This window comes from Miscanthus floridulus, chromosome 4 (genome assembly GCF_019320115.1).
Source record: "Miscanthus floridulus cultivar M001 chromosome 4, ASM1932011v1, whole genome shotgun sequence".
In the NCBI taxonomy this organism is placed as follows: Eukaryota; Viridiplantae; Streptophyta; class Magnoliopsida; order Poales; family Poaceae; genus Miscanthus; species Miscanthus floridulus.
In genome coordinates, this window is record NC_089583.1 from 88334285 (window position 1) to 88406373 (window position 72089).

The following is a 72089-nucleotide window of genomic DNA, read 5'->3' on the forward strand; positions in this document are numbered from 1 at the left end:
TTGAGGTCTTGTGAGGCTTCTTCGCCGCATGAAGACATAATGGACATATTTTCCATTGACTCGACCTCAAGTGCATCATCAGCATTTGGATTTTCCATATACCTCAACGAGTTTGGTCCAAATGAGATGAGCACTCTCAGGAGGTGGTTGTCCATTGAATATTGCCTCATCTTGAACCTCTACACTCAATGTACTCAAAATGATATTAATAGCTTGAGCATTGAGTTGCACGCATATTTCTTCCTCTTTTGATAAATTCTTATAGTTGCTCCAATCAACTATAGGAAGAGGTATGCTTGCAAACACAATATGCTCAACAAGAGGACTAATATCTCTAAAAGCATTGAGTACATGAATTGACCAAGATAGAAAGTTTGAACCATCATTTTGGAGAAGCATCGGCTCCAACTTCGATAGGCGTCGACATCCTTTTCTCACGGCGGTGAAGCTTTAGGTGAGAACCTCGCTCTGATACCAATTGAAAGGATCTAGGATGTCGCCTAGAGGGGGGTGAATAGGCGTTTCTGAAAAATCAACACCTTTAAAAGCGGAAACGATTAGTAATAGGAGTTTCCAAAATGGAAACTCCAAATCAAAGTAATACAACCCCTCACAAGTTAGCCACAAAGTATATAAAAGATACTAGATAAACCTAGGGAGCCAAACAGCGGCAACCAAAGAGTTGAATCAAAATGCACTAGTCAGTTAATGTCGGAAGTCCCGACAGATTGGGTCAGAACTTCCGACGTGTCAGAAGTCCCGACGTTTGGGTCAGAACTTCCGACGTGTCAGAAGTCCTGACAGTTTGGGTCAGAACTTCCAACGCAAACTGTCAGCACTTCCGATCCCCTACGGGAAATGAACTACAAGTGCTAAAATGAACTTTATGATGCCGATAACTTACAAACCCACTTCCTAGTGGTAAGGTAAGGTGTTGGGTCACTCTCTTGACAGTTGATAAGCCACCACTCCGTAGATCGAGGCCCAAACCCTAAGAAATAGCTAGAGAGAGGAAGATAACCAAATACATGTAAATTCGAGCAAATCACAACAACAACAAGCACGCGGGAGACAAGAATTTATCCCGAGGTTCGGCAGCCCCACAAAGGAGCTCCTACGTCCTCGTTGTTGAGGTGACCACTTTGGTCAGAGTCTCTTCCACCTCCTTGCCTCACTCAAGGATACCACAAAGGTCACTTGAGTTTCTTCACTAGAAAACAAGGGTAATACAAACTTCCCAAGGCTCTTCCACAAGATGGAAGCTCTTGGGCGACGCCTCGCCGGCTAGGGGAAAATCCCCAAGAGTAACAAATGCAAATCAAACCGGCTTGACGAAGAAATCAAGTGCTCAAGCTTGCTCAAAGTGTTTTTCTCACTCAATCCACTCTCCAATCACTCAAACCCTTTAGGAATTGAAGTTGGAGGCAAAGGAGAGAAGAGTGGCGAGCCTAGAATGCTTGGGGGCTGTTTTGGCCGAGTGTTCGTTGCAATGAAATGAGTGGGCCACGGTTAGAAATGAGGAGAGGGGTATATATACTCCAAGGCAAAATCTAACCGTTCAGATCTACGTCGGGAGTTCCGACGCAGATCTCGGGACTTCCGACGTATGAAGAAAACACTGTTCATGCGAGGTCAAAGTCCACTCAAGACAGCCAACGTCGGGACTTCCGACGAACGTCGGGACTTCCGACGGTCGGAACTTCCGACGAACGTCAGGTACTTCCGACAGTGCACAGTCAGCAGGTCAGTAGAACCATCGATGCCGGGACTCCCGGCTTGGGTCGGGACTTCCGACTGTCGGGAGTTCCGACTCACGTCGGGACTTCCGACGTCCACAGTCATCGCACAGGCAGTGACTGGGAGTCAGCACTTCCGGCAAGAGTCATGACTTCCGACTGTCGGGAGTTCCGGCTTACGTCGGGACTTCCGACACCGACAGTCACAGAAAATTATTCTATGTGCTCGTGAAGTGCTAGAGTGTCTCTCTTTTGATTTAATTATTATGCTTGAGCACTCTATCTTCCTCAGACCACCTAAACTTGCATCCCTCTTAATAGTACGGCATACCTATTAACTCAAGATCAAAAGAAAAACAAAATTAAACCTTTTGAGTTGATCTTCTTTAAATTGATGCCGTGTCTTTCAATCTTCATCAAGTGAGGGTGCCAACATGTCAATATTGATCTTTTCACTTGAGCATAGCCATCTTGAGCATGTGACTTGATTCCATTCATCAAATATGAATAACTCTAAATGCATCAAGTCACTTTAATCAACTTGTCCAATATAGATTTGATCCTTCACATCAATATGACCATCTTAGCTTGATTAGTACCTCAACTAAATGCAAGTACTTTCTTCTTCACCCTAGCTAGGTTCTTCGGCCGCCAAGCCATCGCTTGCCCTTCACCCTTGCTTAGTACCTCGAAGCCTTTCCTTGCTATCTTCACCATCTCAAGCTATTAAGTCACATCTTGTGTTGAATCATTCATTCATATGTATTATTATCTTTTTCATTTCAATTTAGCAAGCTTCAAATATGAGACCAATCCATATGCAATCCCTTATGTCTCATTAATTAATTCTTACAAGCTTGCTTTCACATAGAACATGGAAATCCCACAATAAATAAGCCTTTGCATGAATTCTATTTGCATTGTTGTCTTGTGCTTGAACTAGATTGTTTACACAATAACACATCATTTTGGCTTTCATTAAGTACCTGTGAGATAACCTATTACCTGTCCACACTTAGCAAACAGGTTAGTTCTTTAATCACGTTGTCATTCAATCATCCAAAACTCACTAAAGGGCTAGATGCACTTTCACACCATCCCCACGAATTTGGATGTGAGAGGCGGCGTCAGCATCTTTCAGAGCCCCCACACGTACACGTCCATGGGGGACGCGAGGCCATAGGGGAACCGGTCGCATGGCGGTCGCTGTGGGGACAATGATGTCCCTCCGGAGAGTCGGTGGAAGATATTAAATAGTGAGTAAAGAACAGTATGTACGCTACTCATAGTGGGGTTTGAGCCTTGCGTGGGCTCAGAGTGGAGCGCAGGTGTCTCATCATTGAGGTCGCCGGGTGACCCGGAGCCGACAGAGGGCGCTCCTCCTCCGACGGGCGCCGGGACAAGTGCCTCCTTGTGAAGGCGAAGCACACCGAGCTGGTTAGCGATGATGTCCAGGCTTCCAAAGAGGAAGGTCTAGGATGGCTCGAAGACGGGAGGAACCCACATCCCAACAGGTGGGAGCGTGGGAAACTCCAGCGAGCCGAAGCGAATCGTATTGCTTGAGCCCGTCATGATGAAGATGGTGGAAAGGTGGGCCATCCGATGACCAAAAGCATGAACGTACGACGTCCTCCCCACGGACGGCAGTAATTGTCAGTGCGAAAAGTGACCAACAAGTAAATATTTGTAGTTTTGCCGTATGTTGTGATCAGATATGGTCTAACACTCAATGACATAGGGTTTATACTAGTTCAGACAATGTGCCCTACGTCTAGTTTCAGTCGGTCGGTGACTTTATTCCTGAGCCCAGGTGCTCAAAATTTGTTGTGGGGTTACAAATGAGTGGGAATAAGATGGGGTGTTTGAGGTCTGGTCAAACTCTGGACTGAAGAGCCAAGAGTGATGGGAGCTCCTACGTGTGCTAAGTATTGAAACGTATGCTCTGTGTAGCTTTAGAGTTCTAGAGCCATGGAGCTGTTTGAGTGCTCAGAATGTCTAAAGCTTAGCAGAGAGAAAGTCAGAATGTCCCCTCCTCTATTGGGGGGGAGCGCATCCCCTTTTATAGGTAAAGGGGATGGCCTTACAAGTGAGAGAGAAAGAGAGAGAGTGTGCACATATGCTACTAAGTCTTGTTGCCCACACCGTCGGGTACAAGACGGTCGGCGGCGGCCACAACACTGTTTATATCAGATGCGTGTGTCAAGCTTTACCATGTCCGCCTAACATAGCAAAGGACGGTGCCCACAAAACTATAAGGCAAATGTCGGCACCCATAACACTGTTTGGGTTCTGACACCCCTGGAAGGTTGCAAAGTATCCTTCTGGCTTGGCCTGACAGTACTGTCCTGCAGGTGTGCAGGGTACGGTCCTCGGTATTGCGGTTGACTTAAGCGCCTTACCTTATCTGCTTCGCCTGATTTCTTGGGTCCTCACTGAGCGGGCGTCCCCGGCCGGTCGTTCCCAGTCGGCTCCAACCGCGCCGGTCGGAGAAGAGCCGTAAGCAGAGGTTCGGTGTATTCTCGGTCGGAGAAGTGAGCCAGAGTCGGAAGTGAGCGTCGTCCCCTCCTTGGCCAGGCCTTCCGGCCGGAGACTGGATCGCTCTTCCGACTTGTCGTTAGGTATCTAGGCCGGCCCAGGAGTTGCGCGTCGTTTGTAATGTCGTCTGCTGGGCCGAGCTTATGCTGAAAAGTGGGCCCATTAAGGACCTCGGGTTTATGAACCCGACACGAATTATGCCACAGATCAATTACTGAATTACAGTTGGTCCGAGACTCCATAGTATGGTTACATCTTTAGAAAGAAATGAGCGTCATTGACGGAGTTGCCTGGTAGTACGGTACTATACTACTGTAGTGTGTGATTTGTTGCTGTGGTAATAGGAAGCCAGGATGAAGAGCCGGTCCAGCATGGTGAGATGCATGCTCAAATTGTGCATCTAGTCGTGTTTGGTTGTCTTTGTTGTTGGTCCAGTATGAGATGCGATCTTGTTTGATTGCATGCATGGATTAGAGTTTTAAGTGTATGTCACATGGACCATATACCATGGGTGCATCATGTCGTCCTGCATTACGAGGGAAGTGGAAATCGAGAAAACAAAACCGTGCGGGATAGTGAAGGGCAGAGGAATAAAACAAAGAAGGCAAAGCGTGCGAGGCGGGGAACAAACACGGCAGATGATGAGGCAAAGCAGGCAAAATGTGCAGGATGATGGCCTGATCCGGGCAACCATTCACCCCCGTAGTAAACTCTGTTGGACACTTGACCATGAATTCACTCCCATCTCTGAATGACTTAATGTTGGACCATGTACGAACGTACGTACGTATGTCGATTCCGTGCATGGCTTCGTACCACTCCTCTACACTTGTACGTGCTCAATTGAACGATCTGTAAATGTTGTACTGCCGGCTGGTTCCATGCTTTTAGTGAGTGTACGCAGTAAGCGTGCACAATGCAGGTCCACGCAGTAAGTGTGCTAACATAACTCATGGCTAGTTGTTTCATCAGAACTTCAGTAAGTCTGCTTTCCAATTCTTCATTTCCGTCCCAAATTCGAGATTCCATATATATAGTATTTGATTACTGATATATATATATATCGTAAAGAAGTCTTATTGTACTTCAATTCAACTCATATAGTATTTGATTAGTGCTATATATCGTAAAGAAGTCTTATTGCACTTCAATTCAAGCTCATTTGTTGAGTTGAAACGGTGAAAACAGATGTATGACTCGATCAGGAAACTTATAGCTGAATTGTTATATACTGTATATGATTTCTGAGGATTAAGAACATCGAGCGCGCGTGCAGAGCTTATCTGATCTGAAAACGCTGGTGATATAGATTGCTAGCATCAGACAGTGGGGATAAATTAGCAATTAGGTGATCTACTTTGAGCTTGACCAAGCGTTGCACCTATGACCCTGTTCAGCTGATTAGAAAAAAGGATTGATGCTGATTTGTTGTGAGAGAAAAACACTATTATTTTGCTGAAAATATATGGCTGATAAGTTCAAGCGAACGGGGATGAAGACCTACTAAATTGCGTCACCTTGGCGCTTAGCGACCGAGCAGCACTTGGAGAAGAGTTTTATTATGTTATACTGTAATGAGTAGGCACTCACAACGACTCGCTGCACAAGCCGCCTAGTTTATATCAACCGGTTTTTCGCCATCAGAGTCGACAAGACAACTAAAACCTATGAGAACGTCACTGTTAGCCACGTAATCTACAAACCGCACGATTGGGAGGGTTTGATAGATGGTGAGTGTTCATGGACCGGGAGACATTGGAGCAGACCTTGCTTTCATGTATGCCGAACTTGATGTGTAGTTTACGCATATAAATACACTCACGAGACTGCAGCAGGTAGATTATATTATATACTCCCTTCGTCATGAGATGATCGAGTGAAATCATTTTGGGTTTAATCAAGTTTATATAAAAAAATATCAATATTAATATTTATGATAGCGAATGAGTACCTTTAGATTCATTGTCGAATATATTTTTATACCGTACCTATTTTGCATCATAAGTATGAGAATTTTTACGGTGGTTGCCGAAACATGGACAGCTCACGAGGAGCGATCCGATGGCTAAAATGGCAGAGGCACCGAGAGAACCAATTGGAGACAGAGGCGGATCCAACGGTGGGGCGGGGGAACCCCTGTCGAACCCCCATGAATTTTTAGGCAAAGTTCTACAGTGTAGGGAGCTGAGACTTAAGTCCCCATTAATTTTTAGGCAAAGTTCTATAGTGTAGGGGGCTGAGACTTAAGATTGAGCAGCAGCGTTGTTCAGCCCCTCTAAAATATTTCCTAGATCCGCCGCTGATTGGAGAGGACACCAAGTGCGTACTAAATGGTGGGACCATACACATCTGGTGCATATTAAAATTGGTGGGATCAGTGCCTTAAAAAAAGTGGGATATTTCTATTTTTGAATTTTTTATGTAATTAAGGGTAGAATGGTAAATTTTTTATGTAATTATGTATTAATAATCTTTCCTATACATTTAGTAAGCTTTAAACAGTTTGAGTATATATCGACTGAGATAGAATTATCTTCTTTTTATTAGTAGTACTGAACTTTGGCTAGTAGACAGTGGACATCTTTGTTTCACAGCATGCAGCTAGCGTAAGCAGACTGATGCAGACCTTTTTTTGAGCATTTTTTTTTTTTGAGCATGAAACTGATTCAGACCTCATAGCTAGTAATCACTACTAACCATACAGTTCTATGATCAATCATGTACTATTGCGTATAGGTGCTTCCGTATGCTCAGGTAATTTCCGCCCACGCCCTGCTGCTGCTTTTTCAGTGTATGCATGTGTCATGACCTCTAACATTATTCAGTTTCAGTATTCAGCATGCGGCAGGCGCCACCGCCAGTGCACCTAGCTCGCAGTCATTGCCTAGGGCCCCTCCTTCGGTCCTTCCTCTCACTGCTTCCTTTCTGTTGAGACCGCCGGTGGAAAAAGGGGAAGGGTACGGTCCCATCCCTCATTTACAGTCGAGCGGTTTTTTATAGGGACAATTGGCCACGGGATATGCCAAATGAGCACCGACGGCCGTAAAGTTGCTGCTGGACACTGTGTTTCCACTTTGAATTGCCAGAAGACACCGCGCCCGGTTTCAGCCAAGAAAGGTGATGATCTGCCCAAATTGCCCTTGGCCCAACTGGTCAGCCCATTCTTCTTCCTCCCCCTTTCTTTCTCTGTGCCGGCCGCTGGCCTCCCGCCGTTGAAGGAGAAACGGAGGAGAGGGCGCCGGCAGCAAGGTGAGCTCCGCGCGGACGCGTCATGAATTTGGAGCAAAGGAGGCGCCGGAGCCCGCTGTTCCCGGCCGTGGTGGCGCACACATGCGCCCATGAGGCCATGGCGGAGCCGCAGCTCGCACGCGCGCCCATGAGGCCGCAGCGGAGCTGCTGCTCGCGCGCGCCGGCGAGGCCATGGCGGAGCCGCAGCTCGCACGCGTGCCCATGAGGCCGTGCGGACCGGCTGCTCGCCCGTGCCGGCGAGGCCGCGGCGGAGTGCTGCTCGCGTGCCTGCCGCGAGGCCACGGCGGAGCTACTGCTCGTGCGCCGCGAGGGACGCGGCGGACGAGCTGGCCTACTCTGCGCGCGTGCCCGCGAGCCCGAGGACCGGCTGTTCGCGCGCAGCCGACGAGGGCCGTGGAGAGCGGCTGCTCGCGTGCACCGCGAGGCCAGGCGGGCTGCTGCTCCGAGCTCGCCGCCATGCGTGGCCAGCTCAACGGCGTGCGCGCGGCTCGGCCAGTTCGGGAAGCGGCCAGCGTGCTCACGCAGAGCTGCTCGGATCGGCTGGAGGTGTCCAGCGGCCACAGGCAACGGCGGAGCGACGCGTCTCGCCGCGACGGGCTAGGCAGGCGGCGGCGGCCGGGAGAGGAGAGGCGGGGAGCTGCAGATGCGCGATAGGGAGGCATGGTGCGGTCGTACGAGGAAGGGCGCAAGCAGCCGGGGCGACGCGCGTGAGGCTCGACGGCCCGGGCGGGCAGCGAGGGTGGGTTCGTCTGGGAGGCTGTCTGGCTCGCTGACGAGGACCGCGTCGCGGCAGATGGAATGGGCTGACCAGTTGGGCTAAGGGCAATTTGGGCAAATCATCACTTTTCTTGGCTGAAACCAGGGCGCGGTGTCTTCTGGTAATTCAAAGTGGAAACACAGTGTCCAGCAGCAACTTTGCTGATTTCGGATGTCCACCGGCCGTCGGTGCTCATTTGGCATGTCCCGTGGCCAATTGTCCCTTTTTTATATTTATTAGTTTGCCTAGGTTTATAGTCTAAATAAATCTAATGATAAAATTATTATTAATATTTCGCTAGTAGCTTGTTACCTAAAATGAGCGCGTGTTTAGTTGGGTGAATTTAGGAATTTGGGTTACTGTAGCACTTTCGTTTTTATTTAGCAATTAGTGTTCAATCATGGACTAATTATGCTCAAAACGTTCGTCTCGTAATTTTCAACAAAACTGTGCAATTAGTTTTTTTTGTCTACATTTAATGCTCATACACGTATCGCAAGATTCGATGTGATGAGTACTGTAGCACTTTTTGAGAATTTGAGGGTAGGAAACTAAACACAGCACTGGCTTCAACAATGGCCATGACAAGAGTTGATTGATTTCATCAGGTAGGAGGTCAAGGGCAAGGATCCTCATGGGTACTCCCCGTAGGGATATTAATTGTGGGTTCTCGGTCTCATCGTTTGTGGAGAGGAAATCAGCATCCAATTTGATGGATCAAGGGCTTCGGAGGTACTGAATCTATAGTGGTATACCGGATAGTTTCATAGGTTCATTTAAGTTTTGGTGTAGTTCGGAACATTAGATCTTAATATGATCAGAGTGTGGGGGTATGCCCCCCAAGACATGGACCGTACCATCGGAGGTGGCCCAACCCACAAGATTAAGGCGTGCACGACGCTGCTCGGCGTGCACCACAAGATATTGTATAGTACCAAATAGGCTACTTTACTTGTAATCCCTGTCCCTCCAGACTATATAAGGAGAGGCAGGGGTCTCCTAGCAGATACGATCCATAACGATCCATCAGATCGGATCTTCATACAGATCAATACAATCCACCAAAGATACAGGACATAGGGTATTACGCCGATCAGACTGGCGCGAACCTGTCTAAATCGCTAGTCTCTGCGCCTTGTGTCACCATCCGGTTCCAGATCACGCGCATCCCCCACCGACAAATCTATCATCGCGGGATACCCCTCGGTGGACTGCCGAGCATATTCTGTCGACAGTTGGCGCGCCAGGTAGGGGTGTGCGCTTGATCAATGGCGAGCCAGATGGACCTCAAATCAACAGTGCGTTCTCGTCATCAATCTCATGGAGATCCATGCCGGTCCACGACGACAACAAATCGCTGCTACACCAGCCCCTCGCAACAGCAGATCCGATCTCGGAACCACCTCCGAGGTCGTCTTCACCAACAACTCACGACCCACCAGGTGTTCGTCGTCAACGCCGACCAGACGCTCCATCCCAAACTAAGTCACGCTTTAATATTCTTTTAAATATTCTCCAATCTCCGTATATCGCCATAATGTTTCTCCGAACTGTTTTCTCCATGTTTACTCTCCAAACGATTTTCCAAACCCTCGAACAGTCTTGTTGATGCTCGGACGCCTCCAGAGATGGCCCTGTCTCTGGCTCCTCCCTACACATGCTATGGGCTCCGCGCTCTGCGTTATGGGTGGTCGGCAGCGGCTTCTTGGTCACGCCTGTTCCTCCTACACGTGCACGGGCTCCGCGCTCGACGTTATGGACTATGGGCTAGCTAGGGCTGGAGACTCAGATACACACTAACTGGTCGGGCGGTTTATATTAAATATAAATATATTTTCACGCCAACTGATCGCCGAACTACATACGCTGTTTCATCACCATTGCTGATTTTTCTCCGGAATTTATTTATTTGTGTGTCATGTACTACCTGTTCTACATGTTTGCATTGCAAGATCATCGTCTAGGTGATCGAATCACCTAGTGCTCGAGCTTCCCCACCGATCAACTGGTCAGACCACTCGGTTCATGGACTCCGTCACCGACTAGTTGATCGGACTGTTCGCCGCTTGTGCTTCATCGCCAGCTATGCCAGTTATTCCTCAGCGCTCGGATTCTTCGTGCTCGAGGACTAAGTGGGCACACTTCACCGCACGGACATCGTCAGCTATGTCGGTGCTCAAACCTCGCTGCCTACGCTGGGTACTCCTCGGTGCTCGGACCTCGCCGCCTACGCCAAGGACTTCTCGGTGCTCGGACATCGCCGCCTACGCTGGGGACTCCTCGGTGCTCGGACCTTGCCGCCTACGCTAGGGACTCCTTACTCCTTGGTGCTCGGACATCGCCAGCGGCGCCGGGGACTCCTCGCTCCTCGGTGCTCGGTCATCGCCAGTGACGTCGGGGACTCCTCGCTCCTTGGTGCTCGGACATCGCCAGTGATGCTGGGGACTCCTCGCTCCTCGGTGCTCGGAAAACGCCAGCGACGCCAGGGACTCCTCGCTCCTCGGTGCTCAACATCGCCAGCGATGTCGGGGACTCCTCGCTCTTTGGTGCTCGAACAACGCCAATAGCGCTGGGGACTCCTCGCTCCTCGGTGCTCCGACAACGCCAGCGGCGTCGGGGACTCCTCGCTCCTCGGTGCTCGGACAATGCCAGCGGCGCCGGGGACTCCTTGCTCCTTGGTGCTCAGACAACGCCAGCAACGCCGGGGACTCCTCGCTCTTCGGTACTTGGACATCGCCAGCGGCGCCAGGGACTTCTCGCTCCTCGGTGCTCGGATATCGCCAGCGGCGCCGAGAACTCCTCGGTACTCGGACATCGCCAGCGGCGTCGGGGACTCCTCGCTCCTCGGTGCTCGGACATCGCCAGCGATGCCGGGGACTCCTCGGTGCTCGATCATCGCCAGCGACGCCAGGGACTCCTCACTCCTCGGTGCTCGGACATCACCGCCTACGCTGGAGACTCCTCGCTCCTTGGTCATCGCCAGCGACGTCGGGGACTCCTCGCTCCTCGGTGCTCGGTCATCGCTAGTAATGCCGGGGACTCCTCGCTCCTCGGTGCTCGGTCATCGCCAGCGACGTCGGGGACTCCTCGCTCCTCGGTGCTTGGTCATCGCCAGCTCCGTCGGGGACTCCTCGCTCCTTGGTGCTCGAACATCGCCGCCTACGCCGAGGACTCCTCGGTGCTCGGTCATCGCCGGCGACGCCGGGGACTCCTTGCTCCTCGGTGCTCGGACATCGCCAGCTACGCCGGGAACTCCCTAGGTGGTCGGACATCACCGGCTACGCCAGGGACTCCTCGGTGCTCGGATCTTGCTATGTCTCATCGGTGTGCTATTAAGCTGCTCCATGCTATTCGGATCAGGGTGCTGATCTTGAGCAGCACGTCTGGGGTCTTGATACGCGCATGTCAGATGATGTCGGCAAGCTTTTAGACTTCTTTGACCCTGCTACAAGATTCATTCTTCATCTTCCAGTAGGCTCGGGGACTAAGTGGGCACACTTCACCTTGCGGTGAATGTGCTTGTTCTCATCTCGAGGCTATGCCCGGGGACTAGCTGCCTGCTCAGCTGGTCTTCTACTTTATGACCCTGGCACCACGTGACTGCGTTACCTACTGTCAGGCTCAGGGACTAGCTGTGGGGGTATGGCCCCCAAGACATGGGCCGCACCATCGGAAGTGGCCCAGCCCACAAGATCAAGGCATGCACGGCGCTGCTCGGCGTGCACCGCAAGATATTGTATAGTACCAAATAGGCTACTTTATTTGTAACCCTGTCCCTCCAAACTATATAAGGAGAGGCAGGGGTCCCCTAGCGGATACGATCCATCAGATCGGATCTTCATACAGATCAATACAATCCACCAAAGACATAGGACGTAGGATATTACGTCGATCAGACGGCCTGAACCTGTCTAAATCGCTGTCTCTGCGCCTTGTGTCATCATCCGGTTCCAGATCACGCGCACCCCCACCGACAAATCTACCATCGTAGGATACCCCTCGGTGGACTGCCGAGCATATTCTATCGACACAGAGTTTTAGGGTTTGTCAGAGAATTTGCCAGGAGGACTGCACATTGCCTTCAGTACGTGTTGGACGGGGGCTATGTCCATCTGGAGCATCAGCTCCATGGAAGCACCTGATAGAATACTATTTTTTTTGTTTTGTTTCCAGATTCTTTCATATGCATAATCTGAGGATGCACTGTGCCAAATTTTAATATAATTAGTCTTTCTTCCATTAAAAAAATACTCCATGAAAGATACATTGGAGGGTTTGCCTTTCGCTGACATCTTTTTATCTCACACCGATATCGAGTTGAGGCTGCGCAGGGTCGCCACTTGCCCTAGCACTAGGAGGCTATGCACGCATGAATATGGCCAGGCCGGCCTGCCAACGGTACTGGCTGCCTGCACGTATGTAATCCCCAGTCCCCACACATGCATGCACGCACGTCGCGCACGAGAGATGCCGGGCGCGGCAGCTGCTTGTGTCCCCGGAACGATGAGATGAACACCGGATTCGGTGGAATGAAGGCGTGGCCCTGCCCTGCCCTGGATTGCACTATGCATGCATGCATATACGGCTTGGCATGCACTTATGGGTGGTCAACGCCGATCGATCACGTCGTAAGGGGATGTCTGGTTCAAGCTAGTAAACTTTAGCAGCTATACTCCCTCCATCTCTTAATATAAATCATATAGATTTCTAAAGAAAATTCCAAAATATAAGTACATATCAGCTCCCACGCCGATTAGTTTGGAAACATTTCCACCGTACATAGCACATGTCCTAACCAATCCCTTAGATTTAGGAAGTAATCTGATTGGGAAAGAGAAGATGGCCTGATTTTACTTTTTTTCCTCGGTCTCACATCCTTCCCCCAGCCGTGCGTTAATATTGGTGCTAAAAACTATATGGCTTATATTAAGGAACAGAGAGAGTATTAAACAGTTTAGTCATTTTTAGTAACTCCAGAGTTACTAGAGATGACTAAAGCCTTTTTAGTAACTTTTAGTCATAGTGTTTGGTCGAAAAATTTACTAAAATAACTAAAAACTACTAAATTTAGTAGCTACTAGACGAACCAAACAGGCGTGTCATCTACCCACAGCAGATGGTGAGCACGGCGCGAGCACGTGCTTGTTGGGAAATATATACGTAATGGGAAAGGGACTTGCGCAGAGTAAACTCGTTGGTGTGTCATGTACGGCGCCCGCTCTGGTTGCAGTACACACAGATCACACAGATCACACGTGTCGACGCGCGCGCCTATAAATAAGTAGTAGCTCCGACCCGTCGCAACTCAAAATTTGTCCCGTGCCCTACGCATGTAAAGATAGATAGATAGATACTCCGTACTGGCTAAATATAGGTGGGACAATTGCTGATGATATCAATTACTGTTAACAATTGAACGAAGATATATAGAAAAAAGAACGAACGAAATGGAGTGAACAAATAAAATGGAAAATGGCCTCCGACACGCTAGTAGAGAAACCCGATCTTTGATGCAGCTCGAAATTTGGCTTTAGTCCTGGTATTTTTCACGCTCAGGACTAGAGAGATATTTAGTCCCGGTTTGTAGCTCCAACTAGGACTAAAGGTCCCTACCCAACGGCTACTGCGGCAGACTTTTGCTGCAGGGGACCTTTAGTTCCAGTTGGGGCGCTACCAACAGGAACTAAAGGTTTAACTTTTATTCCCGGTTGGTCCCTCCAACCGGGAGTAAAAGTCTACTCCTGGCTGGAAGCTCCGTCCGGGATTAGAAAGAGACCTTTAGTCTCGGTTGCTGTCTCTAACCGGGACTATAGTTCCTCTCCTATATAGCCGACAACCAGTATGGAATGACAACCGTGGACCTCAACAATATTGGGTACAAAGACGAACCGTTCGTCCTTGTCAAGGATGTGAATCAGGTGTTCTATGTTAAGGACATGTCTACAAAACCGAAGAGAGGGAAAAACAACAATGACCCAATCAATGAGCCAAAACGCCACATAGTTCTTTCAGGAAAAAGAAACATCGTCGGAATTGAAGACACGTCAGACATATCAGAAGATTATGAAAAGGATGACCGGAATTCTATCCTTCACAGTGAACAAAGACCCAAGCATCCAGCTAAATAACTGAGGACACTCCATGGTTACGGCGCGATCATAACCAAGGGATATACGTTAAGAAGAAATTCACTACTGTGTCCGCTTGATATATATTGTGTATTCATATTTCTGTCGTGAATTCATATTTTCTACGATTTAAATGAATTTTCTGCATGACGGTGGATTTTCCTAGTGGAGAATATGTGATGAAAAAACAAATGATCAACTGTTAATAAAATGTGAAAACTAATTTCCTATCGAAAAGCAATAGTTTTAATGATTTTAATTAAGTACTACATTTTTGCATGGTGAAAATTATGATTATTATTTACACTATATTAAATATTTATACGGTAAAACAAAAGAGTTTAGGTTACAGATTTTTCTTATGTACAATAATGCAAAACCAGGTCCCGAAATTCTTTTTGTAATTTTTTTGCTAATATTTTATTTACTAGGCAATTAACAACTCTCTGCATATTTATATAAAATAAATAAGTAAAAAAGGAAAAAACTTCTACAAACTAGCGGGAAGCCAAACTGCAGCCCACCTTTACTCCCGGGTGGACCAACCACCCGGGACTAAAGGTCGGACCTTTAGTTCCGGTTCTACCCATCACCCGGGACTAAAGAACCATTAGTCCTAGTTCTAACCATCATCCGGGACTACTAAAGATGGGTTGCATTTTCGCGGCCCGCCAAAATCCTCTTTACTCGCGGGCCGTGGCTACACCCGGGACTAAAGGTCAGACCTTTAGTTCCGGTTCTAACTATCACCCGGGACTAAAGAAGCTTTAGTCCTAGTTCTAACCATCACCCAGGACTACAGGCCCCCTTTTATAAACCACGCCCTTCTCCCTTAGTTCCCTTCCTCTCTGTCTCCGCCGCCTTCTTCTCCAACCGGATCCAGTAGCCGCCAAACCTTCGTCTCCATCGCCTCATCTTCTCCACCAGATCGATCTGATCTAGCAGCGCAGCCGCCCCCCAGGCGACCACCCTAGCCTCGCCTCGTCACGCGCGCACGCTGTCATTGGCCCCACGCGCACATGTGCTTCTTCTTCGGTCGGCCAGCACACGCCTCGCGTCGTCCTCGTCCTCGGCACGTCTTCTCCAGGTTTGGCCCTCGTTCTTGTGTTAGATCCGCGAGACGCAGTTAGTGGTTTTCGAATTTGTTGATAGCAATGTGATCTGCCTTGTTTTTTTTTGCCCTTTTAGAAATGAATACCGACATGCTTGCATTAAGCAAGATACTGTATTGATGTGATGATCTCAATATATGGCATTATTGAATTTGTCTGCTATGGCTTCTTTATTAGTTTCCTGATAATCTTTAGGTAGGTCATTTGGGAAAGTTTGCCTAGCTGGTCGAACCCTTTGTGATCAGAGGCATAGGCACTTAATATCGTTTCTATGCATTGCTGTGTGATTGAACAAAGCGCTTGTAATTTCATTGCTTCTTGGTAATAAATTTTGGCTTTGCTGTTGTGGATAAAAAATGACAATTGTTTATTATTTTTTGATAATTATGTCAATGGGTTCTGCTTGGCCAGCCCACTATGTACTAAACTGAAATTGCTTACTAATAGCTATTTGATCGATGATAATCATCATTGACTTGCTTTCTGGTGATGATTGAAGTTTTAAGTGTCTTTTATGTCTGGTATTAGGCCCTTGTGGATGCCCCCGACATCAGTCCAGTAATGAAACAGATTATTACTGTTTTTTAGTAAAGTCTAAGTCTGTGACATGTTTTTTGGCTGCAGGAGCTGGACCTCACGTTTGACACCTTGGATGTGAGCCACCGCCGCCACCATATATAATCCGTTTATGATGGATTAATTGCTCCAACCTTTTGTAATCAGATGGATGCGTGTGCCGAGCCCTTGTGCCGATAATCTTGTAATGCGATTTTGTGCTGAGCCATCGAGCTCAGTGGAGCACAGGCATGGCCCGATGTCTCGTTGTTTCCTCTTTTTTGCGCGGTAGCTTATAACGACGCCGGCCCCTAGATCCGAGACGTTCGACGGCGTCCATGACATTGTAGTAGCAGGGCACGTAGTTCTCATACTCGGGTGGACATACCTTCGCCTCCTAGGAGTGGACTAGTTAGAAAAAATTTTAGAATTAATTTTTCCATGAAATGAAAAACTTAGAAAATAGTTAGAAAATTGTAGAAAATCCGTACTAGTTGAACTTGCGGACCGTGTTCATCTCGGCTAGCATGTTCTCTGCCGAGCGGTAACGGACGTCAAGGAGGAGCTTTGATTCTACGAGGGAGAGCGGCAACGGTTATGGAAGACCGTGTTCCCTTCCTCGTAGAATCGGAGCTCTTCCGTGGCCAAGTACGATGCCGTCCGGTGGAGAAATGCCCGCCGAGATGATCATGTATGCAAGGTCAACTAGTACGGAAGCTTACGTGATCTTAGAAGATGTGTGAGGTCATGAGAGCGTGTGTTTTTTCTCAATTTTGTCGAGCAGGTCACTTAGAATTAATTTTCCATGAAATGAAATACTTAGAAATCATGCCTTTTATTTTTTGGAATTAATTTTTTCATGAAATAAAAAACTTAGAAAATAGTTAGAAAATTGTAGAAAATCCGTACTAGTTGAACTAGCGGACCATGTTCATCTCGTCTAGCATGTTCTCTGTCGAGCGGTAACGGACGTCAAGGAGGAGCTTTGATTCTACGAGGGAGAGCGACAACGGTCGTGGAAGACCGTGTTCCCTTCCTCGTAGAATTAGAGCTCTTCCGTGGCCAAGTACGGTGCCGTCTGGTGGAGAAATGCTCGCCGAGATGATCACGTAAGCAAGGTCAACTAGTACGGATGGTTATTTATTTAAACATGTTTTTGAGCTACAATTTGATGGATATTTGATAACTTCAGACCTACAAATGTTATCTACAAATGTTACTATCCTCGAGGTGACACGTCCTGCAGGAGTTCATTTTATAGATATAATTTTTATTTTTTATAGATATATCTAGTGGTGTAAAAGCTAGATGGCTGTCCCGAGAGACAACATGGATGAAGAAATGATGGATATTATCAACACTGGCACTCAATTTACCGATGGTGACCAGCAGGATGTAGATAACGGGAGTCAATACCTGGCTCTTGAAGATAACCAAGAAAATATTGTGCAAGAAAATACTGGTGAGGTATATATATGTATATATATATATTTGAATATTATATATATATTTGAATATCTATCATCTATTATGTGTACACATGATATTTATTTATTCTTTTTTATACGTAGCCCTCTAGATTGACGACCACAACGGCGAAAAGCAAAAATATTCGAGGCCCGAAAAAGCCATTGGAGGGGCGCTACATAATATCGGAATTCAATATCGAGACAGGCGAACCACTTGGTCCACATGCAAGGAAATTCATGCAACACTGTGGGTGCCTTGTAAGGGACAGACTTCCGATCAGTGCCCATGAATGGAAGCAAAAGATCAACGAGCCTCGTGTTAGTTTTATCTCTGATCTTGATAAGAATTTAATTTGGGATGATATCCTTCAACATTTCACATTGCAAACAGATGATTATGATGCTATCAATGATGATGAATTGAAGGAACTAGTTCGAAAGTGGGCTATGAAGAAGATGGTCACACTAATTTCAGACTTGGAAGAAATCCCTATACATGAAATACGTCAAGAAGAACCTAACACCCAATTTCAATACTAGTGGCCCACTCGTGAAGTTGAGGCCCTACAGGAATGATTTTGTATAGTACAAGACATCGGAAAGAGGGTGAGGAACGGGTGAGAAGGAACCAAGAGAATGCCCGACAGAAGGTATACCACCATGGCATGGGATCAGATGGCTACGCAACTCCATTCCCAAGTGAGAAAAATGGAAGCGGATATTCTTGCCAAGGGTATCACACCAGAATCACTCAATTGGCCCAAATACGCGAAGAATTGGTTTTTCGCTCATGGGGAAAGACTGGACCTAGAGACCGAGAAGATGGTTCATGGCCCAAAAGTCGAAAGAGCAACACAAAGATTTTCTTATGCTTTACAAGCTAAAGCTATTGGTGCGTTCAGGCCCAACAGAGAGAAGGATGAACTGACATATGCCCTCGGGATCACTGAACACAGTGACCGAACGAGAGGTTTAGGACAAAACATTTCTTAGGAGCATGGTTTCCCTGACGACAGAGATACCTATAGAAGCCGACAGAGACGGAAGGATGAGGATGTAGCGTGGATCAGCAGGTTGGAGGAATTGGTTTGTGAGTCACGAGAGGCGTTGCTTTAAGCACAGGAGCGCGAAAAAGACATGCAAGCTAGAATGCAGGACGAAATCATAAAGCAAGTGCAAATAGCAATAAGTGCCCAAAGGCAGGCATCAGATCCAGGAATCAACATTAATATTAGCTCCCCTGATCAGTTGAAAAGCAGCTGCGCTTCCACGGAGTTGCCAAATCAAGATGACGCAATGCTCTGTTTCCCCGTGGATGACATCACTGCACCGTTTACATCATGCGAGCTACATATTCCAAAAGAGAATGCCACAATCATGGTGGCTCTCGATGTTTTTTCTCCTCCAGATCCTACCAAGACACCAAGAATCCATGGGGCAATAATACCACCTAGGTATGTTAGCGTCTCAGTGGATAGAGTTAACAAAGGTTTTAGTGATCTGGCTCTTGACATTCCAGGAGGTGATGGGGAGAAGACTCTAGGAGAAGCAGAGAAGACATTCATACTATCACGCAAGCGCTACATTATTATTCTCGGGGTCTCTAGTCCACCGCCGCTTCCTCAACTGCCAAACAATAGATGCAGACAAAAGTGAACGAAATAATTTTTTCATAAATTTTCTATTGACATGCATGATTAATAATAACAATTTCTTATACCTAATTATTCTTTTTTGTAATTACACAGCAGGGTCTCCGCCAACCTAAGTCCAATTATTCAATCTCCAGATCATCATAGTGCTCCGGGCAATGATTATGCAACGCCGCCACCGCTGCCACCTCCAAGGAGGTCTCCAATGCCTTCAAGGCAGTCTCCACCGCCACCACCTCCAAGGAGGTCTCCAACGCCTCCAATAAGGTCTCAAATGGCTGCCCCGCCTCCCTTGATGATCAAGAAGCAGCCAGCTCCTAAGAGGTTCACCCCGCAAACGAAGCTGTTGGCCCACCAGCCAACAAAGAAGAAAGCCTCCTCTAATCTAGTTATTCCCCAAAAACTGTCTTACGAGAAAAGTAAAAAGGAATTAAAGGATGCAGTACAAAAAGATGTGAAAAGTTTCTTCAAAAAAGTAAGAAAGCAACGAGAAGCGAGGGAGAACCCGAAGAAACCGTACTTCTACCTAGCTCCAGATCTTCTAAGAAAGAAGGTGGACCAGAAAAAGCGAGAATCTCAAAAGACCCTACCAAAATTAGACTATGACTGCTCTCTCACCAAGTCATTTGAGGTGAAGCAGAAAAAGACTAGAGCAGGGAAAGGTGTTGCACAACTCGGACAACAATCGCAACAATCAGTCCCCCCTCTTGTCATTCGTAATGAATATGGTTCAAACTTAGACATACTGGACGTCGATTTTGAGGACCTGGCTCGGTTTTACGAGGATACCGGTTTGGACCTTGCCCAAGTGCTTGCTGAAGGACCATCTGCTCCGAAAGTGGATCATTGAAAGAAATTTGAACATAGAAAGAGTCTATACAACCCTGAGGTCTTAGGTGAACTGGGTACGCAAATGTACCTGCTAAACAAGTGGTACATGGCCGCGTGGGAACGGGGAGAGACCTTTGTTTCTGTCAGAGTTAGAAACCAACATTACTTCCGTGGCGATGACATTATATATGTCGAGTTTTCAGAATTACATCAACTATGCCACCTGGACTCTCTCGACAAAAGTCTCATGAGCTGCTATTGTCTGTAAGTGTGATTATTTTCTACTATTAAAATGTATATATATAAAGCTACATGTATATATATAAATTATATATCCTCACACTATATTTTTATATATGCCGATATGAGATGACAGAACTCAGAAAGAGAAAGGATAATGATGTTAGTTTTGTTGATCCAAATGTCGTATTCAAACACCCTAATCTCCCGACTCAATGGAAAGCTGAACTCGAGAAAAATCTCATGAGGTCTTAGTGAACTAACAAAACAAGGACATACTCTTCCTCTACAACTTCAAGTGAGTGTTAAATAATTAATGTCGATCATATTGATATTTGTTCAGTTATTTGCTTACTAGCTAAGCTATCTCTCATATATATATATATATATATATATATATATATATATATATATATATATATATATATATATATATATATATATATATATATATATATAGTTAATGTCGATCATATTTGTGTATAAAAACATATGCAGCAATCACTGGATATTGATGGTCATCGATATGACCAATAGTCGGTTGAGCATCTTAGACTCATTAAGAAAAGAGCAAACAGAGCACCAAGACATGATAGATATTATCCTAGGGTAATTTTGTCTCTCTAGCAACTATATATACCCCGATCTCTTAACTTCAACAATTATTAAAGGGCAAATTAATTTTTTATTTTATTGGGCGCAGTGTTTGGAAAAGTTTCATTGAGAAACACCACATGAAACATTGCAAAGCACCACTGGATGTAATCGCACATAAAGTAAGTACTAGCTACATTTATATATATATATACATACATACATATATATATATATAATTCAATTAACACCATGCATGCTTTCAATTCACCAGATCTTTTTTCTCGTAAAAGTGGGTTTTGAGGCAAGAACAGGGAAACAACTACTGCGGATACTATGTTTGCGAGTTCATCATGGCGTACTCAAAAAGAACTCCTGAAGAGAACCTCAAAGTACGTTATATAAATATATTCATATATTTACAATTTCTTTTATTACTCATATATATAAGTAATCACGTGTATAAACACACACACACACACACACATATATATATATATTAATACTTTTCCTTTAACTTTTATTGAAGACTCTATGGTTGAAGAAAAAAGTCATACGACGTGACCAACTAAAAGCAATTCAAGAGACCATAGCAGGATTTCTTAATGACCAGGTCCTAAACCCCGCCGGCGAGTTCTACAATGACGTGAACGAAACATGGAAGCCAAATTAGATGGAGTGAATTTGTTATGCCAAGAATATGATAGAATATACAATGCAAGCTTTATTTGTAATATATATATATATATATGTGCACATATTATATGTACATAAAATAGCGTACTATATATATATATATATTTGTAATATATATATATATATGTACATAAAATATATATATATATATGTGCACATATTATATGTACATAAAATAGCGTACTATATATATATATATATATTTGTAATATATATATATATATATATATATGCATGTAATATATACGTTAGTTTCATACTTTAGTTTGTACAAAATGTTCAAACATTATAAACGTGTAGAATACGTATATTATTAGCAGCGTAGAATGCGTATTTGAAAACCTATTCAAAAACCAAAACGAATCATCAATTAAAAATAAAAACAAAAAATAAAAAAAAAGAAAACCTTTAGTCCCGGTTGGTAATACCAACCGGTACTAAAGGACCAGCCCACGTGGCTAGACCGGGAGGCCTCTTTAGTCCCGGTTGGTATTACCAACCGGGACTAAAGATGGACCTTTAGTTCCGGCGCGAAACTGGGACTAAAGGAGGGGCTCTTTAGTCCTGGATTCATGCTCTCGGTTCTAAAACCGGGACCGAAGGGAGTTGAGAACCGGGACTACACCCTTTCTCTACTAGTGACAGTGACATTGCTAGCTGCTGGGACAGTGAGACTGGGATTAAAAGACGCTGCTAGGTAATGGTTTGCAACTTTGCATGGCATGCACGTTAACCAGTGCATTAACCGGCGGCCGGACAGGACAGATAGAGACAGATGGAACGGTCTGTCCTTGCGGCCAGGCCAGCACGACTGCATGAGGATGGGATGAGCGGCACAAGAGGTGTCTGAGATGACGGGAGCACTGTGCGTTTTGACCGGCGCCGCCGTGCTTTGCAACTGCATGCGTAACAGCTGGAGGGTAGTGCATGGAGTAAATGGGCGGCTGTCGTCGATCGCTTGTCTAGCTGTAGTGTAGGCCTTGCTTGGTGTGCGAGTTTGCCGACGTGGGGACGGACAGAGCTACGGGCAGCCGACGGCGACGTGCATGCAGGGAGCATGGTTGCGCGTTGCGCTCAGTCGCAGATATATATAGGAGAAGCGCCTGCGTCCGTCAATAAGCAGAAGCAGCCGCACTCGTGCTAATCTAGCTGTCTACTGGACTGATACAGCTGCCGGGCCTTGTTTGTCTGAAAACCCGATGGTTTGTCATAAAAATGGAACTAGATACGAACCATCCTGTCCTGTGACTGTGATGTGTGACTCACTGACACTGCCGGCCTGCCAGGGCCGGTTGGGAACTCGGCCCGCGCGGTGGAAGCATGAGCTAGGCCCAACCAAACAAATAGGCTGCAGCCGGGCTACGAGAGGGAGTTGGGCTTTGATCAATTTGCTACGAATGCGGCAGAACACGGTTTCTTTTTTTTTCTCTACAACTAAAATATACGGATTGCCAACGTCTACCCGTCAGGACCAAAACACTCATACGATCCATATTCGACAGGCAAATAATCATCGCATGAAGACACTGGAAGACAAGTAAATAAAATGGAATAAAACTCACAGAATCACTGGCAGACAAATAATCACCGCATGGAGACACCGGAAGGCAAGTAAATAGAATGTAATAAAACGGAAAGAGAATTATGGGAAGAGAAAGGAATTTATTGGGATATCACCATGCAATGATCATGATCGTGATCTAAATCTCGTTCGTCATCCTTCGCATTGCTTGTTAACAAATATTTTTTTTTCCCAAAAAATGAATTGTTGCCATGTCTCATGTGGGCTAGGATATTGTAAGTCCGAGTATATATGTTTTGGGCAAGGCAGAGTATGGATAAATTCAATTCGATGCCTAGCAATAAATTTTCAGCCTTTGAGGCAGCTGATGTTTGTCGTAACTTTCAGACAAGCTCTAAGCCTAGCTTTTATTTTAGATTTATTACGATAATAAATGTGTTTCTAGACATTATTATGGTATAATACACGTGAAAAATTGAATTAATATATTCTTGATTTTGACTTGGCTAACAAACATCTCATTCAATTTATATTGCACCCATTGCAACGCACGGGCACTCATCTATCTCTACAACTAAAACATACGGATTGTCAACATCTACCCGGCAGAACCAAAACACTCATGCAATCCATGACTATCCGGCATAAAAAAATCTCCTTGCGATCCATAACTACCTGACGCAGAAAAGGAAACTGCCCCCAACCCCTGTATGGCTACTCTGTCTGGCTCTATCCCACACTCCTCCCTCACATGTTCCTTCGGGTCTTTCTATGTATAGATGCATGCACGTGCACCCCGCTCCGGCATGCAGCCGCGGTATTCTTATCTTTTCGGCAAATCCAGAAAGCACAGATCACGAAAAAAAATCAACAATAAGAAAAATGTTAATGTCCACTGGCAAACAAATAATTACCGCATGAAGACATTGGAAGGCAAGTAAATAAAATAGAATAAAACGGAAAGAGAATTATGGGAAGAAAAATGAATTTATTGGAATATCACCACGCAATGATCATGATCGTGATCCAAATCTCGTTCGTCGTCCTTCGCGTTGCGTGTTGGCAAAAATGAATTGTTGCCATGCCTCATGCGAGCTAGGATATTATAAGTCCGAGTATACATGTTTTGGGCAAGGCAGAGCATGGATAAATTCAATTCGATGCCTAGCAATAAATTTTCAGCCTTTGAGGCAACTGATGTTTGTCGTAACTTTCAGGCAACAAGCTCCAACCTACCTTTTATTTCAGATTCATTACGATAATGAATGTGTTTCTAGACATTATCATGGTATAATACACGCAAAAAATTGGATTGATATATTCTTGATTTTAACTTGGCTAACAAACATCTCATTCAATTTATATTACACCCGTTGTAACGCACAGATACTCATCTAGTAGCCTAAAAAATTAGGGACTGACTACACATCTCCTGCAGATTTTTGTGTTTGTTATCTTCCACTTTTTTAACAAATCAAAAGTTGCCACGTCACATGTGACAAAAAAAAGATAAAACGAAAATACCACACATATACGTCACATAACAGCTTCCAGAAGATTTTTATGTTTGTTATCTTCCACTTTTAGAAAATCAAAATCTGGAATGAAAAAAATGGTGCTCGCAAAATAAAAATAAAAATGGAACTCCGAGGCACCACACTGTGTTGCTCCTGATCGAGCAGAGACCTCAGCAGCCGCGCGCGCACTCGACAATTCTCGGCGGGCAGGACCACTTGACGGTTCGTGTTCATTTTATATACCGACCTCTGCACGATCAAACATCCGGATCCGATGCATATATGCCCTGTCTTTATTTTTTTTTAGTCAGAACAATATTTTTTTCTCGTAACAAATCAATCAAAATAGTATTTCGATTTGTTTTTTCAGCGAAGTGAACAGAGCCAACTAACCGTGCGCTGACGACTCAAGGAAGGACAATGATTAATGAAAAGGTAATTTCAGAGTTGGAGCTCGTTCAGTAGCCGACGACCCGAATTGACACGGCGGTACTCAACTACTATCTCCAATTTTCCTGAAAGCCGATAGCAAAGTAGTTAGAGTCTGATAATACAACATCACTGATCCTGAAAAGGGAGAAATTTTGCTTTAGAAATCACTCTCCTTCAGTGCTGCTGCCACCAGCAGACAAAAAATACTGAAGGAACAATAAAATTCTACAGCAGCAGCGCCCACTATCTTTATTTATCAAATCACATACAAGCAACGAACTGAAACACCATGCCGCCGCGACATACGGAACGAACTGAAGAAAACAATCACTGACAACACAACGACATCACGGAATGAAAAAAAAAACATGAATCTTAATAAAGATCTGAACCACACAAAAGTGGAAGACAATAGCACAAGAAATCTTCCCGCAGATATTTAGAAATTCCGAAAAAGTATTGTTATTATCATGGCTCTTAGCGTGACAAAAAAGAATTAGTCCCTGAAATTTTAGTTTGATATATGTGCTACTATTACTATTTTTGGAAAAAGAACTCGAGAACACGCCGTTGATTCAGCTGTTGTTGTGCACATTATTCAGCCGAAACGAAAACGATTGCAGCAGCAGCACCTGTAAGGAAAATGGCACATTGAATGGGCCATTATTTGATTTTGGTGTTTGATGTATAACATGATCATTTGGACTAGTAAAGTTTGCTACTCTCTCAGTTTTAAATTATAAGTCGCTTTGACTTTTTTTGTTTATCCATTTTGCTATGTATCTAGACATGTTATTTATCTAGATGCATAGTAAAATAGATGTACCAAAAAAATTAAAGCGATTTATAATTTGAACGAAAGGAGTAGTATACAAGGTTAAATTCAAATGGATGCAAGGTTGACTTAGACTTAGGCAACCTACATGGAGATCAGGATGATCAACACCCTAAGTTGAAGATCTATAGGACATGCCAGAAGTCTACGATATCAAGAAGTAGAAGCCTAGACGCGAAGACATAAAAGAAATTGAAGCCATTAAAGCCAATGTTGAAGATCTATAGGACATGCTAGAAGTCTATGACACCAAGAAGTAGAAGCCTAGACGCGAAGACATAAAAGAAATTGAAGCCATTAAAGCCAATGTTGAAGATCTATAGGACATGTCAGAAGTCTATGACATCAAAAAGTAGAAGCCCGGACGCGAAGACATAAAAGACCATTAATAAAGCCAGGACAAAGAGGTGGATGAATTGTCCTTGTCTCATGATTTTTGATTTGCTCAAATTGATACGATATCAGTTCAAAAATGTAGATCTCTTCATTAGCTTTCCAAAAAGTCCAAAAACATCAAAATCGGAGTTCAAAGCAAAATATTACACCCAAAATATGAAAGCTAGTGTGTCGTGCTAAAAATTGAGCAACAGAAAACTCCAATGCTATTCTCCGATGACCACCAGGAAGAAGTGTTAAGACTATTTCTCCGGTGACCATCGGAACTTTCGGTTCTCACAGGAAAGACTACTTAGAACACCGCCTATGTGCTTACTCTAGTTTAGGCATAGTGTTTAGTGAGGTTTTGCATACCTCTTGCTACCCGGTACTTGCGCACATCGTACTTATAAACTAGGGGCTTGTATTTTTACAAGATCATGCCAACCATGTTTCTGGTGCGGCCTCCGAGTGTGTAAAGGAGGGAGCGTTCTGGGAAAGGTCATCTCAGAGACCTATTTGCACGTGGGGAAGGCCCGAAGCTATCACGAAGTTACCCACCCAGGAGTTTGGCCCTTGCAAGGGCATTCTTGCGTGAGCTCCAATGAGTATTAGGGGGGGCGTGAGCTTCTCGATACCTCAGTAAAAATACCGGAGTCGTTAATAGGAGTTTGCATCAATTAAGCTCCCGCACTTTACATTGTGTACCTAAGTTGTGTGCTTACTATTCTAGTTTAGCTTGCAAGGCTAGTTGATAGTATTAGAACCTAGGCTGCCTAACTCTTTTGTGGTAGTGATAACAACACACTTAGCTAAACCTTAGTTGCATATCTAGATATATTGTTTTCTTGCATATGTTTTAAGTAGAATTAGAGGCCATAGTGTAAAAGTTTTTAAATGCCTAATTCACTCTACTCCCTCTTAGGCATCCTGGTCCCTATAACACCCCTCAGCGGAAACTATGGGTGTATTTGGTTGGTCGGCTCTGCTCATCCTACATGGGTGGATCTGTATAAAACTGAGCGAGAAACGTGTTTGGTTAGCTGTGTGTCTGCATAAGTAGATAAAGGCTTGCGGGATATGTCCAATTTAAGCTTCACTCGCCAACCAAGCTCGGTGGATACAGGGATAAGGTGCGGCGTCCATGCGTCAGTCTCACAAGTTAGACATATTGCATCCGCTTATTCAGACAACCAAACAGTATCTCAATTTTTCTACATCCTCTCGTACAACTTCATCAAACACTTTCCTTTTTTAAAAAAGGTTACACCCAACCTACATTATTCGTAGAAAATACATCCCCAGTCCGACAACCAAACACACCCATAGTCATGGGTGATCAGCTGCCGCTCCTACGAAAGGGCAGCCGAGCAGGGCCATTTTCGCCACGCCATCCAGTTGGGTCGTAGCCGTCGGGGTTGAGCCATCCGTCCTGTTCGCTTGAGCTTATTCAGAACTACTTTTCAATCATAGAACAATGTTTTTCTCTTACAACATTTCAACGTAAGCATCAGCATAAGCCGCATCAGCCAACATGGTGATCATCGTGCAGTTCGTGCGTTTCTCTCGTTTTTGTGCCGTGTGGGCTTTTGGACCGCGCGACGGCCCACAAGTTCGTTGTTTCCTCCCAACCCCCGGGGCAAGAGCCAAGAGGGCGTCCGCGCTTCGATTGGAACGGCGGCTGGCTGATGTTGATCCATGGCCGGTAGAACGTCAGTAACGTTCCTTCTCACCGTCACCTCGTCGGCGCCTTCGTTGAATGGTTGGTTCTCAGCTGGCACACCACACTGTCCACACTCCACACACAACATCACCCCCCACCATGGCCAATGATGTATAGACCACGAGGAAAGTGGAAACAGCTCACGGTGGACTGCTGACCCAAGTGTCGGTGAATAGAAAGAAATGGATCCATCACGCTCAAGGCACAAGAGCTGACAGAATATTCTTTTGAAAAAGGAAATGGGAGGACAGGCAGAATAATGAAGGTTGAACGGCAGCGTGTGCCAGTATGATGCTACGTCTCCCAATCTTTCATGATCACATCACATTCATAGCCACTGTAGAATACAATTGCACTATATATCATATACAAAGGAAAAATATTCTCAACTTCCTTGTATGCTACACAAAAATAACCAATGCACGGGCTCACAGAGGAACGGATATACAAGAACAAATGAATACTAGCATTTTGTCATCGCTTTTCGATTGCAGTTTCTTCTTCACGGTTGTCCCACCATTTCTGCAATGCAGAGATCAAAGACGCTCCACAGGCTGTATTGATCATCGCCGCTCGGACCATACTTCTCGCAGGAGGTCGTGTCTGACATTCTCCATGGAGGCTCCCTGCCGAGTGCTGAAATGCGCGACACCATTGTTGCACGGGGAGGGGGGATTGCTCTTGTCGTACAGGGATGCCAGGGGGAACTCCAGGTCATCCAGATCGTCATCGCTGATGTACCCTCTCCTCTGCACCATTGATCCCCTCCGATCCAGCTCTGGATTGCCACAAGCCATGTCAGCCACTTTCTCCGCGACGTCCTCCAGTGTAGGTGGGCAGTACACCACTGGAGCAGCGGTGACTGGGAATGTGCTGATCATGTCTTTCTCTGTGAATCGCTCCAGCAAGCTCTGCAAGGCATTCATCGCAATACCAGTTGAGCAATTTGACATGTAGGTAACACAAGATGCTTCCAAATCAAAGGTGAAACAAACCATTTTAGCAAACGGAAAGTATACCTCAGAATTCAGCTCCTCTAGAACCATGCCAGGAACAGGATCAGGGCAGAACTCGTCAGGAGTGAAGTTGCAGAGTATTCTTGTTACTAGTGGAAGGCCAATGGATGGGCAGACCTGATGCAAAACACGACGATCAAAACTTCCTGAAGCACATATTAGGACCTGGGAATGTGACACGAACTACAAATGGAAGCTTACCTCTTTCCTAATGGTTTTCTCGAGAAGCATGTCCTTCGGGAGCATCAAAAGATCACTCAACTCATTAAGTAGCTTAAAACAAGTTGATTCTGCTGCATCTCTTCTGTCATCACCATTAATTTCCACATCTTGACCATCCTTTTCAGATTCAGCAGCATCCATGCCAAACGTATCAGTCAACCATCTGGACCAATTCCCAACCTGCAGAAGTATATCATGTGTTAAAATCAGTAGTGCAAGGGCGAGATCATGCATAGTCCCTATTCTAGATTGTTTGTTTGTTTGTTCATCATGCAATTGCAAGCATTTCATAATTTAAGTGCATACAGAGTTCTTGAGCTGTGCGCCTGATCCAAAGCTTAAGTCCCCAGCTGGAATCGGCAGAACTCTTGAGTCCACAATTGGGTCAGATATAGGATCCGTGGGTATCTCATTCTCTGATTCACGAAGGATGGCATTAAACATAGCAATATCTAAACGGGCTATGCAGTGCTCCATCACCTGATAGAAACAGAAAATTTCATGAGTAAACTTCACACAAAAGATACCATTACCAAAGAAACAAAAATAAGCATCTGAAAGCATACCAATTTTGCCAACACTGGTAAACATCCACACTCATGTCCACCAGCACGAAGAGGACAGATTCTGCTGAATGCATCATGAAATGCAGTTTTCCAGATATCAATAGAAAAACTTCCATGTTGCTGATCACCCAAAGAATGCCCTAACGACCTCCCAATCTTTGGAGTTGACAAATCTTCTACAGGGGTTTGCATGTGGGGTGTCATTGCCTGTGAAATGAAAATCCTTCAGAAAACTGAAAACTTGGATTAATTTGCAATAGGTTTTAATCATCACTGTTTTAGAAGCCATACTCAGCTTTCTGGAAAGTGTCAAGACAGTAATAGGGTGAACTTTTACCTGCCACCACATAGACTCGACAATCCGAGAAAAGATCCAAGATTCGATCTTCTCCAATGCATCCAGCAGTGTGCTAGTTTCACGCCAATCATCTGGCACCTGCATGATATTGGGTTTCGCATACTTGCCACTGTAGTTACTTTTCCATCGTGTTGGAGCGGAACTCCTGTCAGGCTTCTTTGCACCATTTGTGTTGAAAAGCTTAACTGGACTTGAGTGTCGTGAAGAACCAAATGTTTGTGCAATAATTTCTCTCAGGACAACAGTGTTCGATAGCCAAAATGTCAACCTACATCAAAATTAGATTCTCACTTCTTAAATTTTGATCTGAAGGAGTTGACGGTAATGACAATAAGGGGAATCAAGCAGTAGAGGGTAGTGATAATTTACCTTGAAACATCATTGCCACAAGACTTTGCAACAAGCACAAGCCCAGAAACTGAATTTCTTGCGACTGAAGCTTTCTTAACCGAGGACCAAAATTTTGATGCATGAATGTAAATCCTAGATAGACGGCGAGCTGGTGTATGCAACTTATGTGATGAACCACCATGCTCTGGCACCACAGAGTAGAGAGAAGCCTCGAGGGCAGCAACTTCACGTAGCTCCTGCTCCAACTTCTCAATTTTTGAATATAATTCCTCATTATTTTCATATGAAACTGAGTTGCCATTATCAGCTTCGTTTTCTTCAGTATCAGCAATTTCATCATCAGTGCCAGTACTCTGATCACATTTTGGAGCTTCATCCAATATATCGATCTCCTTTGCCTCTTCAATGGCTTTACCTTCAATCTCTCTGCCCCCAATGGCAATACCATCAATTACTTTGCCCTCAATAGGTTTATCATCAGTGACTTCACATTCAATGGCCTTATCATCCTTCATTCCATCCTCAATGTCCTTATCATTCTTAGCTATGTCCTCAATGGCTTTATCATCCGTGGCTCTGCCTTCAACAGTGCTATCATCCTTGATTCTGCCCTCAACTGCTTTATCATCTATGGGTCTATCCTCAATAGCTTTGTCATCTGTTTCCTCAGACATCTCGGATGAAGAACAAGAAGGAGCTTTCGGAGTCTCTGGCTTCTTCATTTCAACAGTTTTAGCACCATTAGCTGTTTTGTTTGTTTTTGGCGATTTGTTCTGGCTACTGTTTGACGATCTAAACTGCAGCTTGGTGTGGATTTGACGATTGGAAATGCTTCTTGCTGAGCGTGGGCTGTTTTCCTTTGACTCTTTCCTTGCTAGCTTCTTTGGAACTCTTGAGACTCTTTTCACTTTAGTGTCTTCGTTACTGGTAGCCTCACCTGGCGATGAAAGGGAATTTCTAGCTGGTTCATAGTCTGATTCAGTTTCCTTCCCTTGTTTACCATCTCTTTCCACATCACTTGAATGATCATCTCTCTCTTCTCCATTCTCTTTGGCACCCATTTCCGTATCCTTTGTGATGCACTAGTAGAAGTTTGATACCTGGACAGATCACCAACAGAATTAGAAACACCAGCAAGGTCCTATCAGCTTAAGAAAGTCAATAGGGAATTTTCAAGAGGGTTTAACAAACCCAGATGATAATGATTATGAAATGGCAAAGGGAATTAAAAGGACAAAAAAATTGCAATGGAAGTAGCAACTGAAAATAAAAGATGCAGTGCAAGTTCAGAGCTGATCCGTAGAGGTAGAGCGATCTGCACCCCCCAAGTTAAAAATGCAGCTTCCAGTAAGAAATCCCCCTAAAAAGCATGTTCCTGATACTGACAAGCATTCTAAGAAGCAAATGTTTACCACGGAGACATCCACTATAAAACATAGTTGCACACAGATCAATCCTCTGCATCCTAATAAGTTAATAAAGAGTGCAGCTTACAACAAAGCATTCACCATGGAGCATGACAGTAGTAAGTCCTAAATCTTTGGTCCTGACAAGCAAATGTTGACATCATAAATCAAGTGACAGGACAGCAACTCAACTCATGAACTGGACAGCTGAGCAAGATTTCTGTCTTGCAAGTAAAATTGAAAATTCTCCAACAACTTAATAAGAGAATCTGGTACAAACGGTAATTTGCTTGGACAGACGGTAGTTGGGAGGCACATGGCCGTGGGGCTCCAGTCGATCTTGGACCACGGTGCCCCTGGATTGCATTTGAGAAGGAGGTCCCCCAGGGCGATGAGAGAGCCCCAGACATAAAGCTGTGCCATAACTTAACTACAGAGAGATCTGACAAGACACTGATATGCAAAGGTAATTACGAATATACGATCCATGATGGGTGTAGACGCGGTTGATACTGAGCATGAGGCAGTACTTGATTCCACAACAATCACTATGTCCTAGTCCATTCCTCCAAATTACCAATCACCCGACAAAACAGGCAGGTCCATCAATTCGATTTACACCGTTGCAACAAATGGCAGCAGCAATTTTCAGCACGGAAGAGTCCAAGAAAGTTGAGAAACGATAAATATCAGGCAGCTAACAAAAGAGCAAAGAAATGAGAATCACAGGCTACCACCCACCTATTGACCAAAACTTCAGTCTAAAAATGCCAGCCTAATCCGTGTGGAAATTATAAGATATACAGTAGTAACTAACATTAGATGGAAAAAAAATGCTCACACGGCACAGGAGCAAGAACAAGAACAGGAAATGAATATAATATAGACACCTCGCACGCCCAGAAACCACCAATTTGGCTTTATTCAGTCTGCAACCAATCTACAAGCGCACGCACCAAAAGCAGAGCTCATCAGACCAAGATCCCACCAGTTTGGCAGTTTCAGCAACGAAACTTGCGGTGCCAATAAAAGGAAGTAAGAACCCAGGACCTCAAAAGGAAATGTAACCTCGGAATCTCGAATCGAAACACGACGGCACTCCAATCTCCCCCCAATGCACAAGAACGAGATTCCGGGGGTCGATGGGATTAGGAGGAAGGCGAAACGGTATGCAGAGCAGAAGTCGCTGGTGCTCACCGGGGTTCTCGCGGTTGCCGCGCCGGTTCAGTTCCTCGCGCGCGACGCGGGCGGGAGCGGGACGAGGAGCGAGACCAGGGAAGGCGGTTGCAATCTCTGTTTCTGTTCCTTCTTTTTCTAATCTAACTATAATGGCGCGCCTGCGCGGGGTTTAGTTTAACGCGGCGTGGGAGTGGGCGCCGCCGTGGTTCCCGAGGGAATGTTGGTGCGGAGCGGCGCCGCGTGGGCGGTCGGCGCGGGAGCGGACGACTAGGCGGCCACCGGCCGCTTCTAGGGGCGGGCGGAGCGGGGCGGCGGGCTACGGCGAGGCAGGCAGGCAGGCGGCACTGGCATGGCAAGGAGGAGTGTGCCACCGCTTGGGCGTAGGTGTGGTGGCCGTTGCTTATAGGAACGTGTGTTTGGAGGCCGCCGAATCTGCTCACCGCACGGTGACCCTAGCACCCGGCTCGTTCGGGCGTGTGGCCTATCAAGTTCCCCCATTGTTGTGCAAACTGTCAGATCTGCCGCCATCCATTTTTTCCCTCATTGCTAGGTCACTGTTCCCCTACTACAATTCCATTGTTGTGCAAACTGTCAGATCTGCCACCATCCATTTTTTCCCTCATTGCTAGGTAACTGTTCCTCTCAATGGACCCATCCATCGCTCTCCTAGTAATACCGGTGACCATGAAAGGATTGTATAGGTGGAAGACGGAGCATAAACCACGGCATAAAGTCATGATTTATCCTCAACGTGTCTCACGATTTTCATCAGGTCGGATCACGCACGCAGCAAAAATGCATCACAGATCGATATATAGCATAAACCAGTTAGTCAGTCTTCTACCCTCGTTACCATTAATTGTTACTTCTTCAGTTGTCTAGGACATATATATATATATATATATATATATATATATATATATATATATATATATATATATTGGGAAACAACTTGTTACATTGTGGATTGTGAAAAAAAATAAACTTGTGAAAAGATGAAGATAAACAAAATGACACTCCCTCTATCCACAAAAGAATGCAATTCTCGTATTTCAAGAAGTCAAACAATTTGAACTTTGACTAAATTTATATAAAAAAAATACTAACATTTATGATACAAAATAAGTATAATTGAATTCGTTATAGGATATATTTTTATAATAAATTTATTTAGAGACATAAATATTTATACTATTTACTATAAACTTGATCAAACTTGAACTAGTTTGACCGACATGAATCCATAGTTGCATTCTTTCCTCAATGGAGGTAGCAGTTGTTTGGCAACCTAGATTCTAGAGCTGTTGGGTTGTTGAAGGGTGACCGAGTGACAACAATCGGCTCCGTTCGGCTGGTTGAATTTTGGCTGAAACTAGCTGAAAATATTGTTCTGACTGAATTGTTGTGCGAAAAAAACACGATTCCGACTAAAAAAAAGCTGAACAAGCCGAATATGTGATAAGTCAAACGAGGCCAATAAGTAACAAACTGTAAAAAGCTAGGTGAGACCACCCTCTTGGATTGTTACAATTCTAGAGTAAAAAGCTACTTTATTTGTTTGTTTCAGCTTCGGATTATGTATCAAAACAATAAAACCATAATTCAAGCAACCCTTATTGATCTTCACATGTGGAGCCTGGTATGGTTTTTTTCTAGCTCATAATAAGACCTATTCCACTTATGAATGTGGTAAGTATGTTTACCTGTTCTAGAAATTTGATGTGCTTAAAAAAGAAAGAAACAAAGAACGAATTTCGAAGACAATTAGAGATTTTTTAGGACACACAAGCAAGTTTCAGTTGCCTCATCAAACTTCCCCACACTTCCATCCGTTAATCAACACCAAATACTGATGAAATAATAAAACTCTGAATAGAATCTGTATCATACTCCGTGATGAGGAACCAGCTTTTGAAACAAAAAGCTTCATTCCGATCGGAAGAGAGAGGAATCTATCCTCTTTGTTCTTTTTTTAGTTAAATTCACCAGCAGATCTTGAACTTATAAGCGTGTCTCACATAGCTTCATAAATTTAGAAAATACATTTCTGAGTCCCTAAACTTCTTAACTAGTTCACCACATGTCCACACCAGTCATGCTACCATTTTTATTTGACGTGGCACGACACTATAGCACTACCTGTGGTCTGTCACTTTATATTTAACCCATCATCTATCTTAGCCTCATTCATTTGCATAAAAAGGGCGTATTCGTGCGACGAACCTTCCTCCTCTAGGCATCGGCCCCGATCTGCCTCGCCGACACCGACGCCATCCGGGTCATAGGTCACAGGAATATTTCTGATCGTCAATCCTGCTTCTTATGGGTAGCAGAAAGGTCCTAATATGGCTAAAGGGGGGGGGGGGGTGAATAGCCTATTTAAATTCTACAAATCAACTAGAGCAATTTGATTAGTATGACAAAAGACGAAATGCAAACTTGCTCTAACTCTACAAGGGTTGCAATCCACCTATTCAACAATTCTAGTAGCAATGATCAATTGACACACAACTTGCAATCCTACTACCTAGATGAACTAGACTAACAAAACAATCTCTCAATTCTAATTACACTAAATAGCTTGCTACAACTAGTTTGCAAGAATGTAAGTGAGTGAGTAGGATGATTATACCGCCGTGTAGAGGAATGAACCAATCACAAGATGAAGATTACGCCAATCACCGGGAGAATACAAATGACAAGAGACAACCGATTTTCTCCCGAGGTTCACGTGCTTACCAACACGCTAGTCCCCGTTGTGTCGACCAACACTTAGTGGTTCGACGGCTAAGAGGTGTTTCACAAACCTCGTCCACACGATTGGACACCGCAAGAACCAATCCACAAGTGAGGTAACTCAATGACACGAGCAATTCACTAGAGTTACCTTTTGGCACTCCACCGGGGAAGGTACGACTCCCCTCACAATCACCGAAGGCGGCCACGAACAATCACCAACTCATGCCGATCCTCCACCGCTGCACCAAGCCGTCTAGGTGGTGGCAACCACCAAGAGTAACAAGCGAAATCCACAGCTCAACACGAATACCAAGTGCCTCTAGATGTAATCACTCAAGCAATGCACTTAGATTCTCTTCCAATCTCCCAAAGATGATGGATCAATGATGAAGATGAGTAGGAATGCTTTGGCTAAGCTCACAAGGTTGCTATATCAATGAAAATGTGCAAGAGAGAGAGCTTGAGCCGGCCATAGGGCTTAAATAGAAGCCCCCATGAAATAGAGCTGTTGTACCATTTCACTGGGCACTGATCGGGGTGACCAGACGCTCCGGTCCTACTGATCGGACACAGGGCTTAGCGTCCGGTCACCCGATGGCGGCCACGTGTCATTCTGCGTTCAACGGGAGCCAACGGATCTCAACAGTCAAGACTTGACCGGACGCGTCAGTTAGAAAGTGACCGGACGCTGGACCTCAGCGTCCGGTCATTTCCAGTAAGCTCCTAGAGACGCATTTCTTCGACCGGACACGTCCGCTCGCACTTGACCGGACACAGCCAGCGTCTCGGTCAGTTACCCTGACTTCTGTGCAGCTACGTCAGCTCTGATAGGACGTAGCCTTCCAGCGTTCGGTCAGTCAGAGGCCCAGCGTCCGGTCACATGACCGACGCCAGGTCATCACTGCCACGCTTGACCAGATGCGCCGGTCCCCTAGAGACCAGCGTCCGGTCAATTGTAAAGCAGCGAGACTGACCCTCTTTCATTTCTATCTTCTTCACCCTTGCTCAAATATTCCAACCACCAAATGTATCACCTTATGCACATGTGTTAGCATATTTTCACAAATATTTACAAGGGTGTTAGCATTACACTAGATCCTAAATGCATATGCAACGAATTAGAGTATCTAGTGGCACTTTGATAACCGTATTTCGATACGAGTTTTACTTCTCTTAATAGTACGGCTATCTATCCTAAACGTGATCACACTCACTAAGTGTCTTGATCACTAAAACAAAATGGCTCCTATATTTTATACCTTTGCCTTGAGCCTTTTATTTTTCTCTTTCTTCTTTTCCAAGTTCAAGCCTTTGATCATAACCATATCATCACCATTGTCATGATCTTCGTCATTGCTTCATCACTTGGAGTAGTGCTACATATCTTATGATCACTTTGATAAACTATGTTAGCACTTATAGTTTCATTAATTAATCAAAACCAAACTAGAGCTTTCAATCTCCCCCTTTTTGGTAATTGATGACAACCCTTATACAAAGATATGAATTAAGGTTCATTTGAATCCATGTTGCTTGCCTAAGCATATTTACCTTGTGTAAAGGATATGGACAAGTTTCATGAACTCCATATGGTAGCAATTGCTCCCCCTACATATGTGCTAAGAGTTTAGATTATAGCTTTGCACATATGCTTAGATAGAAAATATAGAAGACAATTTCTACCAAATAATGCTAAGGTATAAGAGATGGACCTTTGAAGCATGATATCAATCGGAGTGCACCATTATACCATCCTTAGCACCATTAGTAACTAGACATGCATAAAAACTAGAATACCCTATGAGATCAATATTACAAGTAAAGGTCTAATTTCCATATGACGAACGTAAGTCTAGTTACTTTATCTAGATACCTCTTGATAGCTAGATACCACTTGTAAATGCATGGGAATGAGACCATTTGATGACATATGCATGCTAGATTTTCATTTCATCATTCAAATCTACAATTAGCATATACCACACAGGCATAGACATTGAAATTTAACACTTATGCCATGCAAGCAAATATATGTAATGCACATTCAAATGCACCATACAAGTTCATGAGCTTGCTCCCCCTACTTGTGTGCTCAAGATTTTAATTTATCCCTTTCCTTTGTCATATCTATCCCCCTTTGTTGTCTTTTCACCATCTTAGTACACTAATATATCTTTTATCTTTCTCCCCATATACTAATATCTTTGTTATTTCTCCCCCTATCACTTATCTCTGTTTCTCTCCCCCTTTGTCATCAATGACCACAAAGGCTTAACGTATAGATAGATTCAAATTATAGATAGGTTGGGGTGAAACCATGTGAAATGGGGATCATTTTCTAATTTGGTTCAATCTAAATCATTTACCAAAGATAGTTAACTCAGTTTGATCCAAGGACAAGCTTCTTTACACCTCCAAATAAGGGTTATCTTATACCATGTTGAGTTAAATACTTATAGCTCATTTTATAGATCAAACACTATGTTTACAAGCCCACAAACATGTCATATGCTACCACTAGATCATTTCAAACATACAAGCAACAGTGGTAACATGCAAGCATCAAATTCATTTGATTTTCATGAATGAGCCTATTCAAATGTGAAATATGTCTAGATGAACTAATCATGTCCTTAGCAAGGATGTATGTCATGCCAATCAATTTATACCTTGTATTGCTCGAAGGAGAGGCATGTCATATAATGGGGGTGCATCAACACATATTGGTGAAGTCAAGTATGTTTAATTCATTCCTTAGCTTGCAAAACCTCTTCTCATCAAGTAGCTTGGTGAATATATCGGCAAGTTGATCTTCGGTGCCCACACTCTCTATGCAAATGTCCCCTTTTTATTGGTGATCTCTTATGAAGTGATGACGGACATCTATATGCTTTATTCTTGAGTGTTGAACCGGGTTGTTTGTAAGGTTGATGGCACTCTCATTGTCATATAGCAATGGCACTTGCTTGATCCTAATTCCAAAATCACTCAAAGTAGCCTTCATCCAAAGTAATTGAGCACAACAACTACCGGCCGAAATGTACTTCGCTTTGGCGGTTGAAAGTGCTACACTATTTTACTTCTTTGATGACCAAGACACAAGTGATCTTCCCAATAGTTGACATGTGCCCGATATGCTCTTTCTCTCAACTTTGCATCCCGCATAATTGGAGTCCGAATATCCAATCAACTCAAATCTTGCTACTTTGGGATACCACAATCCGATATTTTGTGTATGCTTTAAGTACCTCAATATTCTCTTTGTTGCTTTCAAATGACTTTTTCTTGGTGAGGCTTGGAATCTAGCACACATGCATACACTAAACATCACATCCGGCCTTGATGCGGTCACATAGAGTAGGCTTCCAATCATAGACCGATACATCTTTTGATCCACCATATTGCCACTAGCATCACTATCTAAGCTTCTACTTGTCCCCATTGGTGTACTAATAGCTTTACTATCATCCATTCCAAACTTCTTGAGCATGTCCTTGATATACTTGCCTTGACTTATAAATATGCCATTCTTCATTTGCTTGATTTGAAGACCAAGGAAGTAGCTAAGCTCTCCAATCATAGATATCTCAAACTCATTTGTCATCATCTTGCCAAACTCCTCACAAAAATCTTGATTTGTTGACCCAAATATGATATCATCAACATAGATTTGCATCACAAACAAGTCATTTCCAAGCTTCTTGGTGAAGAGAGTGGTGTCAACCTTTTCCATCTTGAATCCCTTAGAGAGTAGGAAATCCATCAATCTCTTATACCATGCTCTTGGTGCTTGTTTCAATCCATACAAAGTCTTTCTCAACTTGTAAACATGGTTAGGTTTCTTTCTATCTTTAAAACCTAGAGGTTGCTCAACATACACAAGCTTATTGATGTACCCATTAAGAAATACACTCTTCACATCCATTTGATACAACTTAATGTTGTGGGCACAAGCATAGGCTAACAAGATTCTAATTGCTTCCAATCTTACAACCGGGGTATATGTTTCTCCAAAGTCAAGACCTTCAACTTGAGTGTAACCTTGAGCCACTAATCTTGCTTTGTTCCTTATTACTATCCCATCTTGATCTTACTTGTTCCGAAAGACCCACTTGGTTCTAATCATATTATGATTCTTAGGCCTCTCAACTAAATCCCATACTTGGTTTCTTGTGAAGTTGTTTAGCTCTTCATGCATAGCATTGACCCAATCAACATCCCTCAAAGCTTCATCTATCTTCTTAGGTTCAATGGATGACACAAATGAGAAATGCTCACAAAATAAAGCCAATCTTGATCTTATTTGCACACCTCTTGAAATATCACCAATGATAGTGTCCAATGGATGATCTCTTGCAACATTAGTTGGTTGAAGCACTTGCACTTGATTGCTAGCATTTGATTGATCACTTGGTTGAGATGATGAACTAGACACTTGTTGATCTTGCACATTGCCATCACTAGTGCTTGCTCAGATTTGATCATGAGAATCAGTAGCTTGCACATTTAAGTTAGAGAGCACTTGATTTTTGTCATCTTCTACATCAATCACCACTCTAGGCCTTAACTCACTGTGGGGGTATTAACTCCTATACCCTAACGGCTAGGCTTGGGCCAGCCTGGATCAGGGGGTTCGGTCCACTAGAAGACGACGCACGGCCTGGTCAACCTGTTTGGAGTCCCGCGCAAGGAGTCAAAGCAGATTTGGAGATCAAGTAAGATCCTGGTCGGTTAGAATAGGAATCCTTATCCGGCCACCTATGGTAATTGTAACTGGCTAGGATTAGTTTCTAGATCTGTAACCCTATCCCCGGACTATATAAGGCGGGCAGGGACCCCCTCTAAAAACATCTCTCATTGACATATAGCAATACAATCAGACACAGGACGTAGGTATTACGCCTTCTTAGCGACCGAACCTAGATAAAACCTCGTGTCTGTCTTGCGTCACCATCTTGTTTGTGGCTTGCGCATCTGTCTGCCGACAATCTACTACCTTAGGTATACCCCTAGGTAGACTACCGACTAGGTAGGGGGTGTGCGTACTGCTCTCCAAGCGAATAAGATGGTTATCATCCCTGGCTCCATGGCTACACCGAACGGCCTCACGTTCACCGTCGGTCAGATCACCTGGACCACTGGCTCTGATGACTTCATCGCCATGACCACGGAGGAGGCGTGGATTCAATCTACGTCGACCGCTACTTCACCTACATCGGCTATGGCTCCGACCACGGTGGATACAGCTTCGACCATGATGGATACGGCTCCGACCACGGTGGATCTAGCTCCGACCACGCCCACATCATCTTCAGCCACACTGACAACCTATCATCTGCTTCCTCACTACAAAGGGAAGCAGATCGACAACACCGACCTGCTTGACTCCATCGATTGGGTCGGCACCAAACTTGTTGAACCCCTAGCTCTGGTAAGTTTGATTCAAAGTCAACCTAATGAGCAGGTAACCGCAACCCACAACAGATCTACTCGACCAGCTTAGGCCAGTCATCCTGCATGACTCGGTACATATCTCGTGGTCACATCTACTCCTGAAGGGCGCTCCGCTCATCATCGGCTAGCCTCCGCGATGGGTCTCCGGCTCTCCGAGCGTGAAGCCTCGATGGAGAACTACTAGGCCCAGCCCTACGGCCTATGAAACACAACCTCCAACTATGCGTACAATATACAACGCTGCTCGGATCTGTGTTTTATACATCGACCTCGGCCGAAGCCACGCAATTTTGTCAACATGATCCGGATTGAGGATTATCAAGAAGGATCCATCCACACAGTCCAAGAGGGTGACTCTAGCTCCTCATCTGGCATTGCATCTAATGCCTCCGTCCACACCAAGCTCTAGCATCATGATGATGAAGGCGTCGAATATGATCTGGATATCCCAGACCTGCCCCGGGGTTCCCACAATTCCCATCTTTCCCACCAAGGCGAGGGGATTTGATCAATGTTGTCGGTAATGATGAACCACCAGTAGTTGGTGAAACAGAACAAGAAAGGATTGCACGCGAAGCACGTAATATTGACTGGTTTAATCACCGACAAATCGAAGCCGAAGCAGAAGAGGAGGCACGATGCATAAGGGTCCAGCCATGTGACCTCAACAATGCCTTCGACAGGGTGGGGGACAAATAGGTCTTTAGGACTCCAAGCGCCAACATAGCCATTGCTATGGTGACAATGCAACGGCTACCCAATACCCCGGAAACCCAGGCAGTTCGTGATGATATACAAGCTTACCTGACGGCTATTATGGCCCAGACTGTAGAGATTGTAAATCAAGCCCAGGCTCCATCCGTCTCAGTCGAATCAAGCCATAGCCACCAGTACTCAAGTCGCTCACAGCCACCCAACCAACATGGCTCGCGCAACAACGACCCATCAGACAACCGTCAAGGCGGAAACGGTGGCCATGATGGTGGTCGGGAGGACAACCGCCGCGACATTCAGGACGACAACCACTGAGACAACCGTGATAATCGCCACGATAACCATGGTCGTAGGGTTAATCAGGATGGCAACCGAGATCACCGCGATGGCAATAACGATCTCCGTCATTACCTCGGAGGACATGATCTACGCGATCACATCAACCAAAGAGCCAACGATCGTGCATCCCACGAAAGCTATCACCGTATGGAATATGATACTGCCCATGGCCCATCGGGTTTAAAGCAGTTTACTCCGCACCTTCACCAAGTCATATGGCCTAAGAACTTCAAGCTCGAAAAACTTTAGAAGTACGACGGTAAGGAGAACCCCGAATTATGGGTCATGCTCTACAAAACTGCATGCAGATTAGCCATGGCTGATGAGCACGTCATGTCTAACTACTTCCCAGTCGCCGTTGGCCATGCAGGTCACCAATGGCTGGTCAGCTTGCCGGTGAACTACTTTGATTCTTGGCAAGAGCTCAAGCAAGCCTTCATCGACAACTTCATTGCTACTTGCGAGCAACCCAGCAACAAATATGATCTACAGCGGATTCAAGATCGAAAAGATGAGCCACTACGCGAGTACATCCGGCATTTCTCAGAGATGTGCATCAAGGTCCCATCAATCTTTGACAATGAGGCAATCGAGGCTTTTATCACTGGCCTTCGCTTCCACGATGCCCTAAGGGACAAGCTCCTCCGCAAGAGACCTGAATCAGTCACAGCGCTCCTGGCCACCGCTAAAAAATATGCGAACTTTGATGACACTAAAAAGATAATTATCGAAGAAGCAGCAAGGGTTCCACGCTCCGACCACCCCCCCACACCACAACGACTACCACAGTAACCGTGGTTGGAACGACAATTTTGACCGTCGCAACCTATGCAATGACTCCCACAACCACCGCGACCAACGTAATCAGCGGCGTAACCACCGTGATGATTACAGGGGCAAGCGTGCTCGGGAAGACGACGGTGAGGTCAACACCATCAAAAAAGGTGGCGGACGTCGTAACTATGAAGAAGACTATACCAAAGCATTGAAAGGGCCCTGCCAGCTCCATCCCAAGTTAAACCATACCATGGAGAATTGCCACGTTCTCAAGTCTATCTATACGCGTCAACAGGCTCCGGATACGTCCGACAAGCCTAACGACGCAGGGGAACAGCGCAACGAGGACAACGACGATGAAGACGTAGATCCCCGTCACAAGTATGTCAAGTCAACCAATCATGTGCACACCATCATTGGAGGCAAAGTGTCTATCGAGACCAAACAAGAACGCAAGCTACTCACCCACGCTTGCTTGAACGTGGCCAACATCAACAACCTCATCACCGATCCATGGCTCTCTCCTTGGTCTCACCGTGAGATCTTCTTCAGCAGAAAGGACCAATGGGCCACAATACCTAAGCCAGGACATTTTCCTCTAGTCCTCGATCCTTGTATCAACAAGGTTCAGTTCGATAGGGTGCTGATTGACGACGACAGCTCCATCGATATACTGTTCAAGAACAGTCTACCAGCCCTAAAGATAACCCAGGTGGATCTCAAGCCATACGAGGCACAGTTCTAGGGTGTTCTCCCTGGACAGAGCTCTACACCTCTTGGGCAGATCACGCTACCTGTGCAATTTGGGACCCTAGACCACTTCCGCACTGACTACGTCAACTTCGTGGTCGCTGACTTCGACGACACCTACCATGCTATCCTGGGTCAACCATTGCTCACCAAGTTCATGGCCATACCTCATTGTAGGTATCTGGTGCTCAAGATGCCTATCGAGAAAGGAGTTCTAACCCTTAGGGGCAACATGTACGTAGCTTATACCTGTGAGGACGATAGCTTCAAAATAGCAGAGGCTCATGACCTCTCTATTCGCATGGCTGAGACCATGCTCGACGCTAAGAAGACCTTGGCCGACCACCTGGAGATCCCAGAGCTTGAGGCTCCACACAAGAACATCAAGTCCAAGGAGCACAAGGTGATCCAGCTAGTCGATGGTGATCCTAGCAAAATGGCCCTTATCGGGGCCAACCTGGATCCCAAATAGGAAGACGCGCTTGTCAGGTTCTTGAGAAGCAACATGGATGTGTTCACATGGAAACCTAGTGACATGCCCGGTGTACCCCAGAACTTGATCGAGCACTCCTTGAATGTCAACGGCAAGGCCAAACCTATCAAGCAGAAGCTACGACAGTTCGCTCACGACAAGAAGGAGGCGATTAGGGTAGAAGTTACACGGCTTTTGATAGCCGGATTTATCAAAGAAGTGTATCATCCAGAGTGGTTAGCCAACCCGATTCTTGTACGCAAAAAGAATAATGAATGGAGAATATGCGTTGATTATACTAATCTCAACAAACACTGCCCTAAGGACCCCTTTGGCTTACCTCACATAGACGAGGTCATAGATTCAACCGCCGGTTGTGAGCTGCTTTCCTTTCTTGATTGCTACTCTGGTTATCACCAGATCACTCTAAAAAAGGACGATCAGATCAAGACATCTTTTATCACACCTTTCGACACCTACTGTTACACAACCATGTCGTTCGGGCTCAAGAACGCCGGGGCTACCTACCAACGCGCCATACGGCCTGCCTTAAAGATGAGATAAAAGACGACCTCATCGAGGCTTATGTTGATGATATAGTTGTCAAAACCAAGGAAGCACATACCCTTGTTGACAACCTAGAATGCAACTTTGCAGCCCTTAATACATTCCAGTGGAAATTAAACCCAAAGAAATGCATCTTTGGTGTTCCTTCTGGTATATTGCTTAGCAACGTTGTCAGTTACGATGGCATACGCCCTAACATGGAGAAAGTCAAAGCTGTCTTAGACATGAAGCCACCCAAAAAGGTGAAGGATGTCTAGAAGCTTACCGGATGCATGGCTGCCCTCAGTCGTTTCATATCAAGATTAGGAGAAAAAGGACTACCGTTTTTCAAACTACTCAAAGCATCCGAGAAATTTGAGTGGTCGGAGGAAGCAGATGCTACCTTCACACAGCTAAACAATACCTTACATCACCTCTAGTCCTCACTGCTCCTAGAGAAGATGAAACTCTCCTACTTTACATTGCGGCAACTAATCGGGTGGTCTCCACTACCATGGTGGTCGAGCGCGATGAGCCTGGCCACGCCTACAAGGTACAACAACCAATTTATTTCATCATAGTCAGTCCGCCACTGTGAGGGTTGTCAGTTCTTCATCAAGAGAATCCACGTACCAGCACATGAGATCCAAACAATACTATCCTCTTGGCTCTTCACATGCTGGGGACTGGATATGATCGGGCCCTTCAAACCGGCTCCTAGGAAATTTACATGTGTCTTTGTGCTGATCGACAAATTTTCTAAGTGGATAGAGTACATGCCTCTGGTACAGGCATCCTCAGAAAAAGCTGTCACATTCCTCGACCAGATCATCCACCGCTTCGGCATACCCAATAGCATCATCACTGATCTGGGTACTCAGTTCACTGGGAACGCTTTTTGGGACTTCTACGATGAAAGGAGCATAGTAGTAAAATACGTCTCGATGGCGCACCCTAGAGCTAATGGATAGGTCGAGCGGGCAAATGGTATGATTTTGGATGCATTGAAGAAGAGGATGTATAGAGAAAATGATAAAGCTCCCAGAAGATGGCTTAAAGAGTTATCAGCCGTGGTCTAGGGCCTCAGAACTCAGCCCAGTCATAACACTGGCGTCTCACCATATTTTATGGTTTACAGTGCTGAGGCAGTGCTCCTAGCAGATATAGCCTTCAGATTAGCATGGGTAGAGAACTTCGACGAAGGCAAGGTCAATGAAGTGCGGGAGCTAGAAGTGAATAGTGCAGAAGAGAAGCGGCTCGATTCTTGCGTACGTATAGCCAAATACCTTGCTATTTTGCGTAGGTACTACAATAAGAACGTTAAAGAGTGGTTCTTCGTGGTCGGGGACCTAGTCCTGAAGTGGAAGACGAATCAGGCTGGTGTCCATAAACTCGCAACTCCATGGGAAGGGCCCTTCATGATCAAGGAAGTCACATGACCAATGTCTTATAGGTTAGCTCACCTGGACGGTACGGACGTACCCAATTCATGGCACATCGACAAGCTTAGGCGTTTCTATGCTTAACTACTAAGATATGTACTCCTTTTGTACTTTCAATTTAATTCAATAAAGCTATTATGATTTCTCCGACCACTCTGATGTGTCATTTCGAATTTTACGGTTATTCTAACTTAGCCAGTCAAAGCCGACCACCATTCCTTCCTGGGTTTTTAGAGCAGGCCCTGTCTCCGGTTCCTCCCAACACATGCATGGGATCCGCTCTCTACGCTACGGGTGATCGGCAGGTCCCCCCTGGTTTGACTTGTCTGGGTCTACGTGTGCACAGGTCACGCACCTCACACTCTAACCACATGGCAAACCAGGGCCGTACAAACTTTTCCGGATGACATGTCGACTAAACTGGTACAACTAAATATAACACTAACATGTTCTCACTTAGTTACACCAACACGAGTTTCAAGCTTAAATACGTTTTATACAAAACAAACAAGCTTATGATGATATGCAGTTACATTATTACAAGCTTTCCTGAAAAGGTACAAGTTTACAATAACACAACTATATCTTCTTCTACAGCTATAGCCTATCCTATTGGCTAGTTGGGGCAAGTGGCACCTGCTGCTCGCTGCTCCTGACATCTTGCTCGAGTCTCAAAGACTCTTGTACTGGTCGAGCTAAAGAAGATGGCCTCACCAATGCCTGGCTGGTCGAGACCGAGGCTTCGTCGGTTGGCTTAAAACTGATGGTGCTTCTAGCTGACTCGTTGATGGCATACCCTGTACAGGTGCTGTCCCGCCTCCACACAGGTTAATATCACCAATTATTTTTGTCGACAAGTCCAGCTGGGTCATTCGAAGCTCCTTAGCCTTGTTTGGATCTACCTCCTTCGGGTACCTAGCCTCTAGGCGCTTGAGATCGATCAGGGGGTAGTGGGCACGCACCATGCTTAGCACATGTGCACCTGTGTACTCACTCGCCTCCTTCATGAACTCTTGGAACCATCCCCATGCCTTTTGGCATCTCTCGACCAGTCCGAGCTGCGGCGTCCTTAGCACTTCCTCTATAAGCACTGGGTCGATAAGGTTGAGGACGGGCAAAATGCCAGTTGCCACTTCCTAGCATCGGTTCTTCCATGTGTCCCGATCCTCGATGATCTCTAGGCATCACGCCTTCTAGCCGCCATGATCTTTCATCACGGTTTCCAAATGCTTCTTGGCATTGACTTTTAAAACTGCAAACCACGCAAGACATTAAAATGTCACACCACGACAAGATAAGGCGAGCAACAGATTGAGCAAGGTGGTCTGGAACACTTACTTTTTAGTTCCTCCTTCATCTTGGTTGTGTGGTCCCGAAGTTGCGACTGGTTGTGCGCCAGTTTCTTGTTGTCCTCCTTCAGGCGACCACACTCTACGGCCACACGGCTATTCTCCTCTTGGAGATGGACTACTTCGGCTTCTAAGCCTACACTACAGCAGTTACTACCAATAATGCAACAACACGTGTCATGCACTTGTTGTGATAAAGTGACAACTTACTTGTTTTTTCCTGCTCTTTGTTACTGAGCTGGACGACCAGGTTCTAGTTCTGCGCCTCTTGCTCCGTCCTCTCCTGGTTGGCGGCTTCAACTTGGTGGCGCAAGTGTTCCACCTCGGCCGCCAGTTCTTTATTGCTTGCTGTGATCCCCTCAATCTGGTCGAAGCACTTCTTTTAGTACCTTGCGGTCTTCATTAAGTCCTGCATGTAAAAAGCTAAGTAAGATAGTTTGACTGGATAGCAGGATCAGGTGGTTAAGCAAAACATACCTAGACTTCCGTCACTAGACATTTTGCCGCTCATTCAACTTTCATGGTCTCTTCGACCTCTGGGATTTCCTCATGAACAACCCATTGGTCGTTCTGCCAGCGCAACACATATACATGTTGTCGTTTGTCCTAGGGATAGCCCATGATCTCCTCTACTTCATCCTCTTCGACCTCTTCTTCTGGTAGCGGTGCTGGTCCAGAGTTTGCAGCTTCTACGATCACTATGGCCTTCCCATGGGCCATAGCATCGGCAAACATGCTCTATGCCACCTTTGGCTGCTGCTCCTCGGTTTGGTCTGTTTCCCTTGGTGCTAAAGTGTCCCCCTCAGCAGGGTTAGTGCTTAGAGCAACTGTACTTGGCTCGGCTCTCCCCTTGACCACCTACTCGGGGACTGTTGTCTGGCCGCTTGTCTGCTGAGGCTCCGAAGGACTTTCTGCTATAGGTTCTTCCATGGCCAGCTGTTGGGCAGTTTTCTCTAATATTGCTGGCGGAGCCACGCCGCTCCTAGCTAGTTGGTTGGGATTTTCAGTGGACGCCGACCTAATATATCTGAGATAAGTTCAGAAGACCATAGTATTCAATATAAATTGAAAGCTAACATCAAGGTTACAAGTACTTACATGTTGGAAGCATAGAATGATGTGGCGAAGGTGTGTCTCTTTGGTCATGCTTGCTCTGCGTGCTCTGTGGGTGGCACCTAGTCTCCCTCTATGACCAGCACCGGCGCCGGGGCTTGATGCTTGACCCCCTTTATCGCTTGTCCTTGGCGCTACAGGGGTATGAGATGTGAGTCCCACTGGCGCGGAGGAGCCACCTTGCTCCGTCGACTCCAGTTGCCTCCTCCTCTTTCGAGGGACAAGCCGAAAGATGTCTGCATCCTCTGTGTCATTGTCCGACAAAGTCATGATCGCCTGACGACGCTTGCTGGTCGCTGGTTGCTTACCAGCAGCTCTGGCCGCTGCTTCCTCCCCAACTCCGAGCATGGCCCAGTCCACGTCCTTGCCCCCGGTGCTAGTCTGGGTGGTCGGGTAAGCAACTTGCGGCCAATCTACACCAGGGGGTGGCGACACAAACACTGTCGCTCTATCCCAACCATTAACCTAGGAAAACATAGGCGATCACACAGTAAGTTTCTACTACAAAATGAGACTACGGGTACAAGGCAAGTTAAGTTACCTTTGGGGGAGGTCGGGCGAGCTTGAAAGCATGCTTGATGGCGCTCAATCTAACATAATTTGGATCAGCTAAGTTGAATAGCTCTCTAATTCTAGCTCTGATTTCGATCTTGTCAAGCGCCTCCTGCCTCGTTCTCGTTGGATCTGTGCTACCTTGGTACTCATAGCCGGGATGTACCCTCCTCCGGCAGGGCTAGATCCTTCGGCTGATGAAGTTCCTGACCATGCTCGGACCGTCCAGTTTCTTCCATAGGATCATCCCAAGAAGTTCTGCGATCTGTTCCAAGTGCTCGAGCTTCTCCGACCAGCTGTTCTTTTTCTCCAGAATGAACCCCATGACGCATAGTGTGATTGTGTTCAGCTCTTCATGGATGTAGAACCACTTCTTGTACCAGTCGTCAAGCGACATGTTCCAAGGGCAGTGCAGGTACTGGGCCTTCATCCCATCACGAAGATTGAGGTACACACCTCCGGCTATCTTCAATCCACCGCTTCCTTTCTTCCGCAGATAGAAAAGATGGCGAAAGAAGTCAAAATGGGGCTGAAAGCCACCATATGCTTCGCAAAGATGAATGAAGGTGGAGACAAGAAGAATCGAGTTGGGATGCAGATTGCAAATCCCAACCTCATAATACAAACAGAGCCCCTGAAGGAAAGGGTGCACTAGGACCCCAAAACCCCGCTTGAAGAACTCTTCGAAAACCACAATCTCACCTGGTTGTGGATCGGGGTACCCCTCGCCCTCCGGCATGTGCCATCCTGCGAGTTCCTTGTTGTGGAGTACTCCCATGATGACGAGGTCTTCGATGGTCTGCTCGTTGCTTCTTGATTTCCACCACTTCTTCGCCATGACTCTGGCTTTCTTCTGGGCGTCACTCTTCGCCATGAATCCGCCCTTGCTGATGGAGGTGGATATGGTGGAGGGGTGATTGGTGATGATTTCGGAGGTATTAGGATTGGCAAGAAGAAGAAGAAGGCTACGGCGGCGAATGGTAATGGGGATCGGTAAAAAGTAACTTACCAGTTCTATATTATAAATAACCAAGAGTTCTGCTGTTTTGTCTACCCGAGATTCTTGGGAGATGTGCGTATGCGCCGTAGATGGTTGTTTTCACAACCTTGAGATCTATGCCAATATATGCGCCTCTTCGTTATCAGTGTATGCGCCTCTTCGTTGTTAGTGTGAGAGGGCCCACGCTGACGCACCTCCTTATAGGTGCCAAGCGACTGTTTACTTGAAAGGACAAGAAGGCAGTATGACGTGCTATACCCATCTGCTTTTTTGACCAGACGTGTTAGATTGGACTTGACAGAGTAAGAAGATAAATAAATACACCAAATAATAGTACAAGTGGCGATCGTTTCTTCGCTACATGTCTCGTGCTCAGGGATGGTCCAGACCACTGTTGTGCTCGGGGACTGCCCAGACCACTACCATACTCGGGAACTGCCTAGACCACTACCGTGCTCGGGGACTACCCAGACCACTACCGTGCTCGGGGACTGCTCTGACCACTACCGTGATCGGGGACTGCTCCGACCACTATCATGCTTGGGGACTGTTCCGAAGAATGCTCGGCGACTACTCTCCTCGGCTACATGTGACGTGTACTCACATACAGTCGAGAGGCATTTATTTGGACCTTCCTACAAGGTTTATACTTCTCCTTCCAGTAAGCTCAGGGACTACATCGGTACGATGCACCTACCGGTGCATCTCGTATTAATTGTACGACGACTGGATTCTTAACTTCAGTGGAAATTCTTTTTAGACCCTGAAACCACGTGCCTACGTCACCTACTACCAGGCTCGGGGACTAAGTGGGCACACTTCACCTTGCGGTGAATGTGTTTATTTTATTGACCCCTATGCTTTAACTGATTGCCAAGATTACTACTATCCAAGGGTCACTTACATTTCTTATCAGAAATACAAGTGGGCACACTTAATAAGGAAAGAAATCTTTTTCTTTTTTCTTTAAGAGCACCATGCATTCTTCGGACAACCAAAATCTTCGGCTATAATCGTGGTCTACTGCTCTTAGTTCTGATCAGAATGCTGGCGCATTTGATTGGTCAATGTTTCAATCAGTTGAAAATGACATGAAGACGGATCGCATTAGTCGAAGAAGATCCAACGGCGTGTCGCAACATAATACATGGTGCTTAGGGACTAGCTGTGGGGGTATTAACCCCGATACCCTTACGGCTAGGCTTGGACCAGCCCGGATCAGGGGGTTTGGTCCACTAGAAGATGACACGCGACCCGGTCAACCTGTTCGGAGTCCCGCGCAAGGAGTCAAAGCAGATTTGGAGATCAAGCAAGATCCTGGTCGGTTAGAACAGGAATCCTTATCCGGCCACCTATGGCAATTGTAACTGGCTAGGATTAGTTTTCAGATCTATAACCCTGTCCCCTAGACTATATAAGGTGGGCAAGGACCCCCTCTAAAAAACATCTCTCATTGACATACATCAATACAATTAGACGCAGGACGTAGGTATTACGCCTTCTTAGCAGCCGAACCTAGATAAAACCTCATGTCTGTCTTGCGTCACCATCTTGTTTGTGGCTTGCATATCTATCTGTTGATAATCTACTACCTTGGGCATACCCTTAGGTAGACTACCGACCATATTTCGTTGACACTCACCAATGTCCATGTTTCTCATTGCCTTGACCAATTGAGTGCCTTTCATATCATCTAGATTCTCATCTTCCTCTTGAGAACCATTTGTTTCATCAAACTCCACATCATGAACCTCCTCAAGAGTACCACTAGCCAAATTCCAAATTCTACAAGCCTTGCTAGTAGTGGAGTAACCAAACAAGAAACCTTCATCATATTTCTTTTCAAACTTACTCAATCTAGTGCCTTTCTTCAATATGTAGCATTTACATCCAAAAACCCAAAAGTATGCTATGTTGGGCTTTCTTCCATTCAAAAGCTCACAAGGTGTTTTCTCCATCATGGGGTGACAATAGAGTCGGTTGCTATAATAGCAAGACATGTTGATTGCTTCAGCCCAAAATGAATGACTCACATTATACTCACTCAACATTGATCTTGCCATGTCAATCAAAGTTTTATTCTTTCTTTCAACTAAGCCATTTGATTGAGGAGTATACTTGGCCGAGAATTAATGTCTAATTTCAAACTCATCACACAACTCATCAATTCTTGTGTTCTTGAACTCACTTCTATTGTCACTTCTTACTTTCTTGATAGTTATTTCAAACTCATTGTGAATACCCCTGACAAAAGATTTGAATATTGCAAACACATCACTCTTGTTAATAAGAAAGAAGACCCATGTATATCTAGTGAAATCATCCATAATCACAAATACATATTTGTTTCCACCAATGCTAGTGTATGTGATTGGTCCAAATAAGTCCATGTGCATCAACTCAAATGCCTTAGATGTGCTCATCATACTCTTCTTAGGATGTGTGTTACCGACTTGCTTTCTGGCTTGACATGCACTACATAGCTTATCTTTCTCAAAAGTGACATCTTTCAAGCCTCTAACTAAGTCATGCTTGATTAACTTATTTAATTGTTTCATTCCAACATGACCAAGCCTTCTATGCCATAACCAACCCATGCTAGATTTAGTGATCAAACATGTTGATAATTGAGCTTCTCTAGCATTGAAATCAACCAAGTATAGATTCTCATATCTAAATCCTTTGAATATCAAGTTAGAGCCATCTACACTTATGATCTCTACATCATCCACACCAAATATGCACTTGAAACCAAGATCACACAATTGAGCTATCGACAAAAGGTTGAAGTTCAAGCTCTCTACTAGTAGCACATTAGAAATGCTTAAGTCATTGGATATTGTAATCTTACCAAGCTTTTTGACCTTGCCTTTTCCATTGTCATCAAATGTGATACTATCAAACCCATTGCTCTTGCTTTCATTGATTGAATTGAACATTCTTGGATCATCGGTCATGTGTTGTGTGCACCTACTATCAAACACCCAATGTCTTCCTCTGGTTTTATAATTTATCTACAAAAGAAGATTAATTCTTTTTAGGTACCCAAATTTGCTTGGGTCCTTGTAGGTTAGTTACCAAGGTCTTTGGTACCCAAATGACCTTCTTCTTTGGGTCCACAATTGGTGTATCAATGAACTTAGCATTCACACCATTGGCACCTTTATAAAGCATGTAACAAGAATCAAATTTGATTGAGGATACATTAGGTAGCTTGTTCTTGTTAGTCTTGCAATTTTGCTCTATATTCCCAACTTGCTTGCATCTATTGCAAAACCGACCATTGCCCTTCACAAAGCTAGCTTTGGGAGTAACAAAGGCCGCCTTGCCTTTCTTGGGGGTATAGCCTAATCCCTCTTTATTGAGAGAAAACCTTTGGCTACCTAAGTACTTTAGCAAGCGAGCTTCTCCACCATAGGCATTGTCTAAGGCACGAGTGAGCTCCTTCACCTCCTTCTTGAGGATCTTATTTTCCACCATTAGTAAGGTTTCACAAGTGAGACCATCACTCAAAGGTGAAGTAGATGTGGTAGTGCTACAAGAAGTGTTAGTGGGAGCAACAAAAATAGATTCATCAATAAGAGAACATGTAAGTCCCACATCACATGATATGATCACTTGCTCCTTCTTGGCTTCCTCCACTTTGACTTGCTCAATGAGAGAGGAGTGAGCCTTTTCAAGCTTAGAGTAAGCTTTGCCAAGCTTCTCATAGGCTTCCATTAGCCTCTCATGAGTAGCATTGAGCTCATGAAAGGACTACTCAAGAAATTTTACTTTCTTACGCAATTCTTTGTACTCCTTTCTCTTTATCTCATTGCAAGCGTGCACTTGCTCACACATGTCCAAGAGCTCCTCCTTGGTGTACTCCTCATCCTCATCATCATCATTATCATTCATACAAGAGTCACTTTCATATTCATCATCATCACTCTCATCATATTTTACCTTGGTAGGCTTTGCCATGAGACATGTCGATAGAGTGTCAAAGATGGAGGGCTTATTGTTGATGGCGATGCTTGCTAGTGCTTTCTTAATAGATTTCTTGCCATCATCACTAGAGTCATCACTATCTGATGAGCCATCACTATCCCAAGTGACTACATAGCCTCCACCCTTCTTCTTTTGAAAGGCCATTCTCTTCTCCTTCTTTTTATTTTTATCTTTCTTGTTCTTCTTCTTCTTCTCATCTTCATCATTATCACTATTGTAGGGACAATTTGCTACAACATGATCGGGGCTCTTGCAATTGTAGCATCTTCTCACATACTCTTTGCTCTTGGTGTGATCTCTTCTCTTTCTTGCACCATAGCCCTTCTTCTTCATGAATTTACCCATCTTACGCACAAATAGAGCCATAGCTTCATCATCAATATCACTAAGATCATCATCATCACTTGATTCTTTCTTAGACTTGCCCTTATTCTTGGATGATGATGAGCTAGCCTTGAATGCTATACTCTTCTTCTTCCTTCTTGTCCTCCTTGTCATCCCCTCCCTTTCTACACGGTATGTCTCTTGTGTCATGACATCACCTAGTACTTGGTTGGGGGTAATGTCCTTCAATCCTCCTCTTATGATGAGCAATCTCAACATCTCAAATCTTGGAGGTAAGCACATCAAAAATCGATGAGAGACATCATCATTATTGATCTTCTCTCCCAATGCCTTCAAGTCGTTGACAATGACTTGCAATCGATGGAACATCTTCGGAATGCTCTCATCATCCTTCATCTTAAAACTTGTCAACTTGTCCTTGAGGATGTACAACTTGGCACTCTTCACCACCGGTGTGCCCTCATATGTTTCTTCCAATCTCTTCCACACCTCATTTGCTCTTTTATAATCCTTTATTTGCTCAAACACCTTGGAATCAATGGCATTGTATATGATGTTGAGAGCCATTGTATTGCATTGCTTGTTGATCTTATCTTGATTGGTAGGATCATCGGGATCAATGATAGCATAGTCATTCTCGGTCACTTCCCATACTTGATCATTGATTGAACCAAGATACATCCTCATCTTTCTCTTCCAATAATCATAGCATGTGCCATCAAAGAATGGTGGTTTGCCCCCTACATGGTTGAACACAACTTGAGCCATAATTTGACACCGAGGTTGTTAAGCCTTTAATCAAACGGTGACCACGGCTCTGATACCACTTGAAAGGTCCTAATATAGCTAGAGGGGGGGTGAATAGCCTATTTAAATTCTATAAATCAACTAGAGCAATTTGATTAGTATGACAAAAGGCAAAATGTAAACTTGCTCTAGCTCTACAAGGGTTGCAAGCCACCTATTCAACAATTCTAGTAGCAATGATCACTTGACACACAACTTACAATCCTACTACCTAGATGAACTAGACTAACAAAACAAGCTCTCAATTCTAATTATACTAAAGAGTTTGCTACAACTAGTTTGCAAGAATGTAAGTGAGTGAGTAGGATAATTATACCGCTGTGTTGAGGAATAAACCAATCACAAGATGAAGATTATGCCAATCACCGGGAGAATATAAATGACAAGAGACAACCAATTTTCTCCCGAGGTTCACGTGCTTCCCAACACGCTAGTCCCTATTGTGTCGACCAACACTTAGTGGTTCGGTGGCTAAGAGGTGTTTCACAAACCTCATCCACACGATTGGACACCGTAAGAACCTATCCACAAGTGAGGTAACTCAATGACACGAGTAATTCACTAGAGTTACCTTTTGGCACTCTACCGGAGAAGGTACAACTCTCCTCACAATCACCAAAGGCGGCCACGAACAATCACCAACTCATGTCAATCCTCCACCGCTGTACCAAGCCATCTAGGTTGTGGCAACCACCAAGAGTAACAAGCGAAATCCGCAGCGCAACACGAATACCAAGTGCCTCTAGATGCAATCACTCAAGCAATGCACTTGGATTCTCTCCTAATCTCACAAAGATGATGGATCAATGATGGAGATGAGTGGGAGTGCTTTGGCTAAGCTCACAAGGTTGCTATATCAATGAAAATGTGCAAGAGAGAGAGAGAGAGCCTGAACCGGCCATGGGGCTTAAATAGAAGCCCCCACGAAATAGAGCTGTTGTACCCCTTCACTGGGCACTGATCGGGGTGACCGGATGCTTCGATCCTACTGACCGGATGTAGGGCTTAGCGTCCGGTCGCCCGATGATGGCCACGTGTCATTCTACGTTCAACAGGAGCCAACAGATCTCAACGGTCAAGACTTGACCGAACGTGTCAGTTAGAAAGTGATCGGACACTGGACCTCAGCGTCCGGTCATTTCTAGTAAGCTCCCAGAGACGTATTTCTTTGACCGGACATGTCTGGTCACACTTGACCAGACACAGCCAGCGTCCAGTCAGTTATCCTGACTTATGTGTAGCTATGTCAGCTCTTACCGGACGCAGCCTTCCAACGTCCGGTTAGTCAGAGGCCCAGCGTTCGGTCACATGACCGACGCTAGGTCATCACTGCCATGCTTGACCGGACACGCCGGTCCCCCAGAGACCAGTGTCTGGTCAGTTGTAAAACAACGAGACTGACCCTCTTTCATTTCTATCTCCTTCACCCTTGCTCAAATGTGCCAACCACCAAATATATCACCTTATGCACATGTGTTAGTATATTTTCATAAATATTTATAAGGGTGTTAGCACTCCACTAGATCCTAAATGCATATGCAATGAATTAGAGCATCTAATGGCACTTTGATAACCGCATTTCGATACGAGTTTCACTCCTCTTAATAGTACGGCTATCTATCCTAAACGTGATCACACTCACTAAGTGTCTTGATCGCTAAAACAAAATGGCTCCTACATTTTATACCTTTGCCTTGAGCCTTTTGTTTTTCTCTTTCTTCTTTTTCCAAGTTCAAGCCTTTGATCATAACCATACCATCACCATTGTTATGATCTTCATCATTGCTTCATCACTTGGAGTAGTGCTACATATCTTATGATCACTTTGATAAACTAGGTTAGCACTTAGGGTTTCATCAATTAACCAAAACTAAACTAGAGCTTTTAGTTGCGTGCCAGCATCGCAGTAGCACATCGGCACAGTGGCATAGCGGCAGCATCTCGTCCGTCTCCCTCTAGCCTCTGCCCCATTGTTCGCCTATTTCCATGCTGACGACCGTCCTGTCCCGCTGCACGCACGGGCAGCACAGCAGTGGTAGTCTCTGTCGTCTGCTCATCTACCGGACAACATGATGGCCAGTGGGCAGCACCCTAGCTAGCTGGCCCCTTGTCTTGACCGCTGCCCGTCGACTATGCGCAGGCCACCACTAGTAAAGAAACGACTTTTGATCCACTTCGAAATTTGGCTTTAGTCCTGGTATTTTTCGCACCCAGGACTAGAGAAACCTTTAGTCCCGGTTGGTAGCTCCAACCGGGACCAAAGGTCCCTGCCCAATGGCTACTGCGACAGGCTTTTGTTGTAGGGGACCTTTAGTCTCGGTTGGAGCTACCAACCGGGACTAAAGGTTAACTTTTACTCCCGGTTGGTCCCTCCAACTAAGAGTAAAAGTCTACTCCTGGCTGGAGGCTTCGTCCAGGACTAGAAAGGGACCTTTAGTCCCGATTACTGTCTCCAACCGAGACTAAAGATCCCCTCCTATATACCCCTCTTCCTCCCCAAGCCCGAGCCACTTCGAGCTCAGTGTTCTTGCTTTATCGCCGGCCTCCCTTCTTCCTTATCGCCGGTAATCACAAGATTTCTTTGATTCCTTCATCGATTCTTCGGTTCTAAAGGTTACCAACTTTATACTCTCATGTTTCATTAATAACATATCTTATTTTGTGGACTAGATATATGTGGTTTTTTATGATGTATTTTTTTATTTATAAGCCATTTAAGCTCAAAATTACTTTAAAGTTTGCATATTTGGATGAAGGAAGGTTAAAGTAGTTATTCAAAACTAGTATTCAACTTTCATTTCTAGCATGCATAGCACACTTCATGGTTTAGAGATATAGAGAATTTTAGAGTTTTTTTAATTTTATTTGTTTATAAAATGAGAAATTTATATTATATTAAAAATGAGTATAGAGAGTAGATGACAACTGCTTCCGGGTCCTCGGCCTCTCATCGGGTTTCAAAGCGACTGAGGCCGGACCTCCCTCTTATTGCATGCGGTAGGTGTGAGAAGAAGATTGTGATGGAGTACCGGGTGAGGAAGGAGTGTCCCAACAAGGGCTATATCTTCTACAAGTGTTCGGATCGCAATGTGAGTTATTCTGTTATATTTGATGATTATGGTTAATTTATACTTATTTTCATAATGATTATGATTAAAGTTCTATTTTTTTCTTTTAATTTCAGTGGGATGGCACTGGATGTTCAGGCTGGTACTGGGAGAAAGAGTATGTTGAACACGTGCATTTTTTCTTACGTGTGTCCGAGGCAAACAAACACGGTGGTTTCATGTGCTGCCCATGTGCCATATGTAAGAATTTAAAGGAATATGCTAGCTCAAGGAATCTTCATTTACACTTGTTGAAGTCGGGTTTTATGCCAAACTATATTCATATATTCACAATTTCTTTTATTGCTCATATATATAAGTAATCACATGACCAACATATATATATATATATATATATATTAATACTTTTCCTTTAATTTTTATTGAAGACTCTATGGTTGAAGGAAAAAGTTATACGACGTGACCGACTAAAAACAATTCAAGAGACCATGGCAGGATTTCTTAATGACCAGGTCTTAAACCCCGCCGATGAGTTCTACAATGACATGAACGAAACATGGTTATCCCAAAGATATGATAGAATATACAATGGAAGCTTTATTTGTAATATATATATACATATTATATGTACATAAAATAACGTACAATATATGTATATGCATGTAATATATACGTTAGTTTCATACTTTAGTTTGTACAAAATGTTTGAACATTATAAGCGTATAGAATATGTATATTATTAGCAGCGTAGAATGCGTATTCGAAAACCAAAACGAATCATCAATTGAAAATAGAAACAAAAAAAAGAAAAAAAGAAAACCTTTAGTCCCGGTTGGTAATACCAACCGGGACTAAAGGGCCGGTCCACGTGACCAGGCCGGAAGGCCTCTTTAGCTCCGGTTGATATTACCAACCGGGACTAAAGATGAACCTTTAGTCCTAGGCGAGAAACCGGGACTAAAGGAGGGGCTCTTTAGTCCTGAATTCGTGCTCCCGGTTGGGAAACCGGGACTGAAGGGGTTTCCCAACCGGGAGTACAGCTTGTTTCTGTACTAGTGCGTGCAGGAGATCGGGAGGGGGCAAGCCGGTGCTCGGTGGCCAGCGAGGGGTGGAGCCGCAGTTCACGTAGGGCGAGAGGCGACATAAGATGAGAGGGAGGGACAGAAGGAGCCGGCGCGGCCAGCCACAATGACCAAGCCAGCCCGTGCCCGATGCGACGCCTTGGAGTCGGGGGAGCTCTGCGCGACGCCGCAACTACCGACTGCGCCTTTCTTCTTTCGCAAAGGCTAAAGCCTTATGGGCTTGGCATACCAAGACGGAAGAAGCCCCTAAGCCTAATACCCATATGCATACCCACCAGGCCACCAAGCGGCCAAGCCAGAACTCAGCAAGCGCGTTGTCGATGTGGTCTTCTTCCACCTCACGCCGGTTGGATTCTAGGGCTTCTAGGACTTCTAGCCTCGCGAGCCGTTGACCGTGGTCTCGTAGCCAGCGCCGACCATGCTGCGGAATGCGCTACTAGCTAGCACCGCCCGTAGACTATAGCCTTCGCAGCAGCCCCCGTAGACTTATGGATGAGTACCTTTCGGTGGCTGTAACATGGCCTTTGCTCCTACAACGACTCAGCGAGCCAGCGCCTTCTCTATCCATGTCCGCGTGCTGGCAGGAGAAGGGAGATGATCCGCCTTCTTCACTTTCTTGGCAGCGCAACCTTCAAGGCGACGACAGCCATGGCCGAGAGGTGGGGTGGCGTTCATCAAGGTGCACGTAGCGCGTGGGGTGGCGGCACGAGGGGCCCTGCTGGCAGTGTAGACAGTGAGACAGAGGAGGCCATGTCACAGCCACAGACAAGACTGCATGCGGCCACTCAGGCGACGCTACTTGTTAGCACGGGCAGCATGGTCGGCGTTGGCTGTGTGGCCACGGTCGTCTGCTCACATGTCCGAAGCGAGGGCGGCACCTTCGAGTGTGGCCTCTTTTATGCAAATGAACGGGGCAAAGATTGATGAGGGGTTAAATGCAAAATGGCAGACACAGTCAGTGCTACAGTGGTGCGCCACGTCAGATAAAAATGCCTGGCTGATGTGGACCTACGGTGAACTAGTTAGCCGGACTCGGAAACGCATTTTGCAAATTCATGGATGTACGTGACACATTCTTATTCTCCCTCTCTCAAAGAAGGCGTTAACAGAGGTCGGAAGCCCAGTCCAGAGCCGCCCCCGCCCCCCGCTTGGCCTGGCCGTGTAAACACCGCCCGGTGCCCTGACCCTTTCAGGTCGCCGTCACGTCACATCCCTGACGGCTACTGCCTCCCCGGTGCCCCCGCAGCGTACAGGCCGAGCGTAAGAGCAGTGTACTCCGTACAGGCAGCGCAGGATACATTTTTTTGGCTAACCTGTTGGACGTAGCATGTGTTTGCTGTGGACATGTGTTTGGCTGAAATATTACAGGGGAGTAGCGACGGATATCACCGATATTACATTTACTTTTATATTTTTTGTCGAATTTGAATTCGAATACGGATAGTGTCAACTATATCGGATAGGATATTGTCAACTATATCGGATATGATACGATTGGATATCGACATCATAAATATGCGATTTGAGTATTCGAACATGGATACAGTATCGGACGTTGGATATCCGGACTCGGATACGGACAGATCTCAACCCCTCTAAATGGATTCGGTTTCGAATACGGTCGGAAAATATCCGTACCGTTTTCATCCCTATAGGGGAGTATATAAGCAGCCTATTTGCTGATGGGTTTGATAAGTTCGGCTGATATTGATTTGTTGTGAGAAAAAAATACTGATGATTGCTGATAAACCCTAACTAAAACTAACGAGCCATGAAAACGAAGATAAAAAGATGCCGCGTCGATCGATTCTCTTCACCATGTTCGCTTGTTGGTTTCAACCAGCCCAAACCAGCCAGCCAACAGTATTTTCCTCTCACACCAAACCAGCACCAGTCAGCCCAAACCAGCCCAGAAACCAAGCAGCGAACAGACCGTTGTGGACGCTACAGAGATTTCATGGAGATTACTCTGCAGAAACAAGAGAGGGCCGGCTCAATGGTCTCCTGTTTATGCGGTCCCTCTCATTCTCTGCCGATTATACTGTACGTAGTGTACACTGTACAGTACGTGGATACTTTTTATGTGTGTGTATATATATATATATATATTTGTCATCACGTGGCACTTTTCATTTTGTACCATTCTATATTGGCCTGATCATATGTGTTATCCACCAACCACCAAAATGTGGATTGACTAACAGCTCATAATAAGTGAGACTTCTCACATCATTTTGCTAGCATATAATTTATTGTCTGCTGCACTGGAATCCGATGGGGTTATACTAAGTTAGATGCATATTATACATAGGTTTCCATACTTGATTAGTAAATTATGTTGAGTCTCTCCGTTCAAACGGGCTATGATTCCATTGATAGAAGCAGACTGTACTTTGAAAAACAAACGATGACCATAAATAAACAGCCTCAAATTCAAACGTTTCCATCTACTGACATGACAATCCTCCAAGGTTATCTAGATCCGAAGACCTCTCTATCAGATATACTGGCCCTGTACATTTCGTTAAAATTTGGCTTATGCTGATGCTTATGCTGAAATGTTTTGAGAGAAAAATAATATTCGTTTGATGAAAAATACTGCTGAAGTATTGCCGCAGAACACCATTTTAAGGGAAATTCTTAAACGCTTTCATGCTAAAATGCCACAGTGTAATCATGTGCTTTCAGCCTTACGTTCATGCAGTTTTTGGAAATTAGCACGGTATAATTGAGATCCGTACATCAATCGTGAGCCAGACCAACCGGTTGGACGCGTACGGAGCGCCACCGTCTGGCTTTTAGTACATGGACGCATCGCACGGACGGTTATAGCTGCACATGTACTACTAGCTTGAGCCCTTAACCTCTTGTGAATTAAAGTTTTGTCTTAAAAAAAAGCAAAGCATCTTGTAATTTAGAACAGAGCGAGCTGTAAGCATGTAACAAGTAGTTATTATCCACTGAAGACCTGTTTGACATAGCTCAGCTTCACTAATAAAGCAATTTTTTTTCTTTTTACTTCGGTTCCATTGAGCAGATTCATCTATGGCTAAAACTGTTTTCGTTAAATGTTCAATAAAATAGAGTCTCAGGAAAGATAGAAAAAAAAAGTAAAAAGAAGCTAGTATTTTCAGTTTCGCCTAGCTTTACGTGAAGAACCGTGTATGTGTGAAAACAACTTCTAATCCAGATCCGTTTGGTAACGTTTGGTAGAAGGAGCTTAAAAAACAGCTTTGTGGAGCCGAAGAAAAACAGCCACCGGATCTCTATCCAGTGGGCCCACATGCCAGTGAGACAGAAGGGGAGAACTGAACTGCAAGGTTGGGTTACCGGGCAAATGGACGGTGGAAATGGAATGTTCTTGGAACAGAGACTGAGAGAGTTTTGCGGGCTGATCGCGCTTCTGTGCAAAGAAAGGGTGAGCTGTGTTGCACGAGCTTACGGTACGAACAAGAGGATCTCGTCTCCAAGTCTCGACTCTCAACAGATGCAGTCACACACACACACACAAAAAAAACTCTCAACAGATACGGACGTGTGCTACCGACACCGGCCACCGTGCTGCGTCACCCAGCAAATCACACCAGCAATCCATCCACCGTCCCGGACCGGAGTTTCACAAGACTAGTACAGTAGTACGTGGTAAGTATATAATTTCTGGGACTTTCGAAAATTGAAGCGTGTTTCACGTAAGTTTTGCAGAAATTTTAGGGTAAGGCTGTCTCTAACTGGAGATCTATTGAGATACCCATATCTAAAATAGGTCTCTAGTGGGATATCTGTAGTCTTCGACAAAGTATCTATATGGAAGACTTATTTTAGGTGTCAGAAGAGACATAACCTGAATCTGAATATCCTTTCTTGTAGAGACCCCTTTATAGAAAGGATTGTTTTTTTATCGTGTCGTTAGAGAAGATCAAAATAAATAAGTATTGAATCTTTTATATATAGCACAACCCAAAGAACGAATGGGTTGTTTTGTTGGAGACTATCTAAGTAACTGTAACTCAGCTCATGCCAGAGCCAGACTGTCACGCGTATTTAGTTTGGTGAATTTGGAATTTGGGTTACTGTAGCATTTTCGTTTTTATTTGATAATTAGTGTTCAATCATGAACTAATTAGACTCAAAACGTTCGTCTCGTAATTTCCAACTAAACTGTGCAATTAGTTTTTTTCGTCTACATTTAATGCTCTATACACGTATCGCAAGATTCGATGCGATAAATACTGTAGCACTTTTTAAGAATTTAGGGTTGAAACTAAACACGCGCCCGGGCTGTTTCCAAACGTTGTTTCTGTACTCGGAACTTTTCCATAAAGAAATGGAGAGATCAACACAAGATCCGCCGACTCTTTCGCTGGTCGTACTAGCTCCAGGTTCCGGTAGGGTATGACAAGCCAATGGAAAGGGACTAGTCCATGCCAGATAACAGGAGGTGGTTGGCTAGCATTAGCATGCATTAACAGCTTTGCTGGCCAAGAACCCCATCCTAGACAAGTGTTACGCGGAGTGATAACCGCACCCGCACATCCACACATCCAGCGCGCCGGACCACACCATGACACCACACAAGGTTACGCGGCGTGACAGGATACAGCCACAGCGAAGAGCCAAGGTCATGTCCCATGGCTACGGCCCATGCCCTGCAACGCTGCCTGCAACTGTGTAACTGCATGCAGAGGACATCAGCCACACCAACAATATTTTCCTCTCACAATAAATCAGCTAACACAGCCACCACTTATCTGCTAAACGAACAGTTAAAAAAATCTACGGCTACGGCAACGGAAGCATCTTTCGTTTAGAGCCATCATCAGATGAGATGCAGATGCAGGAGAAAAACCCTGTTCACTTAAGCTTATTTGACTTATAAACCATACCTTTTTAATCAATAAATATTATTTTTCTCTGACACAAAATTAATCGACAGTAAACAAGCTCAAGCGACAGGCGGACCGCGAGGAGCAGCACTTTTGCTCAAAGATACTGTAGGCCGTGCAGTTGGGTGATAGATTACTGACAGGCCAGCTTTGCATCAGTGAAGCCAGGCATGGCAAGCGGAACTGTAGAGAATGGAAGCCCTGGTCAAAAGACCCGGAAAGTCACGATGTAGCTTTGGATCTACGCAAAAGCGAGCATATGTACTCATCTGCAGGTTACACTGTGCCCGTGTTTAGTTAGTTGAAAAGTTAGAATTTGGCTAGGTAGCATTTTCGTTTTTATTTAATAATTAGTGTTTAATCATGGACTAATTAGGTTCAAAACGTTCGTCTCGCGATTTCCAACTAAACTGTGCAATTAATTTTTTTTCCGTCTACATTTAATGCTCCATACACGCATCGTAAGATTCGATGTGATGGATACTGTAGCATTTTTTTAGAACTTTTTTTTGAACTAAACACGCATACATCCCACCAGAAAGACCGACCGTACATGGATGTAACGATGAACAAGCTGTGCTATCCTATCTACGAAGTACTCTACAATTCTAGATCGCAGTCTACAAAGGCCGGCTTACAATTGGCGACAAGAATGCATAGGGGTATAGTAAAAACTAAAGTGGATTAATGCCCTTAAATAATAAAGAGAAAAGGTTGTTTATAAATCTAGAATTGAGAGTACGCTTTCTGTTGCAGGGCATGGTAGTCCAAACATGAAGATTTACAAAAATGGAGGTAAAATTCCCATTTAAAAGGTTGGTGCATAGTAGCATGGAGGTTACAGAATATACAACCTACCCAAAAAAGTTCGTACTTGGATGCATCTGATTAGGAAAAAGAAAAGCAAAACAAAAATGCGGCTAGTAAGGAACAAGCTCCAGCAGTAATGATGCCTATCTACAAACAGAATCCACGCTCCACAAAACGCCATGCTTACAATTAGCAACAGAAATACGTCTCCAGATAGGTTCAGAATTCAACTCTGAGTTTCGGTTGGCATGATAGTTGAACATGAAGTTGCACAAAATTTCACTACCAGATTGATTTGAAAGCCAAGCCTGTGACGATGCTTCAAGTAGCAGAATTGGAAATTAGAGACCAAACATGACAGGCAAGCATCATTACTCTACCATACGGCCTGTCTGCATAAGTATGCAGATTTTTTCTTTCTAGCCAGCTAAGCACCTGGCGTTTGGCCAAGGCAGCATGTGCGTGTTGCTGCAGAAAGCTCGTGATGAAGGTGCCCTAATAATCTAAACATTGCTCACGAGGATAACATTACGAATTTACGACAACGAACACAACCGACGATACTTGTGGTAAATGACTGTACGTTTGGGCCACACAGGTCAACAAGACATGACGCATTTTTTTTTTCCAAAAGAAGTATACATGTAAATCTCATCTCTTTGCACAGAACGCAGCATCCAGGCCTTAACTATCAATGTGCACCTCGCTTTTGTAAAGTTATTACACTTGATTGAAATTCTGTTTGCCAAAAAAAAATGACCCAGGCGATTATAGTACTGTAAAAAAACCTCAACCTAGGAAGAACTAAGTGGCATTTTAGTTAAGAATAGACACCCAGATTTGCCTCGATAAGTACTTTAACTTAGATGGTCCAGGTGTACAGTTACGCCTATCGCTCTCAACCAACTAGGGTAGGTTTAGTTCCTAGGACTGCAAGTACAAGCACAAGCATATAGAAGATGAACTTATATGCTCAACAAGATGACATTAGTTGAAGCTTCAAGCTACATTTGTACATAAAAAAAGTAATAAATTTCACAGAAAATATCATAACCAAAACAGGCTAGGAAACTTCCAACTGCATGATTTTACCTCTAACAGTGTTACTGATTACTAGTACTGGATTCAGTTATCTTTTTCTATAAAAAACTGGATTCAGTTATCACTATCTGTTTGATAATACTAAAACTTCAGCCAAGTCAAATGATCTTACACAATAATACCTCTATCCCCATAGCATAATTCGAAAACTCTTACAACATGCTTTAATAGACAAGGAGGGAGTACTAGACTCAAATCTTCGCACTGGCAGGGAAATCAGTTCATTCTCCAAGGGATAGTCTAGTCCCCACATATCCAAGTAAACCTCACAGAACCACACCCATAACCTATGCTATGCAGAGAGTGAGCAGACACAATTTGCTAAAAGAACCACTCAAACATAGGAATGAAAGCTCAAACATTATGCAATATCAACAAAAGGATTTTGATATGATAACTGAGAAACAGCGGCTCTATATGATTATGCATACAACCAGGAACATGGTCGTAATAGCTATTGCAGAGAAGGTAGAAAACTGAGCCAAGAAAAGAGCAACAGAGACATTATACTCAACAGGACTGCTTGTCACACTATTAAGGCTGATTGGTCGAAAAAACAGGCTGAGACAGAAAGACAGGCTGAGAGTAACTATAAAAGATTGGAAGAAATCTAGGAGGCAAGTGCTATAAGTCACTTTAGCCTAAGTTTCAGATTTCTTTGAATTTCTACAGAAATTAGCCTTAATGAGTCACTTGACCCATAACCCATTGCGTCCCCGGGCACCTCCAGCGCCCCCAGCGGTCCAGCCACCTCCCGAGCAGGCTGCTGCAGCGCCGTCACCTACACCAGCGGCGCCAGCACCGCCGGCTGCAGCAGCAGCTCCTGTACCAGCACCCCGGATGATCACCCGGTCGCAGACTGGCACTCTTCGTCAGGTTCAGTGCTACGGCTTCTCCGCCACCCACTCCGTCATCTCGCCGGTACCGGCGAATTACCGGAGTGCCTTGGCCGACCCTCAGTGGAGGGCTGCTATGGCTGACGAGTACAAGGCGCTCGTTGATAACGGGACCTAGCGCCTCGTCCTTCGTCCTCCTGGCGCCAATGTTGTGACGGGCAAGTGGATTTTTAAACACAAATTCCACTCGGATGGTTCCCTTGCCCGCCACAAGGCACGTTGGGTGGTTCGCGGCTTCTCTCAGCGCCACGGCATCGACTACAACGAAACATTCAGCCCCGTTGTCAAGCCTGCCACGATACGCGTCGTCCTCAGCCTTGCTGCTTCGCGTTCCTGGCCGATCCACCAACTTGACGTGAAGAATGCCTTCCTTCACGGTCATCTGGAGGAGACTGTGTACAGCCAGCAGCCTCCAGGCTTCGTCGACCCTGCACGCCGCCCATCTCCTGCAGTGTTCTCTGTATGGCCTGAAACAGGCTCCTCGGGCGTGGTACCAGCGGTTCGCCGCCCATCTCCGCCTACTCGGTTTCGTCGCATCCGTCTCCGACACGTTCCTCTTTGTGCTCAAAGAGAGGGACGCTACCGCCTACCTGCTGCTGTATGTCGACGACATCATCCTTACGGCGTCCTCGTCCGACCTGCTACAGCGCATCATGGAGCGTCTCCACTCTGAGTTCACTATGACCGACCTCGGCGATTTGCACCACTTCCTCGGCATCTCCGTCACACGTTCGCCGGAGGGCCTGTTCCTCTCCCAGCGCCAGTACGCTGTGGATCTACTTCAGCGGGCAGACATGGCCGAGTGTCACTCCACCTCGACTCCAGTTGACACTCGTGCCAAGCTCTCCACCACCGACGGAGCTCCAGTCGCCGATCCTACCCAGTACCGCAGCCTTGCCGGCGCTCTACAAAACCTGACACTCACCCGTCGACCTCGCCTACGCGGTCCAGCAGGTGTGCCTCTTCATGCACGATCCCCGCGAGCCTCATCTCGCGTTGATCAAGCGCATCCTCCGCTACGTGAAGGGCACTTTGTCCACCGGCCTCCACCTCAGCTCCGGGCCGGTTGACTCCCTCACCGCGTACTCCGACACGGTCTGGGCGGGTTGTCCAGACTCTAGGCGCTCTACGTCCGGCTACTGCGTCTTCCTCGGCGACAATCTGGTCTCTTGGTCCTCCAAGCGCCAGACGACGGTGTCCCGTTCCAGTGCTACGGATGAGTACCGCGCGGTTGCGCCTGCCGTCGCCGAGTGATGTTGGCTTCGTCAACTTCTCCAAGAGCTCCACGCACCTATTGCTTCTGCGACCGTCGTGTACCGCGACAATGTTAGGGCTGTCTATATGACTGCTAATCATGTCCACCATCGTTGCACGAAGCACATCGAGATTGACATTCACTTCGTCTGCGACAAGGTTGCCTTGGGACAGGTTCGGGTGCTCCATGTCCCCACGACACATCAGTTCGCGGACATCATGACCAAAGGCTTACCTGTACAGCTGTTCACTGACTTTAGATCCAGTCTTTGCGTCCGAGATCCTCCCGCTGCGACTGCGGGCAGGTATTAGACATGTATTGTAGACATGTACAGTCCTGTATACGTTGTATCTGGACATGATGTAATCTAAGCCCCATTGGGCTATATATGAAAGGTCACCCCCCTAAGAGGGTGTGTGTTTCCCTATCTCTCTACATTTATCTCTCTACACTATGTCTCAGATCCTTTGCCAACTTAAAAGTCAAAAATATTATCTTATTTTTAAGACGTCTAAGCAATCCATGATCAGTTTTACCACAAACCATCACATTCAGTGCAAAGCAATAGGCAATGATTTATCCTTCATCGTATCATCAATTCAAGTGTACAACATGCATATCTAACCATAAGATTCATAGCGGCACTAATGAAGCAGCATTCCACCTTTACGTTGACTTGGCTTCGTATCTCTTTTTATTAAATGAGAAAATGGGCTCAGCTACAATAGAAGCTAATAGTTACACCTAATACCAATCCAAATGTTGTCCTCCATCTGCCCTGTGGGGGCTTTGGAAGCTAAGGAATAGTTTGTGTTTTCAGGGCCTGCAGTGGAAAGATGGGCGTGTGCTGCTACTGAAGGTAGCCAGCATGCTGCAGAACTGGGTTGCCTTGTGCCCAAAGGATTATGTCCCGGAGTTCATGAAGCGCCTGGCTACAAGGCCTCACAGGATGCCTGGGTTGACCAGATAAACAACAAGTGGGAGCGTCTCTTATATCTATCTGGTGGTGATTGGAAGTCTCTGACGCTTCCGGAAGAAGCTAGCGCGTTGCTGGTGGATGACTTGGAGAAGGCTAAGCTACAGAAGAAGTGGATCAACTTCGCAGGGATGCGAGAGGCGTGGGGAATGTAGTTTTTTCCTGAAATTTTGGTTTGCTTATATGTTCTGTTCGCTGAGTGATGTATTGCGCTGATAAGTGCTTCTGGTGCTTTGGATGATGTATGAATGCTTAACTGTTGGTCTTTGCAATATAAAGGCCGGGGGCCACCCTTGAACTCTAAAAAAAATGTTGTCCTGCATCTTCTATATGATTATACCCACAGCCCAGCACATTTACACATTATGGGCTGTCTTCTTCTAACGCTTTCAAACTAACTTCTCCAAGTAACATACTGAGAGACGCCTGAGGCTTTGACTCTCATATACCATAAGAATCTTTCACAGCAGAGTTATCAGCAGAATAGACAGAAGACAATCCTAAGTTCTTAACTGTTTCATGTAGACAATTACAACCAAAGGATGAAGGGGATGGCTGCAAAACATTTTTAAAATGTTTCAGGGGAATAAGGCTTTGTTGTTGTTGTTGAGGGGAATAAGGCATTCGCCATCATCAGATAAATTAAAAAACGAAATAGAAACATTAGCAAATTATCTACTAATGCTTTTATGGATCTGGTAAAACTGCAAGCTTGAATTCTGGCGCTGTAAAAATTTCTACAGCTGGTCAAATCAGATGGTGAACCAAATTCTGGAATCCCCCACCCCCCCACCCCCAAAAAAAAAATGGTTCTTCTGACTGCATGTATCTACAATTGGGTCAATTCCAGCTGGCCTTTCCAAAATTCTCGATTGGTTCCCATGAAATGCGTATGTATAATTTTTACGCAGTACCTTTGATCGTCTTCTTCCACTGAAAAGTTCTAAACATCAGCATATGCCGCATGTATGAAGATAGGCGAGTTGAAACAAGACTATGAACATAAAATGTAACTGGGATGTGATCCTTCCGATCCTTAATTAGTGCCTTGGTTCTTTCTATGCCGTAGTATTGTGACATGTTGTTAATCAGTCATTTCTTGCTGCTTTGTGCCTTTGTCTCTAATTCTTTTTTCTTTTTATCAGAAAATTCAAACTTCCCCACCCATTTCCTGTTAAATTTATCTGATTCCTGATTGGGTAAGAGCATTTGGGTATGTACAAATTAGATAAGGGTGAAAATGGGGAATTGATGTTCAAATTAGGGTATGGGCAAGCATGGGTTTGCCTACACCCTCCTGAACAGCAGCTGTACTTAAACGTTAAAACATTATCTTATTTTAAGACATCTAAGCAATCCATGAACATTTTCACCAAGAACATCACATTCAATGTAGATCAGTAGATACTCAAAGCATCAGCAATTCAATTGCGCAACATAATTATTTGAGTCTAAACTATGATCAAAGATTCACAGGATTCATTGTGACAACATCAAGGCAACATTCCATTTGGCTCGAGGTGACAATTTCAATCTACCTTTTCATTAAATGAGATAACAGGTTAGGTTACCACAGACGCTAAGCCTCTGCAGTCTGCACCTTATGTAGTCACCTAAATATTGTTCTGCATCTTACATACAACTATACCTAAATCCCAACAAATTTACACATTTACTTAACTAACACAGTATGCATTACCATCTATCATTTTAAAACTAATTTATTAGAATGGCTATGCGTATGGCCATGGGCATCTGACCTGTGTCTGTGTGCAACTAAACATGTGTGCTGCATATCTCAAATGGATAAAAACGAGCTCTCTGATTGATTGATTAGGCCAGGTTGTACATGTGTCGGTCGCATAGCAGTGCTCCTGATTTATATGTAATATGCCTACTGAGAAATGCGGCAAATGCCTGGGGCTCTCAATCAACATAAGAAACATTTCACAACATAGCTATCTGCGGAAGGGAGAGACAAGTAAAATCCTAAACTGTGGTCATGTAGTAGTACAACCGAAGGATGAAGATGATAATTCAACAGTGAAACATTTCAAAATGTTTAGGGCAGTCGCCATCATCATCGGACAAATTTCAACGAAACAGAGAAAACATCATAATGTTGAGCTCGTGTTCCATCCATACCAGAAAATTCAGGACCACACATCATGACTATCTTATTGGAACCAAATCTGAGGCAGCCGAGGGTTCGAGGGGACCTGAGACGCGCGGATCACTCGGCCTGGGCGTCGGCGGCGGCGAGCTCCTGCTGCTGGAGGCGCTCGAGCGCCTTCTGGTGCGCCCAGGTCTCAATGGTAAGGTCGGGCTTGGCGTTGAGGCCGACGCCGAGGATGACGACGGTGAGGAAGGAGGTGACGTAGCAGGGCAGCTCCCAGTCCTCCCACTTGCGAGATTCCCCCGGCGGCGGCGGCGGCCGGTTGAAGGGGTACCCCTTGGGGCGCTCCTCGTGCCCCGGGGTCGTCCACCGCCCGGCCCCCTCGCCGCCACCGCCGCGGACGCGCATCGCCCCGCGCAGCCGTGCCCACAGCATCCCACTAACCGCCGACGACATC

At 45.1% G+C, this 72089-nt stretch overlaps 2 protein-coding genes across 3 annotated transcripts in view; both read right to left on the reverse strand.

Moving 5' to 3' along the window:
- Positions 1–28247: 28247 nt before the first annotated feature.
- LOC136549941 (uncharacterized) lies at positions 28248–33465 on the reverse strand. 2 transcript variants are annotated; one of them, XM_066541372.1, is made up of 8 exons: positions 33075–33465; positions 30490–31571; positions 30100–30388; positions 29763–29969; positions 29503–29676; positions 29176–29376; positions 28978–29091; positions 28248–28869 (listed from the first exon to the last, which is right to left on the reverse strand). In XM_066541372.1, the coding sequence occupies exons 2-8, from the start codon at positions 31530–31532 to the stop codon at positions 28522–28524; spliced, it is 2376 nt and encodes a 791-aa protein (XP_066397469.1). In that variant the 5' UTR covers positions 31533–31571; positions 33075–33465; the 3' UTR covers positions 28248–28521. The 2 variants fall into 2 exon arrangements, with proteins under 2 accessions (XP_066397469.1, XP_066397470.1); XM_066541373.1 differs by lacking the exon at positions 33075–33465 and adding an exon at positions 32719–32741.
- A 38059-nt stretch (positions 33466–71524) lies between these two features.
- Positions 71525–72089, reverse strand: part of LOC136552010 (uncharacterized) — a 682-nt gene continuing 117 nt past the window's right edge. The window contains exon 1 of the mRNA XM_066543556.1: positions 71525–72089. This exon is cut by the window's right edge and continues 117 nt beyond it. Within this exon, the coding sequence (XP_066399653.1) occupies positions 71750–72089 (340 nt within the window). The 3' untranslated portion in view covers positions 71525–71749.

Coding starts and splice junctions, on each gene's coding strand:
- LOC136549941 (XM_066541372.1), bottom strand. CDS start 31,532: ATGGGTGCCAAAGAGAATGGAGAAGAGAGAGATGATCATTCAAGTGAT. Junction 29,677..29,762: donor TACCAGTGTTGGCAAAATTG/GTATGCTTTCAG, acceptor TGTTTCTATCAG/GTGATGGAGCACTGCATAGC. Junction 28,870..28,977: donor TAGAGGAGCTGAATTCTGAG/GTATACTTTCCG, acceptor AATGCCTTGCAG/AGCTTGCTGGAGCGATTCAC.